At 49.2% G+C, this 53659-nt stretch overlaps 1 protein-coding gene across 1 annotated transcript; it reads left to right on the forward strand.

Moving 5' to 3' along the window:
* Positions 1–4935: 4935 nt before the first annotated feature.
* Positions 4936–53038, forward strand: EZR (ezrin). Its single transcript, XM_065889024.1, has 13 exons — positions 4936–5117; positions 28911–28994; positions 33504–33599; positions 34443–34717; positions 35275–35358; positions 36327–36473; positions 43155–43251; positions 48619–48782; positions 49150–49280; positions 49938–50098; positions 50387–50479; positions 51754–52005; positions 52102–53038. The coding sequence occupies exons 1-13, from the start codon at positions 5106–5108 to the stop codon at positions 52264–52266; spliced, it is 1761 nt and encodes a 586-aa protein (XP_065745096.1). The 5' UTR covers positions 4936–5105; the 3' UTR covers positions 52267–53038.
* The last annotated feature ends 621 nt before the right edge of the window (positions 53039–53659 follow it).

Below are 53659 nucleotides of genomic sequence, written 5' to 3' on the forward strand. Positions count from 1 at the left end.
ATTCTCGTGCTCTTGCACCCACTGTCCTGAATTTTCACCCAGGTTACTGAGTCCTGCAAGATAACACAAATCATCGTTTTGCCAAGGGTACTCTATTTCCCTGTTGCCTACTGACTGTTCTTTACAAGTGATGGAGGCTAGAGACTGTCGTGCTATTTGTGAGCTTTTCCTTGAGATTAGGCTGCCACCAGCATGGAGATAGGCTCCAAAGTGACCTGACAGAGGCAACCTGCAATCAGAGGGCGTGGACGCTCCGTGCAGACAGTTCTCGTCCTTGTCTGCGTCTAAAGCTTCTGAGAGGGCTGCCTTAACTCGATTTCGTGTAACCTTGCCTGAAGAACTCCAAGCAACATACCAACAAACAGCCTTTCACCTGGGCTCGTGGGTAGACGTTTGATTTCCCTCCTCTGGCTGAAAAACCAAAACCCTGAAATGAGGCACAAGTGGTTCAAGGTCAATAGCTAGTCGAAACGAGAGCAGGGAATGGTATCTAAGACTCCCGGCTCCAGGTTTCTTCACTTCCTGCCAGGGCACTGATGATCATACGTGAACAAAACCACGACTTACAAAATGGGGGAATAACTTCACCAAAGAAGGGTGAAGGGTGAGGCCAGGTAAGTAACATTTGTCAAGATCCTGCCACACCTATGTCAGTGGTTCTCCAATCTTTGGGTACATCAGGCTCACCTGGAGACTTGTTAAAAACAAGATCCCAGGATTTCCTAGAGGGGGAATCCATGAGTGATTCTAATGCACACCTGATTCGGTATCACCGCCCTAAGCAACTTGCATAGATTCCTTGGAGTTCAGTCTTGTGTGTGTGTTGGGCGGAACGGGGTGGGGGGCAGCGGTTGCGAAGGGGCTTAGGTTCTTCTACCATCGGGTGAAAATAAATTACCCTTGAAAAATCCTTTTAAAACATTCATAAGTTTGACAGTATAAATTTTTTGTTTTTGTGGGGAGATAAAAACCTGTACAGTAGCATGTAGTATAAGATTTAATGCTTTCAGTACTGTAAGACATGAGAAATGCATATGCAAAATATGGCTGTCCTATTTTATTTTTATTTTTATTAGTTAATTAAGTTTATTAATATAATCTTCCGATTTCTGTAGTGACCGTTCTCTTTTGTAACCGTTCCTTGCCTCTCTGTATACTCTTTTTTTATTGGAGTACAGTTGATTTACAGTATTGGGTTAGTTTCAGGTGGACAGCACAGTGACTCAGTTGCATATATATATATATATATATATATATATATATACCTCCTAATTTATCCCTCCCCCCACCTCCCTTTCCCCTTTGGTAACCATAAGTTTGTTTTCTATGTCTGTGAGTCTCTTTCTGTTTTAGAAATAAGTTCATTTGCATCTTTTCTTTTTAAGATTCCACATATAAGCAATATCGTATGATATTTGTCTAGCTTACTTCACTTTGTATGATCATCTCTAGGTCCATCCATGTTGCTGCAAATGGCATTATTTCATTCGTTTCTTTATGGCTTAGTAATATGCCATTATATATATATTCTATATATATGGAATATATAGTAATATGTAGTAATATTATATATATATATATATATGGCACATTTTCTTTATCCATTCATCTGTCGATGGATATTTAGGTTGCTTCCACGTCTTGGCTATTGTAAATAGTGCTACAATGAACACGGGGGTGCATGTATCTTTTAGAATTACAGTTTTTTCTGGATATATGCCCAGGAGTGGGATTGCTGGGTCATATGGTAGTTCTAGTTTTAGTTTTTTAAGGAACCTCCATACTGTTCTCCACAGTGGTTGTACCAATGTACATTCCCACCAACAGTGTAGGAGGGTTCCTTTTTCTCCACACCCTCTCCAGCATTTATTATTTGTAGACTTTTAAAAAAATTGAAATATAGTTGATTTACAATGTACTATTTTAACTTATGCAGGAAAGTTATACCTAGAAGTTGCATTTGAGTTAGTTGAATGCTCACATTATACAATTCAGTGGCAGAAGAACACCATGAAATATACATTATTATCTCCAGTCTATAGATGGAGAGGTGGGAGTTCAGTCAGGTTAAGAGACTTTCCCAAAGTGACCAGCTTGTAAGTGCTGGAACCAGGACACAAACTTAGGTCTGTATGCTTCTGAAACCTGTGATCTTTTCATTTTTATGACACTGCCACAGGCCAGTTCATCTTTTAGCATTCCCCTGAAGGGTAAAAGTACAGAAATGCTCCAGAAGGTCTTGGGCTACTGTTATTTCAAACATCCAGTTAAAACAATATACTATAAACTGGGTGAGATAAAAAATTAGATTACAGTCATATCCTATCAGTAGAGTTGGGGACCAAAAAAACAGCTAACAAGGCTCCAGGCAATGATAAGAGGTGGAGATAGTGTGCTAGGAATGACATATCCAACCTGAGCCTTTATCACTGTAGTTTAAATATCTTTCATAGTTTCCTTCCTCATGCAGTTCCCTTTACATTTTCACTTTAAAATAGAAAGTCAGTTTTCCAGAGGGAACAGACTTGCCCAAATAGAGAACCAAATCTCAAAAAAGGCCTCCCTACTCACCTGGACTTCTGAAATACTCCCTACTCACCTGCAGCTAGGAGGGGGTCACAGGAGACAAGGAGTACCCCAGAAGTAGTCCGTCCCAATGACAGGTTAGGCATTACTAGGAGGCCAGAATGGTGCTAAACACTCTGCATACATTGTCTTATTTACTCCCTTCAAGCCCATGTAGTGGGTGCTACTAGTATCTCTATTCGACAAATAGGGAAACTGAGTCCTAGAGTTTGGTGCTTTGCCCAAAGTCACTAGTTGCTCTCAGTACCAGGATAGAGTTGAGTGCTTACTGTGTGCCAGGCGCTGTTCTAGGCATCTTAAATGTAGTGACTCCTTAAATCCTCATAACAACCCTATAAAAAGGTGCCATAGTTATGCCACTTTACAGATGTGAAAGTGGTAAATAACTCTTAACTCACCAAGGAGTTAAATAACTCACTCAACTCAGACAGGAAACTCTCTGGTCTCAACCCTTAGCCTTTCACCTTTCGGACTGCTGGGCCCCAGCCCTAGAGTTTCTGATTCCGTAGGTTTCCGGGCAGTACCTGTGAATTTCCATTTCTGCAAGTTACCAGGTGATGTTGTTACTGCTAGTCTGGGAAGCATGCTTTGAGAACCACTGCCCTAGAGCTAGCTCTCTTAATCACTGCACAACAAATCCCACTGGCCACCAAAGTCCGTGTGTGTGTGTGTGTGTGTGTGTGTGTGTGTGTGTAATTCCTCTTGAGAAGCATTTACAAAAATATATATATATATTTAAAATAATTCCTAGAATTTCTCCCTATGGAGATTTCTTTTTCAATAAGCTTTGTGCTAGTGAAACTCAGAAGAGTACACAAGTGTGTCCTTTAACCAAGAGCGTTCGGCGATGGAGCGCCTTCTAATGCTTGGGTCCTCCACCGAATCCGAGTGCGGAGGCGGCCACGTGCACGGAGACACAGCGGCCAGGTCCCAGGTTCTCAGAAGCCCGTCTCGGTCCCGGGGCAAGGACAACAAAATGACCCGACCACGGGACAGGCCGACCCCAAACGGCCCAGCACCTCCTCGGTGGCCGCCGGCCGGCTCCTCCAAGCTTATTTACATTTTCTTGCTCTTCCTCTGTCCACTACGGAACAATCTCACACTTTACATCTACCGTCGGGAGCTGAGTCGAACTCGGCGAAGTTCTTCTCCAAGGGCAAGGGGAAGGGCAGCGAAGCGGGAGAGGTCTTTACGACAGTGGGGTGTGTGGGGGGAGGAGCGGGGGGAGGCGGAGGGCGCCCCCTCCCCGGGTCTCCGCGGCCCTCGGGGACGCCGGGCGGGCGGGGCCCGGGAAGTAGGGGAGTGCCCCCAGGCGCGGAGGCCGGCCGCAGCCATCTTGCCAGCGAGCCGCACCTCGCAGGTCAGGCGGGCGGGCAAGCGAGCGAGCGGGCGGGGCGGTTAGGGGCGCCGCCCCGGGGCCCCGCCCCGCCGGCGACTCTCGGGAGCGCGGGCTGTGGGCGCACTGCACCGACGCAGAGACAGCGGGGAGCGAAGCCGTCCTGTGCGGGAGTCGCGGGTGAGCCAGCAGCGCGGTCCGGGGTCGACGGGCTGAGGGGCCGGGCCGGGGGGTTCGCGCCGCGCGCTCCGCGGAGGGGACAGTGGCCGGAACTCGACGACAGGTGCGGCGGGGCGGCCGGCGCGCGAGCCCAGGGCCGGTGGTCCCGACGGGAGCCGGGTTCGCTCCGCCGCCGGCTCCTGGGGTCTTGGGCCGGTGGAGTCCCGACCACGCGGTTCTCCCTGCGGCCCAAACACACGGCAGGTGAAGCTGAACCTGCCCGCGTGGCCGCCCCGGTTGCTCCGCCACCTTCCTCTTTCTGCTCTGTCCCCTCGGGTCCCTCTCCCAAATGCAAGCGAAGCCCGGTCTGCGTGGGTGCGCCCCCTCCCTCCTCGCCCGGCCGGGCGGCCCTCGCCGCTCCCGGGCGGGGACAGTTTTTTAAAAGTGTTTCTCAAAGGTTTGACGGTTGCGGTTTCAGCCCTGGGGCAAACGGTTGCTTCACAAAGTGAAACTTGCAGTCTTACGGGCTCCAGTCTGGTTTCCCGAAAGCCCCGAGGAATACCTCGGGGGACCTCCGCCCCGGCGCCCCCCGCCCCGGTCCCCTCCCGGCCCAGCGGCCCCGTGCCCCTTCGCCGCCGGCTTCCCCGCCTGCCTGCGCGCCCTGCGCCGAGGTCCCCTCCCCCGCCGCCCAGGCTCCGCGCTCCCCGCCCCGCCCACTCGGCCCCCTCCCCGCCGGGTGCCCGCCCCTCGCCCCGCGGTCCCCCGCAGCCCCTCCGCGCAGGTCCCGCCCGCCCGGCCCGCCGTAATTGCAGGTTGGGCGGTGACTCATCCCGGCGCCCGCCGGGCCGGTTCTTAAGCAGCAGCGCGGGGTGGGCGCTGAGTCTCGGGGCGGCGGCGGGAGCCGGAGGAGGGCTGCTGGGAGCTCTAAAGGGGTTTCCTCTGCCTCTAGGTCGGGAAAACCGTTTCAGCTGCTGCTGGAGAGTGTGTTTCCAGGAGACTGAGAAAGACCCATCAGGAACCGAAAATGCCGAAACCAGTAAGTAACCCAGTTTCTGGGCGGACTCGGATGCTTCGGGCATTATTTTCAAGTGGAGTTACCTGGGCGAGGTGTTGGGGCAGTTTTGTTTGTAGAATAGAGCTCTTTTCTAAACGGACGAGAGGACAGGAGTAGTCAATTGTCTCCTCTCTTTGTTATTAGTTGGTCCTTTGTGGAACTCCTAGAGAAAACAAGATTATGATGCTTTTGTCTCTACAGTCTTGTTTGCGAGCCCCCGCCCCACCCCCAGTGGTTTGGGTCTTTTATAAAAATTAGAATCCCCATTTACGCGGTTTCGGTCTGTTTAAAATCTGTATTCTAATGCAACTTGGAAGTTTCTTAAAAAGAAAAGTCGTCTAAATCGCAGGGAGAGTCAGGTGGCTTCCGACGGAGCACGCCAACTCCCTTCGAGGGTCTGGAGCCAGCTGCACCCCAGCTCTTCGTTTGGCGCTTTAAAGGGCATCCGGCAGAGAAGACGCTGTCCTTCTGGGGGCAGCTTCGTTCCAGTCCATTTTACGACAGGCCCGTGAAGCTGTGCTCTGTTAACCCGGGAATGTGCTGGTGGCAGCAGGATTCCTATCTGAAAGAGGTTTAGTAATGAATTTGAATTGCAGATGAAGGAAGGTAGCCCTGGAGTTTGATTAGGAGGCTCCTGGGCCCTCTAGTCCTGCACTGCCGCTGCACTTCGTAAACGTCAGCTGACTGGAGCACTGCTGTGCCCCCATCTCTGTCCCCCTGCATCTGATTATGTTGCCATCTCGGGTAGATTGTGGCCAGGCTGGGCTTTTATATAAGGCTTTCATTTAAGTTGTGGGAACGAGGCAGGTTCTTTGTGACCAGCGTTTCTTTTAGAGTTGTATCTGTCCTACCAGCTTTAACACAGGTGAACTGGTGGCTAGATAATTGGGGAGAAGATTTTGGAGTTTTGAATCACGGTGGAGAGAATATCTGGATTCATGAAAAATTGCAATAAAATACATGTGGGATTTCTTGTTTTTCAAACGAGTTGGTTCTGTAGTCAGTGCTTATGTGTTTTTTCTACTGTTAAATTTTAGATTCTCTAAGAGGAGTTCTTTATTAATAAAGTTTTACTGTTAGGTTAAATAAATTACTATGTTAATATGCTAAAAGATTCAGAAGCCAGTAGAGCTGTTGCCTCGGTTACATCATCAAGATGATTTATTCGTGATGCAGAAATTTTTTTTCCTACACAGAATTCTTCTTTTCATTTACAGTTTGCGATTGGCATGTGACATTCTGGGTTTACAATTCCTGTGATATAAAACAGACCCAAGCACAACATCTTACTCAGGGCAGTCCTGTGCTGTGTTACACAGAGCAGTGATCAGGAGATGACCTTTCCTGGTGTAGTTTTCTTTATTTCATTAAAAGAAAAGATGCAGAGTTCAGCTTTTAAAATATCACTCAGAAAAAAAGTCAGTAAACCTGTTTCCTGTCACTATTTTTCTTTCTCATAGGGATCTGTAATTTCTTCTATTCCTCTTCAGTCTTCTTGTATCTTGGTAGTAAAATTTACATTAACATACAGTTTACCATCTTAATTATTTTTAAGTTATGGTTCAGTGGCATTAAGTACATTCACATTGCTGTGCACCCATCACCACCATCCATCTCCAGAACCTTTTCATCTTTCCAAAGAGAGACTCTGTACACATTAAACACTGACTTCCCATCTCCCCGTCCCTCCAGCCCCTGGCAGCCACCCCTCTACTTTCTGTCTCTGTGAGTTGACTCGCCTAGGTGCCTCATATAAGTGAGACTACACAGCATTTGTCCTCTTGTGGCTGGCTCATTTCACTCAGCATGATGTCCTCAAGATTCATCCATGTTGTGATGTGTGTCAGAATGCTCTTCCTTTTTAAGGCTCTCTTTTTATTTCTTAGGGCAGGTGTGTTTTCATTTGGCTTTGAAGTTCCTTTATGATGGATCAGAAACTTGGAAAATGTTCTTCCGACAGAGTGAAGATAGTTGTTGAACTGTTAAGGAAGGATGGTAGCCATCCTTAACTTGTAACATCTTTGTATGTTAGGGTCCCAATAACCAGAGTAAGATTTTGAAAGACTATATTTTGTATAATATTTTCAATTATTTCCAGGTGGTATTGTGAGGGCCCCTTTTACGTGAGTCACAGCTGTTTTCCATAGGAAATTTCTACCTGCCTCTTTTTTGGTGGGGGAGAGTCTTGCAGATTTTAAGAAAGACACTTAAGTCTTTCTCCAGGTGAATCCTATGAGGGCCACTCCAGAGATCACTAAGAGCTTACTGGCTGATAGGCACTTCTAAGGCTGTTATAGAGTATCTGGTTTTTGTTACTGTTTTTTTGCGCCCTCGTAGATGTTAAAGCTGAAGCATCCAATAACAAGCTCTACAGATGTGTCCTTTGAACAAATGGTTATTGATTCCTATTAAGCCCAGATTAAGAATTTTGTTAGGTGGCTTCCCATGATGATTTTTAACAGCAGGGTTGAAGGCAGACCGTAAAGATGGCTGCGTCTGCATAGTCCCGGTTGAGTCTCCTCCAGGCCTCTTGAATTCGTCAAAGTATTGTTGATTGGTGTGTCTGAACAGAGTCAGTGGATGACTCTATTTGTAAAACAGTTATATAAATGAAATAATATTTACTTGCTGCGTTTTCTCTTAATACTGCTTCTGCGATCACCACTCGTTAAAGACATTGCACGTCCACTCGTTCAGTGAGCATCTGTTGCCCCGGCGCCAGGCACAGGGTATCGCACAGACGGTTGCAACAGATCTTGTCTTTGGGGAGCTTGCAGTCTGGGACCCAAGCCCAGACACAGGCAAACACTGGAATGGGAGCTGGAAAACCCGCTGGGAGCCATCCAGGAAGGAAAGAGGCTTAGGGAAAGCGTGACACAGCTGAGAGGAAAGCCACCGGTGCAGAGATGGGCAGGCAGACTGTGAGGTCTCGCTCCATCCCCCGGGGCGGCCCCCCGCCGGCACTCCAGGGCTGTGGTCCATTGCTTTTCCCAGCGGCTCTGGGCTCTACTCTTGTGTGATGGGTAGACTTTGAAGGAGGATGGTTTGAGGTCCAGAGGCACCACGCCCTCTGCCCAGCTGGCCGGTTTGGCGTGGTGTGTCCCTGTCATCTGGGGAGGGGCACGGGCTTGGTGCCCAGGGCTCTGGCTCAGGAAGCAGCCCTCCTGCCCACGGTTCGGCTGAGGGTGACCAGCGGGCTCCTTTCCCCTTCTTTCTTCCTTTCCCCCATACTCGCTTTCTTCATTGTGACAGAGAGGAGGCGTGGGGTGTCAGGAAGGAAAACCACTGCCGTCAAGCTTGGGGATGAAAAGGGTGTTGTGCTCAAGGCCAAGCTCTCTTAAAGCTGTTTTCTGAGAAGTTTAGCCTGAACTGCCTTTAAGTGGCACCCGTGGATGCCTTAGCTGTTCATTCCTAAACTGTCGATATGGAAACTTCTAATGTAAAAGTAAGTTTTCTCCCTTCAGTAGGAAAACTCTGAAAGTGTGTTCAAAATTCTGCCCTATGCCAAAATCTTAAGGTAGTTTCTGAGACGACCTTGTCTCTTGAGAATACGTAGCCTCTTCCACTAAATATTTTAACATGGTCAGAATTCACTGAATATCCTAATACATCCCCCCGCCCCATTGAGGAGCACACATGGGATCTGTTTTCCCCGTGCCCCTCCTTCACCGCACGCAGATGGTGAGTTAGGCAGCTAAGGTTTTCCCATGTGGCGGTAAGGAGCGCTGCCTGGGCTTAGTCATTTGTCGTCACACTGGAAGGCACAGCGAGCGTGTCTGTACGTTCACGCGTTCATTCAGCAGACGTTTACTGCGGCTGGATGTTGAGGCTGCCGAGGTGAACAGACACAGAAACAGTCCCTGTCGTCATGGATTTACAGTCTGGTGAGAGGAACAGACTGTAGTTGTAGAATAACTTGAATGTGTGCGATGGCGTGTGCGTATGGGGAGTGCTCATCGGGGGTCAGGAACGCACCCCGACGCACGTCGTGACTGTGCTGAGCGATGTGAAGAGTGAAGGGGCGTCCTCCAGGTGAAGGAGGGAGACAGGGGACATACCCTGCAGCGAGACGGGAAACAGCTACATGGGGGCTTAACTCGGGGAAGCGCTGAAGGGTTTTGACTGGAAGGAGGTGACCTGATCAGATCAGCCTTTTGGAAGGTCACTGCAGCTGCCGGAGGTGCTGGGCTGTGGGAGGTGGTGGCAGCCTGGACCAGGGCTGGGCTGCGGGTGGAGAGAAGCACATGCGTCTGGGAGGTGAACTTGATAGGACTCGGTGATAGATCACCGTGCAGGGGCGTGCAGGGGCAGAGCGCGGTGTCGAGGCTGCCTTCTGGTGTCTGGCTTGCATAAGTGTTTGGATGGTGGTGCCATTCACTGAGATAAGGAACCTGGAAAAGGATCGGGTGTGGGAGGGGAGGTTGAGGGTTTGGTTTGTACATGTTGTTAATAAATTTGTGACTGTGATTGATGAAAGAACTCCTCACCTTCTTTCATTATTGTAACCGCTGCCCCCTGCCAGAATATATACAAATACCAGACTTATTAAACGATAGTATTTTTAAATCCACATAGACTAAAAATGATCCAGCAGCTTTCTTATGTTCCTCCTGAGTGTACGTACACACTGTAGACACACGTAGTTCAAAGTTAGCATTAATTTACTACAGGGTTCCCACATTCGGTTACGCGATTATCTGAAGACGTTAAGCTTCCTGATCCCTCACAGGACTGCTGAATCCCCATCTCTAGGGCTGGGAGGACTGGATGTCTGTGCTTTAGGTCCCCAGACGGTTCTGATGATTTCATAGGAAAAGGACAGTTTTTATATATTCCTCCCTCTCGGTGGGGTTGATGCTGGTGGTCGTGCGTGGGCAGCGAAGCCCAGTGCGGTTCCGGAGCCTCAGTCCGGGCGAAGGCTCTCACGCCCTCATGAAGGCGGGTACGCGGTCCCAGCTCCTAGCGCCACGGGTGCCCTCATTGGTGTTTGGAACGCGGCCGACGTGGGAAAAAGGAGATGGGGCTCAGGCTCCAGAAAGACAGGACCAGCTGCGGTGCAGGAGAGGATCTCTCTGATTTGAGCTTCTGTCTGCAGGTGTCCAGCTGCAGAGTTTAATTTGGCAGTGGCCAGCGAGCTGTCAAATTTTGACTCTCTTTGTTTCTAAAGGGGAAAAAGAGGCCAACATTTCCTATTAAATGGCAGGGAACAAAGAGACCCCATTCCTTTGTCTTCTTTTCTTTCTTCTCTTAGCCTTCTGTGCCGGCCTCTCCTTTTAGTTACCATCCTAAATAATATTGTGATTTCTAACAACATTTTGAATAATTTTATTCGTACTTGCGGTTTGGGAAAGGAAAGCACCATCACTATTCTTAGTGAATTATCGTAGTTCTTTAATTTTTTTTTTTAACTTAAACTTTTGTGAATCTGACAATTTGGAGATTCTTTGGATGATTCAATATGCCTCTTTCTTACAGTATTTAGACATTTCGACTCTAATCTGAAGTAGTAGAATTCAGTCTTTTTTCAAAATCAGTGAATGCATTTTGAATTATCCTCTATATTTTATTTAATTTCAGTAGTAACTACACTTGGGATTCTTCAACCACTCCAATCAGTTTTTAATTTAAACACTATACAACACTGTAAAACAATTATACTCCAATAAAGATGTTAAAATATATATATATTTATATAATTTAAACACTGTGTGTCTGCCACTATTAATTAAATATGGAATACTTACTGAAGAGACCAGAAGGTTGCATTATTTTCCTTCTAACATGCTTAGTATCTATGGCTTTTGATGTAAAGAATAAAGATTTTATTCCAGACTTCTGTAGTTTTTTTTTAAGAAAGAAAGAAAAATAAACATTGTGCTGTGATGTGAGTTAGAGACTTCTGACTATAAAGTGAAGTACTTAATATATAATTAATATACATAATTTTTCTAAGTAAAAATGCAAAGAGCTGTAAAAAGAATAGTTTCATAATTAATTTATTATATTTACCTGTACTTTGGCAAGCCATTTAGTTTCTGTGAACCTCAGTTTCGTCATTTGTAAAATGGAAGTAAAAAAACAAAGTTTTTAAGTGAAAAGAACGTGAGATAAACTGAGATAGAGCTTATACCTATGAAATCCAAACAATTTATCTTCAGATGCTGTAAGCTTTATTTCCTGTGTGCTCTTTTCCCCTGAAACATATTTTACAAACGTTTCAGTGCAACCTGTAGCTAAAGCTAAGGGCTTTAGTTCCTGAGTTGCTATAAACCAGGTGAAGTTTGTCAATAGATCTTCCAAGGGAAGCAGCAACGTGAAACATCTGAGTTATTTAGTAAAAAGGAACACTTTATCTCCTTCTCATCCTCTATGTCTTCTGTGTCTTCTAGTTGTCAGTATTCCCTTGTAGGTCACGTGGGTTCCTTCCTCATTTATTGAAGCCCTCTTATATGCACTAGGTGCCAGGTCTATAAAAATAAATAGGATAGGTTTTTGCCTTGAAGGGATTCTCAGTCTAATAGGGGAGTCAGATATGTAAACAAAGAATTGCAGTGGTAAGTGTGGTAATAGAGATACAGAATATTGTGTACCCTAGAGAGCCAGGGAATGCCTCACAGCTGGATGAGATTCTTCAGGTGGGTGTTGAGGGGTGCATAGGAGTTACCCTTCTGCCTTTGGGCACTGGTGAATTCAGGCAGCAGCAGTGGTCAGTTCTGTTTTCCTTGGATTATGATTCACATTGCGTTCTCCAAGACCTTTTAAACACCTATAGATAACAGTAATGCTGTTTCAAAGGAAATGTGCATTAACATAATAATTATCTTTTTAACCTAATATACTTGAGAAAACAAACCTTAAAAGCAAAATGAAAATTTTCTGACCTTGATCCGACTTTGATTGATAAAGGATGAAACTGTAATAAACAGTGTGAGACTTTGCTTTCCATTCTATTAAATTTGAAGTCACTTTCCACAACCTAATTTTCTTTTCTGTTTTTTGCCTGAGAGATGATCAGTTTGAAACTGTCGAGACCAAAAAAATTGTCATATCAGATATTGTAAATAATTGTTTTTACTTCAGGATGGGTTAGGTAAAGGCCACATCTGGCTGTGGCCTGTTTTTGCTTGGCCCCCTGGCTAGGATTGGTTTTTTACAATTTAAAGGGATTTTTCAAAGCAACAAGAACATGCAGCCGGTGCCAAATACGGCCCCCAAAGCCTAAAATACTTACTGTCCGGCCCATCACCGGAAAGATTTGCCAACCCCTGCTTTAGGATAAAAGTAATTGTTGTTAAGCCTTTGTCACAACCTTGTATATATTTAATGACTAAGCTGATGATATTTGGAAGCAGATCCACCCCATTGGTTCCAAGTTTTAAAAATTTTTTGCTAAAGTACAAAGAGCCTGTTCTGTTCGTCTGCGTCCAGTGCGCCACAGGCCTGGGCCTGGACGTGTACTGTGAGTGCTGCCACCAAGGAGCAGGCATGGCTGGGGCTGAGGTCATGTTTTAAACAAGGCTGCTGTTCCGCGGGTCTTGTTTCTATGGAGAAGGTGGTAGTGTCTTGGGTCCCGTTTGCTAAGCTATTGTGTGATGACAGGTTTCTGGCGTATGCTAAAAGAAAGCAATTTGTACCTGATGTTTGAGTTGGAAAGAGAATGTTAGATGAATGAGTTGTGTTTTTATCACTGATCGTTTAAAATTAACGATTGTCTGTGTCTGAAAGTTTGAGTGTAGATAGTTTTATAATTTGATCCCCGATTGGTAGAGCCCCTCACTGTCTACCCCTTGCTGCTTTATTTACTTCAACTTATTTCTACCCTTAACAGTGATAGATACTTGTTTCTTCGCTTTCTATCTTTCCTGGCCACAGAGTGAGAAGCCAAGTGGTTTGGGGGAAGAGAAAGCATCATTATCTGCTTCTAGAACAAACTTTAAATGCTTGCTTTATTGGCAGATAAATACAGGGAAGGAGGATGAGCGAGCAGGTGAACAGGCCTGCCTCTGAGTGGGCGACCTCGGGCGAGCATCCCAACCTCCCTGAGCCCTGCTGCCTCATCTGGGAAGCAGGATCCGAGGACCTGCCTGGCACAGAGGACAGAGTAAAAAGGTGGCCAACTCCACTTGTAACTACTGAATTCCAATCCGATTAAAAGCTTTCATACCTCATGATGGGCCTTTTTTTTTTCTGACTTAGACTAATAATGCAATAGGTTGGGCCTCCCCTTTCTCCTGCTCCCCCATCCTTCCATAAAATTCCTTTGTTCATTCAACAAGTAGAGTACCTACTGTGCGCCAGGTTTTTTAGGTCCTGGGGATACATTGGTGCACAAAAGGGGAGCAGTACCTGCTTTCAAGACGCCCGCACTGTAGTGGAGAAGACAAATACCTGCTGTCAGGGAGTGGTGGGAGCTGAGGTCAGTTCTCATCCCGGCTTTGCCAAGAGGTACGGGTAGTTTTGTTCTTTCCACTGACTCCTGTTGCGTGAAGAGTTAAAACCGTTGGGCAGAGTGATTTAGGAATGGGCAGAGCGACTTAGGAATGGGCAGAGCGTGACATATTTTTGTTTGTTTTTTTGGTAAATCGCTCGACATTGCACCACGAGCCAAGGTGATATTTCTCCAAGGACCTGTTTTCACCTAGGTTTGGTGATAAGTGTGTAGTCGTTTGCCATACCTGCTTGGATTCTTCCATCATTTCTCAAGCATGTGGTTTGGTGAAATTTATACTTTTTGAATAATATTTTGCCTGTTGTACCATTATTGCATCTATAGGGTTTTTTTTTATGAAATAAGTCTTAGAAGGATATCCAGTCTTATTCCTTACTTTTTTTTTTTTTTTTTGCGGTATGTGGGCCTCTCACTGTGTGGCCTCTCCTGTTGCCCTTATTCCTTACATTTTTTAAAGAGAAAATTGAATCACAGATCACTTGATAAAAGCTTAGGACAAATTTTAAATTGGAACCACCTCTTTATATGTGAAAATGTAATATGTATGTTAGCCTAGTATCCTTGTTGAGATGTTTCATTGCCTTGGTTACATAATTATGGATGTTGTTTCTTGGGTGTTCAAGTATCTGCTTACATAATACATTGCTATTTGGGTGAGACACTTAAGTGGGACTTAGATGGGGAGATAAGGTGGGGAAAACTTGATGTTTATTAAGAAACTGGCCAAACAGGGCAGTTTGGAAATATAATGGGATGACAAAGCTCCAAAGGGCATTATATGATTTGAACAAATCAACTGTAAAAAGAGTTTTGAGGCAATGGGGAACAGTTGAATATTGACTAAACTTTAAATATTAAGGAATAGTTTTTAATTATGTTGGCTGTGACAGCGGTGTGGTGGTTCTATATATGTGCATGCTTATACATATATGTGTAAGGTTAAAATATATTCATATTTAAAGCCCATTGGGGCTACATACCACAGTGTTTACAAGTGAAATGATACACAATGGTCTTAAAATGTGCCAGCAAAAAAAAAAAAATGTGTTTTAAGTGGTAGAAAGAGTAACTGAGTCAAGAATGCTGGGAGAGAAGTAGCCGTGTCGGAGGTGGGTGCAGAGCACGCTGCAGCTCATCGCACTGTTCTCTCTGCTTTTGTGAATGTTTCGAAGTTTTCAAAATAAAAAGGTGGGTTTTTTTTTTGGTTTTTTTTGCGGTACACGGGCCTCTCACTGTTTTGGCCCCTCCCGTTGTGGAGCACAGGCTCCGGATGCGCAGGCTCAGCGGCCATGGCTCACGGGCCCAGCCGCTCCGCGGCATGTGGGATCTTCCCGGACCGGGGCACGAACCCGTGTCCCCTGCATCGGCAGGCGGACTGCGCCACCAGGGAAGCCCCCCAAAGGTGGTTTTTTAAAAGCACATTATAGGGGTGGAAGGGAAAGATGCTGTCACTTTTCAAATCACCAAATCCATGAGTCACTAGAGAGAGAAAGCAGGAAGGGACGCTCCTTCCCCTGGGGTCTGGGTTCCCAGGGAGCCTGCCCTGCCTGCTGCTGGGTCCCAGGGAGCAGTTCTCCATGGATCCCCGGAGCAGAACCGCAGTTCTTAGACCTTTGGTGTTCTGATCAGATGAGGGACTGATTTAATCCCACCTGGGCCCTCTCGCCCTCCACACACCTTTTATTAAAGGAGAGCTCTAGTCAGAATTGCAGTCGACTTGGAAACGCACAGAACTGTTTGTTCCCGGCTAGTTCCAACGGCTCTGTATTCCCACGATTTTTTTTTTTGATGGGGGAGGGGGTGACCCAACTAGAAATAGGTCATTGTCTCAATAGCAGCCTTCTCAAAGCTGAAAATTGGAAGTGAGCACCCTCAAGTGTGGGGCATTACTTAGTGGAATTGTATGCAGCCGTTTTAAGAGATGAGTATGCAGTCTGTGCTGGGACTGGGGATGGGGGCAGGCTGTGAGGGGCTGAGACCCTGAGTAAATGCAGCAGCCCATGAGCTGCGGGGGCGAGGTGGGTGAGAGGATTACTCCCCGTCAAGGAATTAGGTACATAATTCTAATCCCACTCGGGATGTAGCATACTTGATTGGGACAGAGTACAAATTGAAGAGGTCTTTTTTTTTTAAACTTCATATAATTTCAGAGAGTGGTTTTAAAAAGCATATATTCAGTTGAAGTAGCTTATTCGAGCAGATTTTGTTAGCTGGCTGATTTAGCTTGGACTTTTAAAAAATAAAACTATTGGGGTCTTACTCTCTATTTTTGATAGATAGCAAAAGTAAAGACTTTTTGGTCAAGTTCAAATATATCTTATCTAAGCTCCTTATAGGAGAACTGTTCTTTAATACTGTGAAATATTACGGCACATGTGATCTTAACTAGGGGCAAAGATTTATTTCAGAAATGACGCAGGTTTAAGTAAGGCTTATTTTATATGCCCTTCCCTAAAACAGCAGGTTAGCAAAGGAATTATATTGTTTTGACACTTTCATTCTTCCATAGGCTTTCCTCCCACCAGATTAGAAAACTCTTCACAGACTTCTAAATTTACAAAGGAAATAGTCCACTCCAGGTGGAATGAGGTTTAGTCTGTAGGCCTTTAATTTCCTATGTTTTACGAGCCTGGAATTAAAATCCATCGTACCATGTGATAGCCCTCTTGGCCCTGTCCCTTACTTTGCGTCTTTTATGGGATCCTAAGTTTGTGGATATAATTAACCTCACTTTTCAGTGAACTAAATCGGTGCTGAAATATGTATGACACACCTAGTAAAACTGAAATGACATACTACAGAATCAAGACTTCAGAAGCTTATTAGATAAAGTGACCTTGAACGATAATTTATTTTGCCTCCCTTGGGGCGGGAAGAGGAGAGAGGGATAATGATTATTTGTGTTTCTGGAAAGGAACAGTTTCTTTAGCAGAATGTAACGTTCTCTGATTATGTATTTACCCCTTCCTGTGGAAAGTGGTGTCCAGGTGTCCTAGTTTAAATTTACACACAGGGTATATGTCATTCCCCGTGTAGAAGAAATCAGTTCCTACTTACAGACACTCCCCAAAAAAGATCTTAAAAATCGACAGCCAATAGGTATTAGGAATATTATTTTTACATGCCATTAGCAGGTAAGGAAATCCCCACCAGTGTTACCCCGCAGCCCGGATTTGGAACTTGGGTGAGAATGACAGTCCTTTCATTTTGTCAGATGCTTGGAAAGCAGTTTCTTACTGCCTTCCATTTCCTCCTTCCAAAAGTAGTGCCTTAGCCTGGTGAACAGTGGGGAGGGCTTAGCACAAGCTGTTTCCCAAACCCCGGTTTTACAGGAGAGGAGGGAACTGTGACCCTCTTTTTAGTGGGACTGTTCAGGAAGTTCCCTTCCAGCTCTAAGGTCATGATTTTTCTCTAGTTATATTGAGCACAGACAGGACTGGTTTGTTCACTTTCTGTATTGCTAAGCAGGCTTGGCTGACAGGAAGTGGGTCTGGGGGCAGGAAGTGGCTTACTTTCAGAGGCAAGAGGAGCTGTTTAGAAAGACTTGGGAGTTCATTTCATGTTCTCGAAATTATGCGATGGATATTAGTGGATCTGAGCTCTTCCTACCTATATCTGTCTGTATATATACTTCACATAATTTTCACCCTGGAATTTGAAAATACAAACTTTTCAATTCAAAAGTTTAAAGTCATTGACTTACATTGAAAGATACAACTTTAGGACTAACATGTAAGAGCTATACAAATATAAACAGTTTTAGTAGGTAAGGAAATCGCATAAGCCTTTCTAGGCCGCAGTTTCTCAGCCTTTAAAAGAAGGTAGTCAGACTAGGATAACTTTTTACCTCTCACCAAGCAATACCCATTTAGAGTCACCCTACGAAACAGTTACCCCTCCTCCGTTTTTTAATTATTCTGCCTAGAAACATATACATGTATATAACATAAAAACAGGGTATACAGTATAACATAATGTAGATACCCGAAACAAAAGTTGTTGGGAAATTCCGAGGCCCAGCTTTCATGTTTCACTCTGCCCTGTTATTGTCCACAGCATATTAAGGACTTAGCTTTTACATTGTAAGCGTAGCCTAATGGTGGCGGAGGAGAGCAGCTTGGAAAAGGAGATGAGGGGTATGTAGTGTTGGTTTTCATGGTTACCTTTGTTATCCTCAGTACTCCTTAAAGTGGTACTGAATTCTCTGTAAAATGAAGTAAGTGCCTACCCTAGGGCGTTGTGATTCTCGGAAGACGTGAGCTAAGAAACTGCTTACAGCTATGTGGTTTATAATAGAGTCAGGTTGGCTCGTTTGCCACTGAACTCTGTAGTTATGACCTTACTTTTCATTAGTGATTAGCAGCTGGGCGGACACTAATCCATGGCTGCTTTTTCACACCTGGTGGAGAAGGAGTGGGCGGGGAGGGCAGGATTGTTGGACTCCCAAAGGTCCACGACCTCGCCTGAGGCACTCGGTTGTGGTAGGTTAATTCACTTTCTTGATAGATAGCACCTACAGGGAATTTGGAGTTCTTCTCATCAGCTGTGAGCATCAGTCCACATGGCGCAGAGCTTGAATTTTCCTGCTGGGGGAGCGACCACAGCCACAGGGCTTGGAGTATCTGGAGCTCTGAGATGGACAGCGGGAGGGAGGCTGGGAGCGGCTGACACAGGCACCCCCGCTCCTTCTCGGTGACTTTCCGGACTCCGTAGCCCCGGGAATAGCACCGGTCCGTGACTCCTGGGAAGTGCAGATAACAGGAACTGCGGGCCAGCACTTCGACCTCCTTAGGAGTTGTCTCGAGTGGACTCTTGTCAGCCCTAACATTCGATGGTTTTATTATTCCTATTACTAGGCAATAAAAGGCTGGTATATTTATTATCCTGGTATCGTACAATTATATGAACACTTGATTAGAATATGAGTTTGTGTCTGTACTGCCCATCTGTCTTGGTTGGCTGTGCTACAGACAGAATGATGGTGCGTGGAATTCTTACTGCACCGCCTGGCACTTCGTGTTCTGATTAATTCCGTAGACTTTTTGCAAGATTTGTGGAGCTAGATGGCCAGTTTTCTTTGGCATTTGATAATTTTTCCTAAGCCTAACAAGCCATTTTCTTCACCTTCGCTCAGTTTCTTCTTTAACCTCAAAAAAGAAGACTAGGGCTTCCCCGGTGGCGCAGTGGTTGAGAATCCGCCTGCCGATGCAGGGGACGCGGGTTCGTGCCCCGGTCCGGGAAGATCCCACATGCCGCGGAGCGGCTGGGCCCGTGAGCCATGGCCGCTGAGCCTGCGCGTCCGGAGCCTGTGCTCCGCAACGGGAGAGGCCACAACAGTGAGAGGCCCGTGTACTGCAAAAAAAAAAAAAGACTAATTTTAAAAAGTTATTATCCATTGGTTGATCAGGTTTACCATAGCGTTATTAGTAAGATACACTGTTATTCACACCTTCTGTAAAGGTCAGTAAGCCTCAAGAAGTCTGGTGTTAAGAGCTCAAGCTTACGCATGTACCCCTGAAGTTTCTAACTTTGAGGCCAGCTTGCCTTCAGGCACCTGGTGACATGTGGATACTGCTGTTGTTGGCAGCATTTTAGAGAGACCAATGCCTCCTTCCTGACTGACAGCAGAGTTGATGTCTGCCAGTACAGTCAGTATCAGGTTACTACGGACTTGACTCCAGTTAATGAAAGGTTGTGTTTTAAGAACCACATTTCTATTTTACTTGTCTTCTCTCTGTATAGTGTTTTAATATTTTGACATTGGTTTTTATTTTGACCTCTCCATGCTTAAAGGAATGGTGTACAACAGGGTGTTTTCTCAGCTGCCTTTCTTGAATAGAAAGGACACTTGAAAGTGGACACACTAAAGTGTCCACTTTAGAAGTTGGACGCTTCTAAAGAACTGCGTGCTTATTAGAAACTATAACGATGTAAACTATGGTCATTGGATTTTTAATGGCAACTACTTTTATAGAATTTTGTTGTTTATATAAACAGTGTTACTGGGAGCCGTGTTGCACATTTAACTAAGACGAACATTCATTTTATTTAACAGATAGAAACAAACTTATCTCTATTAGCCGTTACCGTGACAGCCTGTAAAGGGTTAGTGATACGGACAGAGAAGAGCTAAAAATCAAAAATTCCATTGCCTTTGGGGCTTTCCAACTTTGCCTTCTAAATTGGCTAAATTCACAGGTCTGCATGTCTACATTAAGCTGATTAAGGTTTGCTGAGTTGCTGGTAATGTTTTAAGGAGGGTGGTTATTACTTGTAAATGACCACTGTGTCATCGCTAACGCTGTGATTTATTGAGTTGCAGTACGTTCATGAGACTGATTTTTATCTTAAAGATAAGGAGATCAGGATCCAAAGAGAGTACAAAAACTGGCATCCCTCTGTAGAGATACAGTTTCATTAAGAAAAACCTGTCTGCGAGTTTAGGTCTAGTACTGAACGAAAGTCTAGTAAAGGTATTTTCATATAATGGAGTATAAATAGTAGCCGTGCATACGTTAATCTTGCCAGAAGGAGTTGTGGCCGTCTGCTATTTCAGGATCCTAGCCTAGCCTCTTTCCCTGAGGGCAGGGTCTGTGTGGGTGTGGCCTTGCTTATGAGATGGGAGGAGCTGGAGATGGATGGGCCCATCCCAACCTCCTGAGTCAGAATCTCTGGGCCTGGGGCCCAGGAAACTGTTTCAAGAAGCTCTCCAGGTAATTCTTTTGTGTGTTCAAGTTTGAGGAGCACTGAGGGCCTGGGGAGAGTAGCGTATGAGATGTGGCTGGCCATGCTTCCTGTGCACTTGCTAACAGACACCAGCCTTCATGAAGCCTGTCTGGTATTGCCGCAGTGAGCAGGGCTCTGGAGGGGTTAATGTTCATCCAAGAAAGCAAAATTCAAAGATAGTGTTAAAAAATTTTTTTTCTGGTGCTTTAATTGGGTGCTGGGCGATGACGAGTTCGGCACCAATTGGAGTTAAATGTGAAACAAGACTCAGTTTGCTGCTCAAAATTTACAAGAGCCTGGGCTCTCCCCTCTCCCCGCGAGCTGGCTCCTGGTTTGTTAAGGGAAGGGGCTGACTACAGTTCCTGCGGCTGGAATGACTGCTGGCCTCAGGGGAGTGCGAGTGTGCACCTGGAGGAGGCGTGTTTCCTGCTGTGGTCACAGCGGTTTGTTTAGCAGCTGTGGCACCTTCCCGAGAACGTAGCGTATTTTTACTCACAACTTAAATGAAACAGTGAACTGAAGTTGAATTTTAGTTTTAAAAAATTGATTTTCTTTCATCTTTGTTTGCCCCTAAAATTGTTTTCTTATCAATTTGAATACCAAATTGACCATAGTCTAGTTCAAACGACTTGTTTTCTAGCTGTTTCATATTCATAATCACTAAAGTAACACAGAAAACAGTAAGATCTCGACCCAAATGTCCATCAGCAATGAATGTATATAGAGACAAAAGTGAGATATCCAGATAGTGGAATATTACTTGGCAGTAAAAAAAAAAAAAAAAAAGGAATGAAGTGCTGATACGTGCTACAACCTGGATAAATCTTGAAAACATGTTAAGTGACAGAAGCAAGTCACCAAAGACCACATAGTGTATGATTCTGTTTCTGTGAAATGTCCAAAATAGGGAAATCTATGGAGACACAAAGTAGATTCTTGGTTGCCAGGGTTGGGGGGAAGGAGTTATGGGAGTGAGTGCCAGCGGGCGTGGGGTTTCTTTTTGTGGTGATGAAATGTGCTAAAATTAGATAGTGGGATTGGTTGCATAACTCTGAAGTTGCTAAAGGCCACTCAGTTGCATATTCTAAATGGGTGCATTTTATGGGATGTAAGTTACATTTCAACAAAGCTCTTTGTAAAGAGTAATGACTCAATGATGAAAATCAAAATACAATGTCCTCTCAGTAATTATTCAATGAAGTGAACCAAGGTAGCATCTGAAGAAGGTTTTATAATTCATTTCAGTTATGAGAATTTTTCCTCATCATACTCCCCTGCGTTTCTTCCCCCATTTGTGGGAGAAGTTTACCATACTACTTCCTGTCAGAGCCTTTTGAAGTATTTGAAAGGTCTTACCCAGATATTTGAAAGCTGTAGAAGTTGCTGAAGTGGCACCTCCAGAAGAGGGCGGGAATGTTGGAAAACCGCACGGCCACTTTAAATGACCATGAAAGGTCAAGCTCTCAGTGTAATCCTGGCGGTGCTTAGAGAGTTCTACTCAGACTAATTTTTGAGTAAATGCAGGTGTGATAATACAGGGATTAATCTGTTATCACTGAATCCACTGCCTGCAATTCAAACATTCAGATGTTACTCTTTGAATTTCCCTTTCATGGTTTTCCTGATTCCGCGTACATAGGAAAATCACTGCAAACTTTTATTTCCCCTGCAGTGTCCTGGCTACTAAAATTACCTAAACCTGGTTAGTCTAAGAAGATGTAAAACGATGCTTGTCTGTAAAGTGTGTGGAAGAACTGGTCTTGAACTTTTCCCTCCTGTCTTGGTCTTTAGTATGGTGTGAATTTATTCTGTAAAAAGTGTGATGGGGGCGGGAGGTTTTCTTACACGAAGTTTAAAGTAGTTCAGGAGGAAGTAGACATTTCTCAAAGGAAAAATTGCAGGACTAGATTTATTTACCAAAACGAGGAAAATAAGGAGTGAGATAATTTGACAGCCAAAAATTCAGCAATCGTACATGGGTTAGAAGTAAAATACAGTATTTTATTGTCAACTCAGTATCTTTTCTACATCTCTCAGACATTTAGAAGGCATTTTAGATACCATTTTGAAAAAATTAAACCGAGAAGACTCAAAAATCATGTTCTTCCTAAGTGTATTCTGAAAAATACTGGTCCTTTGGGATATTCCATGGGGAAAAACCTGTAGGCAGAAGAATCTGGGAGACCTAGACTGAGGCATCATCTTGGAATTTCACAATTTGCATTAATACAGCAAAGACTCTCAAAGCCTTTCAGTTAAAGAAAGAAAGAAAAAAAAAGAAATAGAGAACCTTAACCTGTGTGACCTGAAAATACTGCCTTCCCACCCCCCATGCTTTGTCCCTCTCTCTTTAAATTCAGATAATTTTGCAGAAACTACACAGCCACTGATTTGGTTGGTGTCCGAAGCCACTCCTATAATTAAGCTACAGAATGTTAGAAGATCCCTTACAGATAGAGTCATTTCCATTTTGTAAAGGAGCTGGGAGTGCCTCCTTCAGACTGGGGCTAGGCCCGGAGGCGATCCTGCCCACCGCCTGCTGTCAGGCCTGTGTCCCGTGATTGCCCAGCAAAGCGGGGACGGTGGATTTATTTGATTTTAACAGGGCGAATTGTTATTGAACTTATATTTTTAAAAAACAGCTTAGGGTTTAACACCTTTAATTCCCTTTTTTATTGGAAAAAGAGCTGTCCGTTGCATTGGAGCAATAAAACCTGTACTATCGTGTGTCTGGTTAGAGTTACATCCTCGTCCTTGGAAATGTGAAAACAGGTGTGAGCTTTTCCTTTGTCCATGCAAACAGCCTCCCAGCTGGCTCGTAATAGTGGCACGTAGTTACTGATTTTCTCATGAACCTTCCCGCTCCCTCTGCAGTGCACAGCTAGAGCTCCGATTGCATCTCACCTTGGGCCTTTGGACTTTAGACCGAGCATTTCAGAGCTGGAAAGGACTCAGGTCATCTAACCCTAACCCAGACCCTCTCTTTGCAGATCAGGGGGCTGAGGCCCCAGGGAGGAAGGCCTTCGCAGGTCACCGGGCCATGGGGCCTCAGGGCTCCCAGGCTCTCGCCCACTGTTCCAGGGATCAGTGAATCTGGCTGGTCCTCAAAATCATTTGAGTGGCTTTTAAAAAATACAGGTTCTTGGGTTGAGGCCCAGAAACTCAGGTGTTTGAGAAGCTGCTCTGGGGATTCTAATGCTTAGTCCTGAAGGACTGGGGTGTGTGGCATCTATTTGAGGGCCACCTATTTAAGTCGTAAGCGGCAGCGCCCCCCCCCCCCCCCCAGGAGGCACTGATTGGCCTCGAAGGCATGCATGGTGCATGGTGCCGACCTGCTGGAGTGGGCTGGGAGCAGGTGAAAGCTATTATGGTTCCTCAGCCTGTTGATGGTGGTTTTGAGCTGAGCTAACCCATAATGAGAATAGCAAATAGAATTTTTAAAAGAGTAGATTATTAAGCAGAAGGAGATTAGGGAGTATTACAATTAGGTATTCATCATCTTCATTAACTAAGGCAAAGGTAGGTAGGTTTATGTGTTGAATCCTGATATTAAACGAGATACGCATTATATAGTTAAGTGGTCTGGTGCAAATACCTGTGAAACACCAGTCATTATATTCATGAAAAAAAAAGTGCCTGGTGTTTTGCTTAAATTTAAGAAGCTTTACTGGCTAGCTTCATTAGTTCTTGTTTTAGAAATAAAACGAAATTCATTGCTATTTTTGTTTTTAGACATTTGTCTCTTGCATATACTGATATTTTAGTAATAGATCAGAAACCTACCTCTTATTGAAATGAAAACTACTAAGCGGGCTACTATCAGAGGCAAAAAAGAAGATTTTTCTGCTGAATATGGTCAGTGTGAAAAACACATAAATACTCATTAAAAACCTCATTTTCCTCAAGGGGTTCAGACACCTTCAATACCAAGTTTTGTGTCTAGGATACATTATCTTACTCTAAAATTGTGACCCAGTATATAGCCGTTTAAAAAAAAAACCTTGTTATTTTAAATCCATAGAGTGCTAATGTAACTCTCATACTGAAACTTATGAATTTCCATTATAAATAGTGGAGTATGATTATGTCTGGTTCCTTTTAGATTCTAACATTTTGGAACTCTAACTACAGCTTTGTGCCATAGCTTCAGAAGGAGGAGCATTTGGAGGAGAGACATGAATTACTAAGTTATCATCTACACCAACCACATGGTCCTCTGTGTGTACGTAATGGATTGGGGTACGTGGGCAGAATTAAACTTTTATCACCACTGCCCCCACCACACAGAGCAGAATGTTAGAAAGGGTTTCAGTATTTTGACCAGCCTGGCATAAACATTGCCCTTTTGGTGGGTAGATTTTAAATGGCTAACTGCATACTGTACACACCTGTACCGCACATTACTATGTGGTTTTGCTGCCTTCAGAGAATATTGCCTTTGAGAAAAGTGTGTGATCTAGGGGGAAATACGAAGACAATAAAAATTGCAAACCATGTGCTTTTCTCCAGCCTTTGTGCGTGGTTTGGGTTTGTGTGGTGATACGTTTTACCCTGGGCCTCCAGCTTTTTGTGGGACCACTCACATTTATCATGCATAACCATATCATCCCACTTTATTTCTGTGGCACCACTGCAAACACGAGTGCTAGCTTTTTCCAAGTACACACTGAGTTCCCTGAAAACAATTGAGGGGCTTCCCTGGTGGCACAGTGGTTGAGAATCTGCCTGCCAATGCAGGGGACACGGGTTCGAGCCCTGGTCTGGGAGGATCCCACATGCTGCGGAGCAACTAGGCCCGTGAGCCACAACTACTGAGCCTGCGCGTCTGGAGGCTGTGCTCTGCAACGAGAGAGGCCCACGCGCCGCGATGAAGAATGGCTCCCGCTTGCCGCAACTAGAGAAAGCCCTCGCACAGAAACGAAGACGCAACACAGCAAAAATAAATAAATAATACCACATATTGTAAAAAAAAAAAAAAAAAAAAAAAACAGAAAACAAAACAAAAAAACCCAGTGATTACCAAGGAAACCTAACAGGATAATAAAAAGGAGAGTTGGGATTTAGGTATGTTTCCTTAATATTGCCAAAGCCTGATTTCTTCTAAAGCCCCTGGATAAGTGGACCAAAACATGAATATAAACGGTCCTGTCGTCTGAGTAAATGTTCCATCTTACACTTTGATGAAAGTTTATGCTGTATCTCAGTACATTATTACAGATCTATAGAGTTTAAAAGAATCTTAATAGTCTTTCTAAACATGGACCAGCCTAACATGCCGCTGATTTAGGCAGTGCCCTGCTGCGATCCTCAGGGTAGGAGCATCCCCTGTATCCAGAGGGCATTTTGGGGTGCGTGTGTGTGTTAGAGGACTGGGGATGCTTGGTGTTTAGTGGGTAGGCTCGGGGATGCTAAACATCCTGCAGTCCTTGAGGTAGTCTCGCAGAAGGAACACTCGTGCTGGCCCAGAATAGCATTTCACCCCCGACCCCATGAGAGACACGAGTAGGGTGATGACTAGTCAAGGGACACGTGCCCCGTCCTTCAGGGCAGCTTGGCTGGAGATCATTAACCTGCTGTTCATTCGAGTGTTTAGCTTTCACGAGTTCTCCCGTCTCATCCTTGGTCTCAAGATTGTAGACCATGCACTGTAAATGAAATACACATATATTGATTAAAATTACCTTGCTTTTGTAATTTGAGGGGGTGTCTGAAAATGAACATTTTGGTGCCCCCCCCAGATCAGAGCTGGGCGTTGCTCTTTCCCACGGGGCTGGTGGGCACAGCGGAGGGGAAGGCTGTCTGCCTCCCGACACGGGTCCCAGCCGTGCCTGTGACTGCAGCCCGAAGAGCTTAGCCTGATCGCTGGCTTGACCCCTTTGTTTGCGGCCATACACCAGACTGCAGGATTGCCTGGGTGTTGCAGCTCAGGGAAGGAAGTCCCTGGAAAGACCAGAGCAAGTGAAGCTTGGCGGCATGTCTCACTGGAGCTGCTGATGGTCATTTTTTTTTTTTTTTTTTTTTTTTGCTTATTTTTGGCTGTGTTGGGTCTTTGTTGCTGCACGCGGGCTTTTCTGTAGTTGTGGCGAGCGAGGGCTACTCTTCGTTGCGGTGCGTGGCCTTTTTTCATTGCGGAGCACGGGCTTCGGTAGTTGGCGGCACGTGGGCTCAGTAGTTGTGGCTCTCAGACTCTAGAGCGCAGGCTCAGTAGTTGTGGCACGTGGGCTTAGTTGCTCCATGGCATATGGGATCTTCCCGGACCAGGGCTCGAACCTGTGTCCCCTGCATTGGCAGGCGGATTCTTAACCAATGCGCCACCAGGGAAGCCCTGATGGTCATTTTAAGTGCCTGTGATGGGAGGTGCAGTTTTTGTGGGTTGCGCAGACCTTCCCAATCCACTTAATTTTTAAGAAAGTTCACTTTCTACATACTACTGGCTTGTTACATCTAATCTCAGCAAAAGTATTCATTTTGCGGGTTCTTTGCTTTTTCAAAGAGTTGTGTGAACTTTGAGTCAAATAAGAACCAGCTCAGAACCTTAAAGTAGTTTTTTTCTAAATTCCTGTTAATGAGTTTGCAAAATGGTTAAAAATAGTGTGACGATCACTTTTTTATGTTAATTATTAGCATTGGTTTCCAGAGGTGACATTTTTTTCTTGGTCCTCAAATTTAGAGGTGATCGAGATGTAGGAGTTAGAGTCTGAAATCTCCTACGTGTGAACCTCTGGTCTCTTACATGCATCTTAACCAGGGTAGTGGCATTCGGTACACACTGTTTGGTGGTTCAGTTTCTGAATCAGTAGGTAACAGAGAAAGAAGAGCGTATCTGAGGCCCAGCATTTGTCAGCCCCACGTCCCTCCACTTCAGTTTCGAGTGTGACATTCATTGTGGGCTTATGAGTGTAATTTAATTTGGAGCTGCGTTTGTTACAGAACATTTGACTTTGGGGCTGCTTTCACATCTCTCTCATGTGCCCTTGGAGCCGTAATTGAGAGAGGCTTGCTTTGTGACAGCCGTTTTGTGATTTCTTTAAATTATCGCTGGCAAGAAAAGGAAGAAACTTAGGTTTTTATATTTTAATAAACTTGAAGAATCCAAAAGGTGCCTAGTCTTCTCAGTAAACTTCAGTTCTTTAATTTGTAGACTTGTGATTGGAGAGGAAATGTTTATTAAAATCTGGATAATTATGCCTGACTTCTCTATATGTTATATCAGTCAGAGAACCTTTAAGACAGGCTGTATGTGTGTCAAGGTATCTCTCAATCATCACAGTCTTGAGTGTTAGGGGAAAAATGATTTGTAAAGACTAATTTTTGTTCAACTTAGACAGAGTCTAAGTATCCAGCCAAGGCATGACACACATTCGGAACTCACCACTTTTTAGTTCTTATATCAGGAAGCTAAATAATACATTTAGGGGACTTCCCTGGTGGTCCAGTGGTTAAGAATATGCCTTCCAATGTAGGGGACACGGGTTCAATCCCTGGTTGGGGAACTAAGATCCCGCATGCTGCGGGGCAGCTAAGCCCATGTGCCACAACTACTGAGCACACGAGCCACAACTAGAGAGAGAAGCCGCACGCTGCAACAAAAGATCCTGCATGCTGCAAGGAAGAGCCTGTGTGGCCGCAGCTAAGACCCGACGCAACCAAAAATTAATTAATTAAATAAATAAATATTTTTTAAAAATAATAAATACAATCAGTCAGTCTGTGTCCTCGTTACATTTCTGTCTGTGTTAGGACGAATTTGGAATATATGTCTCTCCAGCTATTTGTATATTTCACTTGAAAAATGGTGAGAAGCAAGCATTTCTTAATGTTAAGCTTTATAGTTGCTGTGTTATTTTCCTTTGGGACCGTGGTATAAGGTAGCTAGATTTGCATGTTTTTCGTATGCTAGCAAATTCTGGGTTTTTCAAGCGATAAATTGGAAAATGACCTTGAAATAAATTGCCTTAAACCACCAGTATGGCACTATTAGAGACATTTTTTCAGGCCTTCCCGTCACTACCACCTTGTGACCTTACTATTGCTAGTAATGCTTCCATGTTCCCACTGTCTTCATAATTACCTTTTCAAATTACTACATAGTATTCTGTCCTCTCCGATGTGTCTGTGACCATTTCGCTGTTTCTCTCTTCACTGTCGAGGTGGTTTCTGAAGTTGCTGGCAGCATTCTGGTGCACAGACCCTCCTCTGTCCTCTCCTGTCACTTACAGACTTGGTGTGAATGCCCAGAGGTGGCTTCACTTAGCTGTCGTAGGGCCAAAATGTGAGATGGTGTATGTAAAATATGTTGACAGTTATCAAAGTATTTTGTAGAAAAACAGCTTAGACCTAAGCGTGAAGGTGCTTTATTAAAGCCACGAGGGCACACATTTGGATCCAGACCGCATGCGTAGGCACAGAGCTGGGGGGGGGGGGTGGTGTGTGTTTTGGGGTTGGGGGTGTATGTCTGTGTATGGTGACAGGTATGAGAATGGGTGTGGAGGAGGGACATACTCTCACCACGTTGCTCAGGACCGTTGAGTTCAGGTGGGACACTCGGAGATTATTAAAAACACCCGGTTAAGTGTAATGTGTTCCATTCTGTTTTCTAGATCAACGTCCGAGTTACCACCATGGACGCGGAGCTGGAGTTCGCCATCCAACCAAATACAACAGGAAAACAGCTTTTCGATCAGGTTGGTTTCTGTGAACTTAAGAGAGCGGCTTCCCAGGTAGAAAAAAGTGTTTGCAGCATCGGAATCACTTTGGCGAGCACATTTATTACCTTGGTTGGCTGCTCGCTTCTCGCTGTGGAGTAGACCATGTTTTTAGCCCCTGCCAGCGGGGTTCAGCTGTCGTAAACACTCTCCCCGGGGTGGCCCCCGTTCGCAGTCCCGAGGAGAAGGGGCGCCGTGCAGTCTTCACGAGCCGGAGCCTCACCGAGAGCTCTGGCTGCCGCCTCTCCCGCTGGGGTCTCCACGGTCCCCCTGGCCGTTTCCTGCCATCTGGTTCGCGGCCGGGGTGCAGTGGAGGACAGCGTGGGGCCAGGCGGCCTCTCTCCAGCACTCCCTGCAGCCGCAGAGTCCTGAGCCCCTCGGGGGTCAGCACACACCCTTCCCTCCAGCCAGGTAACAGCCCAGCCGCGCTCCTGCCCCTCTCTTCATGAAAGCTGGAGGTGACGCAGAGTTTTAATAAGCGCGGTGCACCACCATGAGGGCCGTGATAACTCTTCCATGGAACGGTTCCAAGCTTTAGACAGAGCGAGAGCGACCTTTCTGGGCTTTGTGAATTCTGCTCTGGGACTGAGGACCCAGTAGGGCGCCGGGGCAGGGTGTGCGTTCACAGGCACCTGCACCGTCGGCGGCCTTCCTGAGAGGCCCCGCCGGTCGGCCAGGCCACGCTCTGCATCCCAGCACCAAACTGGAAACAGGAGTGGAGTCCTGGCAAGTGTAGAAAGTATAGGTGACTCACCCTGGGCCTGATGGGATCTCCCTTTCATCCCCAAAGTCAGCACCCAGCAGGTTAATTTCCCGAAGCCAGTGAGCAGGGCCTGGGGGCTCACACCTCCAGGGGAGGGGTCGAATGCAGCCTCCGCCCTCCCTGTGCTGTGATTTTTGAGGCCATTCCCTGGCCGTGCCTCACCGATAACGATAAAGACATTTAACTGCCTGGGGCGGGACTGGACTTGGGGTGGAAATCTAAGGGTTTCTCCTGAAAGAAAATCCTGGGCACCATATGGGGGCAGTGGTGAGAGCACGGACGGGGAGGAAGCCAGGGGCTCGGGTCAGCTCTGCCTGCAGCTAGCGCATCCCTCAGTCACCAGAGTTAGTGTTGGAACTTTTTTCAGTATTGTGTGTTCCTGTTGTGAAATACTGTGTAATCTGAGGTTGAGGCTGGAGCGGACCCGTGGAACCGCTCATGGAACCGCTTGTGGGTCAGCGGAACATGACTCGGTCTGTGTTAGAACTGTGGACGCAGAGGCCTGGCAGGAAAGGCCGTCTCCACAGCCTTGACCCCAGTTGCACCTCGCTCTTTGAATATCCACTTGTTTATCCCTCCGACGTGGTACGGTGAGGCGGGGATGCTCAGGCCTCATCGGCACAGGTGGGCCTGGCGCCCCTCCTCCCCTCCGCCACGCTGGGTGTGTTTCCTCCTGAACGAACATCCAGGAGGGGCTGCAGGCTGCACGGGGCTCTGCGTCCTTTCTCTGCTGCTCCACCTGATGCGCTTCTAGGTCTCGGAAGCTCATTCACGGGCCCAGCTGCCAGTCACTGAAATGTGGTCCTTAACTGGCATCGGTTGAAGGAGACTTGGAAGGTAGTTAGTCTGTCCGATTCCCTCCCACCCCCTCTGTCACTTGAGTCTCCTCAGCAGTAACTGTCCCCCAGCCCCTGTCCCAGTGCTGTTGCTTCGTCTGGGACTAGATTCTAGTCCAGGGCTCCGAGGTGATGGAGGCCCTCACAGAGACCATCGTGGAAGCCGGGCAGGTTCCTGGCAGGGCCATGGTGCTTTCCCACTACTGCAGCTGCCGACGTGCTGAGAAAGGAGTTCCTGCCACGTGACTCTCTGCTCACTGTTTTCATCACCAGAAAGTATCAGTAGTATTTTCCAGCTGTCGCTTGAGACTGAGTTAAGTAGACACATTCCTGCCTTTTCCTTTCCCAAAACGTGCCATTTAAAACACCACAGAGGGACTGCCCTGGTGGCACAGTGGTTAAGAATCCAGCTGCCAATGCAGGGGACACAAGTTCAAGCCCTGGTCAGGGAAGATCCCACATGCCACAGAGCAGCTAAGCCCGTGCACCACAACTACTGAGCCTGCGCTCTAGAGCCCGCGAGCCGCAACTACTGAGCCCACGTGCCACAGCCACTGAAGCATGTGTGCCACAACTACTGAGCCCGCGCTCTAGAGCCCGCGAGCCGCAACTACGGAGCCCAAGTGCCACAGGTACTGAAGTCCGCGCGCCTAGAGCCCGTGCTCCACAACAAGAGAAGCCACCGCAGTGAGAAGCCCGCACAGCGCCACGAAGAGTAGCCCCCACTCGCCGCAACTAGAGAAAGCCCGTGCGCAGCAACGAAGACCCAACGCAGCCAAAAATTTAAATACATAAATAAATAAATAAAATAATAAAAATAAAACACCACAGTGGCATAGATAAAGGAATGGACCCCACACCCGTTCAGATTTGGCTTGCGTGCTGTGTATCGGCTTTAGGTTAAGGTAGGGACATTGGAGAGAACAGTGATTGTGTTTTTCTAGGAATGCTGGGTTTCCCTCGCAGAGAGGACTGACAGGTCAGTTTTTAGAATGGACTGCAGAAAGGAAGGTTGTTTACTTCTGTTTTGTTGTTTTGGGGGAGCCGTAGGGAGAGAAGTAGGGCTTTGAAACACGCTGAGGACAGTTGTCCTGGAAGTAGACGGAAGAGTCATACGTAAAGATGGGTGGCAGATCAGGGAACTCAGGGACAGGCTTCCACCGAGAGAGTGAGGGACCCGGGTCAGGTCCGTGGCTCCAGAGTCTGATCAGCTCCGTGAAGGGGGACCGGCCACATCAGAGCAGATGGAGAAGAGGAGTCTGAAGATCAGCGAGGGTCTGACAGGCACGGGGCAGGGAAGTCAAGTGGACAGGAAATGGTTTCACGCTGGTCAGACCCAGGCTAAGGCTGCAGCTGGGTGGATGGAGTGGAAGGAGAGGTAGAATGGCTTCTGTACGTGGGGCTTTCTTGTGTGGCTTTGGACAGCCCGCAGAGGAAGGCGAGGCAGGTTTCGTATCCAGATGTTGAGATGGAGGTTTAGGAAACTAGCAGGATTGGGTATAGAAAACCTGGTCTTTCAGTCAGCTTCCTTTATACTTGGCTACCACGAAAAGCAGAACTGGGGCTTCACCAGACTTGCGGGGAGAGCGCTGGTAAGAGTCAAAACTGCCCTCCTGTCGCTTCGTGATGAGGACTCTCGGGTCTAGTCCCTCCTCGCTTTTTTTGGGTGAGTGAAGGGAGTGAATGAGCAGGTCATTCCCTGGCCTGTAGTAAACGGAGACTCGGGAGCTCCGCGAGCATCTGGCCCCGCAGCCGCGGCCAGTGCAGAAACGGGCTCAAGGCAGACTTCGGTGTTTCAGTTTTTATTGTAAGTGCTCCAGATACCTGATTGTCATTTCTAGTGTGTACATCCCTCTTTCCCTTTAAATATGATAGAAGCCATATATTTGAAGAATAGTAACCTTTTTTTTAAAGGTTTAACATTATATGTCATGGAATTTAAAACTATGCGGCCAAGTTCTGACAGTATTCAACAAGTGTCCACGGCAAGTTGCTTTTTGACTTCCAAGACACAAGAGTAACCATCGTGGGGCTGTCAGTGTAATGGACCACAGGAGACTTTTGTCCTAGTACTGGAGAGAACTTTAAAACCGTGAAACGCACTGTGACCTAGGGCTGAATTCCACCTTCCTGTATCAGAATTTCACGTTTCTGGAGGTTGAAAGTGCTCGTCGCCCCTTGGCATGCGTGAAGCTGAGCACTCCCCCTCTTCCCTGGAAGCTTGTTGCCCGCTGCCTCCTATGCCTTTCCGGGACCGCTGCTGCCCTGATCCCTCTGAGCGGAGGCCTGGCCAGCTGCCGAGGAGCAGAGACGGGCAGCCAGGGGAGGCTCTGCTTCACATTGGTGTCTTTCAGCCCCTTTTTCATGTGGGCTCCCCGACAGGTACAGTCACACCTGTGACACACACACACTTTCACCGGTGGGTGTACCTGGGTTACGGCCCATTCCCTGTGGCCCACCTAGCTGTCTTTACTCAGAAACGCATAATGGAGGACAGAGGAGTAGGGGTGACATTTTATAAGATTTAAAGTTAACCCTAAATCTGCTCAAATTTATATTAAAAGTAAATGGTTCAGGGACTTCCCTGGCGGTCCAGTGGTTAGGACTTGGTGCTTTCACTGCAGGGGCCTGGGTTCAGTCCCTGGTCAGGGAGCTAAGATTCCACAAGCTGCAAAGTGGGGCCAAAAGAAAAGAAAAGTAAATGGTTCATGTCTGTTAGTAACAGACAGTGTAGCGGAGGCCTTCCCGTGGTGTCTAAGCTGGCGCCTCGCTCTCTTGGCAGCTCTGCTACACCATGTAATGGTGGCAGCCCAGGGCCACTGCCATCCGGAGAGCTCCTCGTGACTGTCTCCCCCCGCCCCGCCCCCCGCCCCGGTCTCTTTCACACAGGTGGTTAAGACCATCGGCCTTCGGGAAGTGTGGTACTTTGGCCTCCAGTATGTAGATAATAAAGGATTTCCTACCTGGTTGAAACTTGATAAAAAAGTAAGTCACGTTAACTATTTACAGGCTGTTAATTGGGTTTGGTCTACTCTGTTGACATTGAAACTCTGTCTTTTGTTTTGTGTTCCTTTCTATTTGTGTAAAAGTTTTTAAAGACAGACAGGTTGCAGGTTTCCCGTAAATGGAGGTAGTTGCTGGAAATGAGATCCTGGCATTTCTCCTTACTGCTCCCTTATTGGAGTGTGTGATGCTTGATTGCTCAGCTTTTAGTTGACCTTAGCTTTTGTTGGTTTTTTTTTTTTTCCAATGAGATTGTTAATCTTATAAACCATGAATCATCCAGTGTTTTGTAAGAATCTGTTATTGCTGTTTGAACCTGTGATAAGAGTTTCAACTCCAAAGACTGGATAATTCCATTAACAATTACAAAGAAAAGCAGTAAGCTAAATGTGTTTTCTCCAGACAGTTTCTCTCTTTTCTCCAACTCCTGCTTTCCCTCCCATATTACTGGACCCATCAGGAGGGTGATTGGAGGCATGGAAGGGGGTGGGCGGGGGCGTGAGGAATTACTGAGAGTGAGCTTATGGTCCAGGGCTGGCCTGGCCATGTGGACAGAGGCCAGATTCGCGGATCACTCAGGCAGTCCCCTGGAGTTGATAGCATCGCCCCCAGAAAACCAAGGCTGGGGCTGGGGCTAGTGTGAGGGTGTAACAGGACTCTCACTGGCCTTCTGTCTTCCACGCTAAAAAGGTGACTTTCAGAACAAACATTATCTTCTGAAAACTGGCCTGAAGGACGCTTCTGAGTCAGTGGTTAAACCCTGTGTTGGGAAGGCAGGTCTTTGTCTTTCGAACTTGCAGTGAGGGTTTGGCCTCTGCCGCCCAGGTGTCCGCCCAGGAGGTCAGAAAGGAGAACCCTCTGCAGTTCAAGTTCCGGGCCAAGTTCTACCCCGAAGACGTGTCCGAGGAGCTCATCCAGGACATCACCCAGAAGCTTTTCTTCCTGCAAGTGAAGGAGGGGATTCTCAGCGATGAGATTTACTGCCCGCCCGAGACGGCGGTGCTCCTGGGCTCCTATGCTGTGCAGGCCAAGTTCGGGGACTACGGCAAGGAGCTGCACAAGTCCGGGTACCTTGGCTCCGAGCGGCTGATCCCCCAAAGGTGAGCCGGCGGGGGCCGGGCCTGCGTGCGAGCGTCGTGTCAGGAGGGTCGGGAGGCAGAAGGGCTTTGTGGAGGGCGAGTGTTCTGCGGGCTGGGGACTCTGTCTGCAGTCACGGGCCGGCCTTCCGCAGGCCCTGCCACCCCTCGGTGGACCCTGGAGTGGCCTCTGCGACAGAGGGGCTCAGCAGGGGAGGGGGCCCTCCTCACAGGAGCCGGAGCAGAACCGTCTTAGCTCTCCCTGGTGTACATGGTAAACCGGCCCCTGTTCAATCTTTTTATTTACTGGCGGTCACATAAATTACCTCTTTTGGAAGGAGAGGCCACTTAAAATAAAACACCTTTTAAAAGTGTTTCCAGCAAGACTGGGTTTGTCTCATTCCAGGTTCTGAATCGTCCAGGCTGTTAATTGTCATAAATAGAAATGCCGCATCTTAGGAAGTAGATGGTTTTATTTGAAAGAACAGTCAGGGTCTGTGTGAGGGTGCTCAGTGGCCGGTCGCACGCTGCTCCCAGCCCTCTGGGGTGACGGCTCTGTGCCCTCTTCCTTTGCGATCCAGAGTCATGGACCAGCACAAGCTCACCAGGGACCAGTGGGAGGACCGGATCCAGGTGTGGCACGCCGAGCACCGCGGGATGCTCAAGTGAGTGCTGGGCTGGGAGCCGGTCTTCTTTGCAGGGGACTCGCTCAGAGCCGTGCCTAGAGGCAGGGAAGGTAAGGGGCTACCGGTGAGGTTTCTTCCCAAACGAAGCCAGCTGTTCCTCCCCACCGCCACCAGGGCAGAAGTGGTTTAGTTTACACCTTCAGTCCCTCCAGCCTTCTCCCCTCCTTGTTTCAGAGGAAAGAAAACTTGTGTCTGAAACAATTCATTTTAGTCAAGGGGGCCGGAGCATTGCTCGCAGCCCACCAGGCATTTTCTTTTCCCTGTCACAGAGGTGCTGATTCGTTCATCGTCCATAAGGTGGTTGCCTTCAAAAGGTTGTAAGTGTAAAAAAAAAAAGATCCCAAGTGAGAAACACTTGCTAATAAAGAAGCACCAGCGAGGTGTGGAGAGGGTCGGAGTGGGACATGCGGCTGGTGAGAGCGAAGCGACTGGATGCGTGTCCTAGAATCCTCCTCTCGGGCACTGGCAGCAGCTCTCGGCATCGTGTCCCATCCTCAGAAATTCATTTGCAGTTTGGGCCTCAGAGACTTTGTGTTCTTAGAGTTTCCTGCCTGACCCGAGCATCTTCTGTGGAGGGAAATAACTCAAAGCCCAAGCAGTGGCCCCAAGTGAGGCAGACGGTGGGCTCCCTGAAGCACCGTGTAGGCCACAGAGGGAGAGAGAGGTCGTGCCCGGTGATAGAATTTCCAAGGGAAGCCCTCTGTGTCCAGAGTGGGCAGCACAAGCCAGTTTGGTTCTTTCCTGACACGTGACGTACGCCCGTGGTCAGTGTCCAGGATGGCTGGGCGCCCACTTGGGGCACAGGCCGGCAGAGGGACAGCGACGGAGGCACCTGGCTGTCAGCCCGTCCTCCGTGATGCACTACGTTTCAGATCCTGGTGGCGGTGTAACTGTCGAGCGCGGGGCGCACGCTAACGACGATGCCAATGTTTGTTCTCCCCACCCAGAGACAGTGCTATGTTGGAGTATCTGAAGATTGCCCAGGACCTGGAAATGTATGGGATCAACTATTTTGAGATAAAAAATAAGAAAGGAACAGACCTTTGGCTTGGAGTTGATGCCCTTGGACTAAATATTTATGAGAAAGATGATAAGTGAGTTGAACTTTATATTTTCTTTAGTTGGTGGGGTATCAGGCCTGGAAACCATGGAGAAAATGGCAAATGTGCATATGGGCTCTTTTCGGAGTATTTACCTAGCAACTTACTGGCCCAGTGTCTGACGCTTAAGAGCTTGGCGGCTGTGACGTTGCCGTGTCGGGGGTCGGTTCAGAGGTGTGCGTTATTTCTCTCTTAGCCTGTTCGTTATTAGCACGTGTAGCACGTGCCGAGGGGCCCAGCAGGGGGACCACACGGGTCCGTGACCTCAGGGACTTTGGGGCTTGTGAAAGAACAAGAGCTGCAGGAAGCCATCTCCCGCCCCTTCCTGTGAGGCCGCCCCGGCTGCCTGTAGGTACCAGCACGTCTCCCGCCCCTGTACCAGCACGCCCATAGGCACCAGCCAGCAGTGCTGGGCGGCTTGAGGTGTGTGCTGATCCGACCCAGAATATTTATGGTGCTATCAGGGACCTTGAGATTCTGACACAGTAGCCTTTCTGTGTGGACAGTCTAGCTAAATCCTCTGAACCTGAAGGAGGTACCCGATTGCCTCAGTGTGTTAGTTTGTGGAGTGGGCCCTGCTGTAGTTCAGTGCAGGCAGGCTGGCCTCCCCCCGGCTTCCTTTGCCCATTCCTGTGGTTACCAGTTCTGCGCAGATGCCTTTTTCCTGCCAAGGGGCTAGACACACACACACACACACACACACACACACACACACACACACACACACACACACACACACACACACACACACACACACACACACTCTCTGATTCGGTGAGGACAAGTTTTCCACGGCGGTTCCCTGTTCCTTGGAGTGGCAGCTCACCTGTCTCACCTGCTCTCGGCTGCCCCAGGTTCCCACCCCTACCCTGACGTTCTTGAGGGCAGCAGCGCCACTTCTGACACACGATAACCTGTACAGAGTCCACCATAATCCCGGCCACAGGCGCTCTGGCCAGGACCCACAGCCCAGACCCATTTCCCCTGGGATGGGGACCGGTGCCTGGCATTCCAGCCCCTCCACCGCGTGCCCAGAGTGGGTGGAGGAGGGCGTCTCTGCCGGGAGGCGCGGTGCCAGTTGGACGAATCCAGTTACACTTAGGACGTGGCGTGCTTAGCAGAGGGTCGCAGGGACTCGCCTGAGGACCCCGAAGTGAGTTACTGGGGACTCTTGGTTTGCTCCTTCCCCGGTGTGCTAGATCCAGTGCCGTGGACAGGCAGAAACAGTCTGCATAAGTCAGGGACTCGGGAAGCCAGCCCTAGTTCTTGTGGAGGCCCCTGAGCTGGAGGGCGGGAGCTGGTCAGCAGGGAGCACCGCGGCCTCGTGGGAATATACATGGGAAACCGCCTTCCTGAATGAGCAGATCTTGTGACGTAGCCAAGGCCAGGGCTTCCGAACAGGTTTTTCAAGCTGCCAGACAGAGCCAGAGGCAGGGACCTGCTGTCGGCTTGTGACTTCCCTCACCCACGAAAATCCCGTTTCCTCCGAGTGAAACTCTGAGCAGCTTGGCTCTTCCAGTCCTGCCTCCGCTCTCCTCCCATCCCCCAGCTTAGCTGCGAAACGGGCAACCTCTCAAAAGGGTCTTCTCCCCAAAGAAAAAAGTCTCTTGGGGTCCCTTTTTCATTGTATGTATAACAGTCAAGTTGGGAACATGTAGGACACGAAGCATTTGTCTTCCTTTCTGTAAACCCTTAGATCTGAAGAGGAGAGAACATCGAGAGGGAGGAATTAGGCAGCTTCCCCGCACGCTGCTGTCAGCGTGGGACAGAAAAAGTTGAGATTAGCTGTGTTATAACCCTACCCGGCATCCCCAGGCCACAACAAAAACTAGAGGAGCTGATCCTGCCCCAAATTCTTCAGTGCTTTGCAAGCACACTTCTCCCCCGGCTTCGTCCCTCCCAGGGCTCACTCCCCTAATCCTTCCGTCTGTAGGAGTTTCTGAATGTGCCACGGGCCCAGGGCTCCAGCAGGGAGGATGCTGGGAAAGGGCTGTAGACCAGGAGGGGGCGAAATGAAGGCCAAGTGTCTTTTCCCTTACATTCCTTACCCGGGGTTGTAAATCATGTATTCTGATTTACATTTCTATTTTATTGGCATTAGAAATCATGTTTCAACCATTTAAGTACGTTATTTTTTTCCAGTTTCTAAAATTATGCTCACAGGCAGATTTCTTTGGCGGGCGCGGGGGGAGGTTACGTCTTTGTGCCTTACCGTCAGTGGCTTACCTGTATCACAAAGGAGAGCAGAAAGCAATTCTCTGGATCTGTGTGTGCGTTAACAAATATGTCGGATCACAGCTGTCAGACCATCCTCTCCTTTCTGTCTTTGGTTCCCTAACTTGAACGCGGAACAGACAGAATTTTTGAATAACTTAGTTTCTTACAGAAGTTTGCCGCTGGGAGGACTCCGGTTAGACCACCTCTGGGGGAAGTTTAGAAGCCCAGCTCAGACTGGCCGAGAAGAGAGGCTGGACACGTGCAGGGAGGGCCTGAGGAGAAGCCATGGTGGCTTCTAAGTGTGGCTGGGTGGGTGGCAGGAAGGGTGGCTGTGGGGAGAGTTTTCTGACGCAGGGGGTGGGAGCGGGAGCGGAGGCCCAGGGCCCCCCCCCCCCCCTTAAGCGCCTTTTCTTCCATGTGGAAGTGTGGGAAGAGCTTCAGCCGCTGTTGTTTATCTCCGTTATCATCGCTGCGGGGGGGGGGGGGGGGTGCGGCGCCTGGCAGCTCTATCTCTGTTCTTCCCCCTCCGTGGCACGCTGTGATCTGCAGCCCATCCCCCCACCCCAGACCTTTCTAAACTCTTCAGTGAAAACTTTCAAAACACTGCAAAATGAAAAGCATTTCACAGTGAAGCCCACGTGCCCGCGGCCACGAGCAGCCTCCCATCAGCATGTCGCCACGGGCCTTGTCACGCCCCTCCCCGTCCTCATTTCACGGCCGTCCGCCCCGCTGGCTGCCCCCACGTTGCAGGCATCGGTATACTTCCCCCAAAATGCATACTGTTCGCTAGAGCTCAGTATGTTTTGATTTTCTTTTGATGTAAGATTTAATTAGAACGAAATGCACAATTCTGAGTGTTCTTTGCTGATGTTAGACAGACACACGCCTGTGAAATCCAGACTCCTGTCGCTCTGCCGCGCATTTTGAATGTAAATGTTTTAACTCTTCGTTTTGAAATCATTTCAGACTTTAAAAAGCTTCCAAAAATAGTAGGTACAAAGAATTCCCATGTGCCCTTCAGCAGCTTCCCCAGATGTCAACACCTTAACGTAAACACAGTCCAGGTAGCAGAGTCGGGACGGTCACCTTGATACGTGATGCTGTTGACGGTCATCAGTTGTCCACCAGTGTCCCTTTCCTGCCCCAGGATCTGCCTGGAATCCCACCTACATTTAGTTGTCACACTCCCCAGTCTCCTCCCATCTGCGACAGTCCCAGAGTCTGTCTGTCTGTCTAGCACAGCCTTGACACTTGTGAAGAGCGCTGACCATTGACTCTTTAGAAAATCCCTCACCTTGGATCAGTCTCATACCTTCCCATGATAAGATCTGAGGTTGTGCTTTGGGCGTGAATCTGACAGAAGTGCTGTCGCACCCTCGCAGGCAGCGTGGTGTTGACTGATCTCGGGTCAAGGTGGCATTGGCCAGGCTTCTCTGCAAAGTTACTCACCTCCCCTTCGTAATTGACAAGTGTATTTAGGGGAGAGTCTTTGAAACTGTGTGAATGTCCTGTTTCTTAAACTTCCATCTATGAATTCTGCATCCATTGATGAGACTTGCCTGAAACAGTTATTGTAATATTTGAGAAATGGTGATTTTTTTAAAATAAATCATTCTATTTACACATATTAATGGAATTCTATAAGGAACCAATTTCTCCATTTATTGTTTAGTTACTTATGTTAATATGTGTTTTCTTCTATGGGCCATAATCTATACTGTTATTTTGTAGCTAACATCGTTTGAGATTTGCTTTGAGGAGCCCCTTTGAGTTGGCTCCTGGGCCCTCCGACCCCATTATTTTCAAGGCACTTCTTACATACTGGTACCTCCAGATGCTCCAGCCCTGGAATCAGCTGTTTCTCCAAAGAGCTCTGGTCCCCAATCTTTCGAGAATTACACTTTTAAAATTTGTGACTTACAAATCCTTTAGAAATCTTCTCTGTGGGTCCTTCTCTGTTTGTGTCCTCTAAGTGAACTCAGAAAAAAAAAAAGAGAAAGAAATCCTTGTAAGACTTTAATCTTCCAACTGTGGTCAAGAATAAAAGGAGGTTCTTTAACTTAGGGGTGAGTCATAATTTTCATGTTTAGTCCTCATCTTTTGATACTGCAGTCCTGCTTATGGGGCTATAAATTGTTATACGACGTTTCAGAGTCTTAAAAAAAGACAAACTTTGCAGGTACAGCAGAAAGAAGAAGCTGGAAGCCGTGGTGACAGGATGCCCAACCCTTGAGAGAAAGATGTCTGTCTAGCCTGAAGGTCCAAGTTTTCTGGGTTAGAAACTATTTTGAGAGACTCGTATAAAACTAGGAGACAGAGAACAGATCGTTGCGTTGGAAGCCCGGCCCACAGTGCTGACTGCATGGCTGAGAGCTGGGCAGCTGCAGGTTCCTGGCTCTTCTGCTCTTCCCAGCACGTTGGCCTTGTGTTTTGGAGGAAAGTGTTCTGAAGCAACAAGCGCCTACCCGATGTCTCTCTTTTACGGCCTTTCCACGTTAAGGATAGAGGTTACGTCCACGGCAGGACCAGGTGACATCCTGAGTTCCTTTCCAGTGCTCAGACACCTATATACAAAATTACTTCTTCAAACAATATATATGTGTGTGTGTGTGTGTGTGTATATATATATCTCCCACATACAGTGGGAGATAAAATAACTGAACAAACTCCCTGCATGCTTTTTTGAGTGCTGTGAAGCATGTTAACCAGATGTATTTCAACGGGCATTGGTGATCCTATAGGACAAAACTAAAAAAAGGATGTATATCGAAAAGATTGGACACTTAGAACCACAGCCTGGCCAGTGCCCTGACTGTTGGGTCCCAGAAGCCCGTCGGGCTTAGGTGCCCACTCCCGGCCTTCAGAGGCCACGCCCACTGCCTTGACCTGGCTTGTGTTGTCATAACAGGACCTACATTGCCCATCAGTTTTTATTTAAACATGTCGGTAGGCAGTAGAGTCCTCCCCACTCCTGCTCTTTTCTAAATGGGAAGTTTCTATGGCTCCTGGCAAGGACCGTTTTTCATGGCAGCATCTCTGAAAGGTTGCTTGAGGATCTGTCATTCCTTCTGGAATGGCATCCATGGTAAATGTGTTGAAAGAATAGGGTGGAGGAGATGAAGAAGAGGGTGGAAATTATGAGGTAAGTTGAGCAATGTGGTCTTGAAGTCATACCATAAGCTTTCCCAGAAATGCTAATTAAAAATCCGGAGTTTCGGCCAGTAGTGATTAAGCAGGACAGTAGTGGGTGTGTGATCTGAGAGCTCCCTTGGAACTTGGAGGGTGACATGGGAAGGTGTCTGACCAGCCAGGAGAGCATGCATCACCGAGATGAGAACTAGAGGGGCAGAATCCGTATACCAAGCCCTCAGCTCATCAAGAAGATACAACAATTGTGAATATCCGTGCACCCAACATTAGAGCACCTAACATATTAAGCAAATGCTAACAGTTTTCTGAAGGGAGAAACAGACAGCAATACGGTAAGGAAACCTTGGACTTGAACCATACCCAGCCCTTTCCTTTTCCACTGGTGAATAGCTGCCCTGGGTATAGCATGTATAGGAAACATAAGGTGTGGTCTTTGCCATCAGACTGCTCACCTGCCTGGTTTTCAAAGAGCTAAATAATAATGCAGTGATTTAAGTAACACAAGAATCGTTTGTGTAGCATAAGGGACTGCACGTTGGTTGAGAGCGGAAAGGCTGGTTGAGAGCGGAAAGGCGGCTGAAAGGGAGAGTGAGCTGGCCTGATGGTGCACATCTGGGAGTGGTGGGGGAGGGAGGAGGGAGGCCCTTCCATGCCAGGGGTGGCAGTGAACCCTGTGTTGAAAGGGTGGGCTGAACCAGGCAGCTGGGTCTAGGTTAGAAGGCTGTTGGATGCGAAGTTAAGGACTGTGGATTTCATCCTGTAGAAACCGGGGGTGGGGTATTGGGGCGGCAGTGTTGACATTTTTCAGGAGGGGAATGGATTGACCAAAAGGGACATTAATCAGACAGGCAGACTGGAAGTAGGGTTCTGTAGGCAACAGAAGGAACTTGGTTGGCTAGGCTGCTGGCATGTGAGAGGTGGGATTAGGGTGGTGGTGTGGGAAATGAATTGCAAAAGATGGTCATGAGAGATACTTCAAACAAAGGATGAAAGGATGTGCCTGGTTAGGAATCAAAGTTGACCTCAAGATTACAAGCCGGGCTGACTGGACGTAGTAACTGAGAAAGACGAATGCCAGTGGGAGCATATCAAGGCTTCCTAGAGCTTGACCCTCACTGACACCCACCTGTCAGCTAACCTAGCACAGGTAGCAACTATTCAGTTATGATGTACACTACATAATATGATTCTTGGGCTAGCTTTGTACTTTTTAAAATTAAACTAAAAGAAATTAAGAATAGATTTACAAACCTTTCTTAGCCAATCCAAGTACACATCTAACTCTCCCACCTTTTTTTTTAACCTTAGGTTGACCCCGAAGATTGGCTTCCCATGGAGTGAAATCAGGAACATCTCTTTCAATGACAAAAAGTTTGTCATTAAGCCCATCGACAAGAAGGCTCCTGTAAGTTCATAAGTTACAGGTTACTGCTTTTTCATCTTGCAGCCAAATACGTTTCCAAGATAAAGGTCAGATTTCTCTGTGTGACAAGGAGCCGGTGATACTCAGAATTACCTGTGTGTGTGTGGGCGGGGGGAAGAAGTCCCAGTAGGTTACATGGAGGGTTAAGGTCCCCTTGGGCCCTGCCACTGGGCATTGCAGTAGGAGGTTATGGTGGAACCCAGCGGTCCGTCAGAAGCCAGCTGACGCTTGTCATCTAAGTTTCCAAATGGTCTCCATTCCTTATGAAGAAAAGGGCAGTTCTGAGTCATCGACCTTTGCTACATGATAAGCGTTTCACAAAGCGTTGCATTTCTGGGCTTGTGAAATGTTCATATTCGTGTGGAAAACCAGCCTGCCTCCAGGCAGTGGGCCTGGGGTGGGGTGCTCACGGCAGCATTGCCCTGGTACCCCCTGGAGCACGCACTGTGATGGTCAAGCCTCGGGGCCGGGCTTTGACTTGGTGAGCTGTCCTTGCAACTTACCCAAGTTAGGATACGTCAGACTTGCTGGCCCCCGCGTCCCCCCCCTCCTCCTGGTACAGACTGCGCCTTGTTTTCCTCTGACTGCCCTGTGCCCCCGCAGGTGGTCTTCACACTGGCACCTTCACATCGGTGCTGATGTGGGAAACGGCCCCTCACAAAGAAGAGCCTGTTGGGCGGTCATCCTGGGAGGACTTAGCTGGAAAAGGAACGTCATATCTTAGAATTTGAATACCGATTGTTAACTAATAGCTGTAAAGACCGGTACATTGTGGAAATTATGTAAACTTTCAGCTGAGTTTGCTCAAAAGATTAAGACGATACATAATGTAGAGTGGTGGAATGGGTGAGGAGTTTGTTTTTTGGTTTTTTTTGAAAAGACATGGAGGAATTTTTTTTTTTAATTTTGGCTGCGTTGGGTCTTCGTTGCTGCGCGCAGGCTTCCTCTAGTTGCGGCGAGCAGGGGCTACTCTTCTTTGCGGTGCACAGGCTTCTCACTGCGGTGGCTTCCCTTGTTCAGGAGCACGGGCTCTAGGCGCGTGGGCTTCAGTAGTTGTGGCTCGCGGGCTGTATAGAGCGCAGGCTCAGTAGTTGTGGCGCACGGGCTTAGTTGCTCCGCAGCATGTGGGATCTTCCCGGACCAGGGCTCGAACCCGTGTCCCCTGCATCGGCAGGCGAATTCTTAACCACTGCGCCACCGGGGAAGCCCAGGAATTTGTTTTCTAATTGGAAATCTGTTCTTTAAAAAACTGCCACTTGAAGAAATTCTCTTACGCTTCTTGGAGCCTGTCGTGAATTTTACCAGAATTACAGTTCGGAAGGAACTTGGTGTCTCATGTAATTTGGTTCCTTAGTTACAGTGTTCGGCTCAGAGAGGCACGTCTGGGAGCCCTCCAGGGCTTGGGCACCGCATGGTGACGGTTAACGCTCAGGGGACAGCGTGTGGCATTGCTGTCCAGCTGCTCCTCCCACGAGGGGTTAGTCCCGAGTAAGGGAAAACCAGAGGTCTGGACGCTGTGTGTAGAAGTATTGTCTTCACTGAAAGACACTTTCCGTGTTCCTGCTGTTCGCAAACTCCTGACTCCTGCTCCATGGGCAGTTGCACAGCTCTTTTAAATTAACAAGCGTTTAATACAGGCTCTCGGGCTCCATGGTAACAGGTCACATTAGCATGCAGCACCGTGAACCGAGGGTCGTGGTGTTTGTTGCCAGTGTTACGGGGCAGTGAGATGGGGCAGTCAGCGAGAAGAGCCTGCGATGCTGTGTAGGCTACTGTCTGTTCACGAGACGTTACTGATGGTTCAGAACATTTTTTGAGAAGTGACAGAAGCAGGAATTCTGGGTAGACTGTTTAAGAGTTAAGTTGTATGGTTTTTTTCAAATTTGGTTTAAGTTTAGCTTCCGAAAAGCTGGAGAATATTGTACAATCACAAGCTCCCAGGCAAAGGCAATTGCGATACATCTGGTTGAATTAGCCGAGTATACTTTTGCTATAATCTGGTTTTATGTGAAGCCATCACTTGAAAGGCGAAAAAGGGAGAGAGAAACATTTGCTGGTCACATGCCGCGTGTCAGGCGCGATACTAGGATGGTGTGCACGGAACAGGACAGGTCCCGCCCCGTGAGGTGCACACGCCAGTGAAGAGATGGGTGAAGACAAACAAAACAAGTAACGTGCTTTCTGGCAGAGAATTTAACAGTGCCGCTGTACCGAGTGACAGATCGGGGGACGCAGATGAGAGGTGGGGTGGGCGATGGCTTCAGGTGGGTGGGTCTGGGGGGCCTCACGGAGGAGGCGTCCTCTGCTTGGGTGCCTTATTGGTGGGGGCTGGCTGGGGGGACGGGTCCCTTGGGGCCCCCACACCTCCCAGGGCTCTTCTGCGCAGCCGCGGGCGGGGCGGTAGAACACCACATGTCCAAGTTCACGCCTTTACGTAGAAGACAGAAAAGGAGACCCGAAAGGTCGCGTCACCACTCCCGGGGAGGGCTTCCTGAGCTTGCGTGGAGGGCGGTCCCCTGGACAAAGCCCCCGGCTGAGCGCAGGCCCCGCTCCTCAGCCAGGCAGCTTCCGACCCCGGCCACACGGGTGCCGCGGTTCGGGGCCGTGATTTTGACTCTCGTGCTGTTCAGTGCCTGCCTGGGTGGCTCACGGGGCCGAGACAGCTGGCTCCCCTTGAGAATGGGCCTTTTGTTCCTGCCCCACGGGAGAGGCGGAAGGATGGAGACCTGCACGTGACAGCAGCGGGCCCTGCCCAGCCTGCGCAGAGGGCAGCCCCGAGGCTCCCGTGTTCACCCGACAGCTCGCCAGGGCTTCCCTCCTTCCTCCTCCGTGTCCTTGGGGACTTGGGTTCACTTTCCTCATGCCTGGTTTCAGTTTTTAGGACGTCGTTCTCTGCCAGCTAAGATGGCCTCCTGCCCCAGGTCTCATCAGGAGGCCTGGGCTGGAGACGTGGATTTAGAAATCTCTAAATAAAAGTTTCTAGTTTCTGTTTTTAACTTGAAGTCAGGAACTGGCCTCCTTCAAAGGCGGCATGCGAGGGATCCTCCACCTCCCGCGAAGCCATGGGTGCTCTCACTGTCTCTGGTGTGCACAGGCCCTGTCTTCGGGCAGCCGGATGCTGTGGGGAATGTCACCTGCAGTTCTGACCCTTGATATTTTTTAAGTGACGTTTTTCTGAAGAGGAGTTCGTGCTAATTAGAGTTTCTTTACAAATACTTAGGAACCACAGTCAAGACCCATTTGGGTAGCATGGCTGTGCAGCCGTAACAAGGGATTATTTTCTCTTTGTGTAATAGGAGACAGGTGGGTAATAAAAATACCCGCTTCTCCCAGCTCCGCAGACACCTCCTTGGGAAACCCGATGACTTAATAACAAGTGTGTGAAACCCCAAGGGGAGCCCCCCTCCGCCCAGGAGGTCCGTGGGCTCTCAGGCTTGACATTACTCTCTCCCTAGCATTTTTGGACAGGTGTACCAGACTGAGGCACTAAGCAGGCCCTTCCTGGGCCTGTTGCTCAGCTCGCCCGGCGTGTTCCTGTAGGTTTTGGAAGTTGCTCTGGGACACGCGGCACCGCTTCTTGGCCTCAGCCACCCTCTCCCTGTTGTAGTGGTCGGCATCTGGATGCTGAGGGCCCTGTGCCTCAAAAGAGAAAGGAAAGCAGGAAGAGGAAGCAGATGCGCCTTTTCCAATATATTTTTTTTTTTGGCCGTACGCGGGCCTCTCACCGCTGTGGCCTCTCCCGTTGCGGAGCACAGGCTCCGGACGCGCAGGCTCAGCGGCCACGGCTCACGGGCCCAGCCCCTCCGCGGCATGTGGGATCTTCCCGGACCGGGGCACGAACCCGTGTCCCCTGCATCGGCAGGCGGACTCTTAACCACTGCGCCACCAGGGAAGCCCTCCAATAGCTTTTAGCAAGAGTTTCTAAACTATACTGCTCCTCTGTCGCCTCTGTTAATTGCAGGGGTAATCAGGAGCTAGGAAACAAGACCCTGTGTCATCCGTGTCCCGGACTCGTGTGGTCACAAGTCATGAAGCTCTTGGATGCTGTGATTTTGTTCTTGTTTTTAAGAAGGCTTTCCAGGGCTTTCCTGGTGGCGCAGTGGTTGAGAGTCCGCCTGCCGATGCAGGGGATGTGGGTTCGTGCCCCGGTCCGGGAAGATCCCACATGCCGCGGAGCGGCTGGTCCCGTGAGCCGTGGCCGCTGAGCCTGCGCGTCCGGAGCCTGTGCCCCGCAGCGGGAGAGGCCACAGCAGTGAGAGGCCCGCGTACCGCAAAAAAAAAAGGCGGCTTTCCAGTAGCGGTTTTGTAAGGCAGCCCGAAGTCTGCGGCAGCTTTCATTGTGCCAGACGCCTTTCTAAGTCCTTGTGAACATTTTCTGTTTAATCCTCACAAGACCGTTATTGTACAGCTGAAGGTGCCGAGGCTCAGTGATGGAGCAACTTGCCCAGTGTCGTGGGGTCAGAGGCGACGGTGCTGCGTGAACTGTCAGTCACCAGCAGATACCTGTTCCCTGGGCACGCTGGTCTGGTCCTGGGAACGTAGAGATGAATGAACGTGGCCCAGCTCTCCAGGGAGCTGACCATCTAGTGGGGGGAGAGAGAACGGAACAAGCCAGCGGGGTAAGGCTCCAGCAGCGCCGTGGCTGACCTGTCCATCAGGTGCAGGGGGCACAGAAGTGACAGCCATGGAGGAGGAGAGATCTCGTGGAAGTGCTCTGGCCTCGGGTGTGTGGGATTGGACATGACATGCCAAGTAGGAGGGACTGTGTGTGGACGTGCTCACGGTGTGAAAGAGTACAGTTTAGGTGAACAAGGGGTGGGTCAGGGCCGGAAGGCCTTCACTTGCGCCAGGCCAGGGCGTTTGCGCCTGGTCCTGGAGCTGATGGGCTGGCATCAGAGTTCCGCCGGTGACCCTAGCGGTGCGCTGGTAGCAGCGTGGGAGGCGAAAGGTTGAGACGGAGGGGACGGAAGCTCAGTGAAGTAGGAGAGGCTGTGCTGTGCGGGCAGGAATCGGGGACGGACAGGGCTGTGGGGCTGGAGAGGCCAGACGAGGATGTTAGCCGGAAGGCCAGGGGGAGCTGGGCCCGGAGCAGCTTTGTGGTCCAGCCGTGGGGTTCAGCACGCACACCCCCTCTGCTTGTCCTGCAGGACGTGCGCCCCGCGGTACCAGGAACATCTCTCTGTCATTCGGGGTCAGTGGCTTTACCTTGAACCCCCTTTCTGGCCCCTACTCTCTGCTACGTTTGTCCTTTTCGAAGAGGTATCCAGAAGTGGGTGAAGTCGGGTTTGGAAGAAGAAAGCCAAAGGAAGGCGTTCCCCTTGTCGCAGTCTGCCCTGTTCTCTTCTGCAGGACTTCGTGTTCTATGCCCCCCGCCTGCGAATTAACAAGCGGATCCTGCAGCTGTGCATGGGGAACCACGAGCTGTACATGCGCCGCAGGAAGCCCGACACCATCGAGGTGCAGCAGATGAAGGCCCAGGCCCGGGAGGAGAAGCAGCAGAAGCAGCTGGAGCGGTGAGCAGGGGCGGGCGGTGGCAGGAGGGCCGGTCGGGGCGTGTTCTCCTGGGCACGGGGACGGGCAGCCGTGTCTGCGCTGCTCCCCACAGAAGGGCCGGCGGATCACAGTCTGCAGGGCCGCGGCTCAGCCCTCAGAGCTGCCTCGCTGTGGGCAGGGCAGAGCCCGAGCCCGAGCCCGAGGTGGAGAGCAGTCAGGGCACCTGGGGTCCTCTGCTGGACGGACGGGCCCGGGGCCTGGACTAGGCGCTGGGGACAGCCGGTAACCGAGACGCAGCTGCCCCTCACGTGCCTGGGCTGGGATGACCAGGCCGCTGTGCGGAGTCTGAGCCTCCTGTGCCGCCGCCGATTCCCCTCCCGGAAACAGGCAGCAGCTGGAAACCGAGAAGAAAAGGAGAGAAACCGTGGAGAGAGAGAAGGAGCAGATGATGCGTGAGAAGGAAGAGCTGATGCTCAGGCTCCAGGACTACGCAGAGAAGACCAGGAAAGCGGAGAAAGGTGGGCGGGGCCTCCGCCCCGGTGGGCTGGGACGGCAGGGCCGACGGTCGGTCGGCACGGCACACACCAACCGGGAGGGAACCCCGTCCCAAGGATACACATCCCAGTTAATAAGCACATGCCCGAAGTAGAGCCTTGCAGGAGAGACGTGATAAAACGGTTGTTTGGATTAGGAAATAAGTCTGTATTTTATTAACACCTGTGTGGGTTCTGTGCTGAAAGCTCTATGCACAGTAATCCTTTGAATTGCCCCCAGGCCTGTGAGGGGAGGGCTGAATTATCCCCCGTTTCTGACGAGGATGTTAAGGTTCCGTGAGATAGAACGCTTGGCCTGCGGTCACCGGAGCTGTGCTGCATCTCCCCCGCTATAAGCTGAAACCCAGGCGAGCGGTGCGGATGCTGAGTTTCTGGGGAGAGCAGCGCAACGAGGGTGCGGCCAGGGCCTGGCCGGGGGAGGGCAGTTTTCCCACCGTGAGCGTTCCCTTCAGTGTCCCGGGGAGAAGAGGTCCCGGCACCGTGCACCTCGGTCCACCGCTTTGCAGCGTTGGTGTGTTCACGCTCGTGTCCCATCCGGTTCCCTCTGGGTGGGAATTTGGGGCAAGACTGCAGGGTCCCTGGCAGGAGCCTTGAGCAGCTCTGGTTCTGCGCTGTGTCTAGAGCTCTCGGACCAGATCCAGCGAGCCCTGAAGCTGGAGGAGGAGAGGAAGCGGGCGCAGGAGGAGTCCGAGCGCCTGGAGGCCGAGCGCCTGGCCGCACTGCACGCCAAGGACGAGCTGGAGAGGCAGGCGGCGGATCAGATCAAGAGCCAGGAGCAGCTGGTAGGGGGCGCGGCCTCACGGCGCTCAGTTACAGAGAGGCCGCCTCTGGGGATTGAAAAAGTGACACCCGCCTTATAATAATTGGTATTGGGGCTGTAAGGTGACCTGCCTGAGGGTGTAGGGTGGCCCGTGGGGAGGGGGCCCTGCGGTGGTTGGCCCTCGGGCGGCGGCTGGAAACCCGCTGGACGGGGATGCGGCGCCATGTACCAAAATACGTGACCCTCCGCTCGCGAGTGGCGCCTGCCGAAAGCGTCCCGGAAATCACCTTGGCTCCGGCTCCTTTCCCAGGCCACGGAACTCGCTGAGTACACCGCCAAGATCGCCCTCCTGGAGGAGGCGCGGCGGCGCAAGGAGGACGAGGTGGAGGAGTGGCAGCTCCGGGTGAGCGCTGGCGAGGACGCGGAGGGGGCGGGGGGCGCAGCAGGGGGACGAGAGCCACTCGCTCACCGTGCTCTGGCAGCCCCCATCAGGAACTAGCTTTGTGTGGCATTACGCGGGTGCCCCCAGCCGCGGCCGTGGTCCCTGCGCGGAGCCCTCCTGCCGCTCCCAGCGCCGGTCCACGCGTGGGAAGACCTGGATCCTGGGGGTCTCCAGGCTCTGCCGGGCCGGCGGCCTCGCCTCTGAGGCTCGGTTTCCTTGCAGATCGGGACGAGCAATACCCGACTCGTAAGGACCCCCAGGGGTTCAGTCAGTTTTCGCTGTCATAGTGAGAACCGCGTTGGTTTCGGCGTCAGGGGCGCCTGTCTCCATCTGGGAGCCCCCTTGCGTACCGGGATCGTGCTGTGGGTCGGGTTCAGAGTGTAGACCACGGCCAGGCCGTGGGGCTCCTCTCCCCGCCCCAGCTCTTTCCAACGCTTCCTCCTCCGCGGTGGTCCCTTCTGGGGGATGGCCGGCACCTCCCCCTCCTGGGTCTTCACCCCCGCCCCCTCCCCCTACTATAGCTGTGTGCAGAACGCTTCAGTCCTTAGGTTTTCGGAGAAAGTGCTCCTTATAAAGTATTAAATGAGGAACTGGTTACAAAACCGGTACAAGCTAAGCGCCTCTCGGGGTCAGGATGGTGACGAGGTGGGCGGGGTTGAGTGCGCGGACCCCCAGGAGTTGCTGGAAGGACTACCGGGTGGCAGGTAAGAAGGGCTTGAGCTGGGGGCTGGCAGGCCGGGAGGGGCTTGACAGCAGCGCCGTGCAGGGGAAGAACAAACGGAACACCAGCGTGCTGGAGTGCTCCTCAGTGGCTGGAGGGTTTGCTTCTTTAACAGTTGTTTCAAAAGTATATGCAGTGAACATATACAAGGACTACAGACATAAAGAAGTTTTAGTACTTAGAAAAATGTCAAGACCTGGTGTGGCAGTTTCTCTTGGTGCCGTGGGCACAGCTGATAACCTGCTCCGGGGATCCGGGTCCGCAGACCTGGAAGAGGCTGCACAGACCAGGGCCCCCTGCTCAGCCACATTCCTGGCGCCTCGGCTCTGTGCTGCTTCGGGCCACGCGCATCTCCAGCCCCCGGGAGAAGGGAGTGGGGGGAGGGAGCGGAATCCTTCTTCTCTTAGCACGGACGGTGGCCGCCTTGTAGAGCAAAGGCGGCTCCTAAGAAAATGGTCCAAACACGAGGTTCCCCGTGAAAGGTTCGCAGCTGTCCATTAATCTGCTTTCAAAGGCCAAAGAAGCCCAGGATGACCTGGTAAAGACCAAGGAGGAGCTGCACCTGGTGATGACCACGCCCCCGCCGCCTCCGCCCCCAGTGTACGAGCCCGTTAACTACCATGTCCAGGAGAACCCGCAGGAGGAGGGCACGGAGTACACAGGCTACAGCGCCGAGCTGTCCAGTGAGGGCATCCTGGACGACCGCAACGAGGAGAAGCGCATTACCGAGGCCGAGAAGAACGAGCGCGTGCAGCGGCAGCTGAGGGTGAGCGGGATGCGGGCCGGGCCCGCTTTCCCCACGGGGTGGGGGAGGGGGCTCTGTGTGGGGCCTCGGGCTGACCGAGGCTGCTTCGCGTTGCAGACTCTGACCAGCGAGCTGTCCCAGGCCAGAGACGAGAACAAGCGGACCCACAATGACATCATCCACAACGAGAACATGAGGCAAGGCCGGGACAAGTACAAGACGCTGCGTCAGATCCGCCAGGGCAACACCAAGCAGCGCATCGACGAGTTCGAGGCCATGTGAAGGGCGCCGCCGAGCCCGGCTCGGCGGCGCAAGGGCCGCTGGCCGACTCTAGCGTGTACTTGTACTGATCGTCCTCCAGACCTACAGCCCTCATCGTCCTCCAGGCCCTTTAAAAAGAGAGTAGTTATGGGAATGTTCTAGGGCTGGGAGTTTATTTTTCCCCAACTGTATCATAGTGCCAAACAGGCCTGATTTTTATTTTTTTTATTATCATTGAATCACTTCCTGTTCTTTGCTTGGAGCAGGGCTGAATCAGTTAAGATGCCTGTAATGTCTGAATAACTAACTCCGTGCTGGCATGTGTGATACGAGATTCTGTGTAATTCAAGCCACATCGTGGCTTATATTCTGTGCCATACTTTTTTCTATTTGAAATTAGCTGAAATTGATTTCTTCTTGATTTCTATGAAGGATGCATCTTTGTATATTTGGTTTTTGAAGGATGAAATTTTTGAAAAGTCTGAAGTACTCTCTCACATTTCCACACACGATTTCCTTCCTCCAGGCCTTCAGTTCAGTGGATGAAATCCTGTGATCATTCGATCACTCAGGATCAACAATGCAGGAGACTGTATTCTTGGATCATTTTTTTTCTTTTTTTTGCTTGACAGCTAGAGGGCTACGTTGTTGGACTTATACACCTAAATAATCAGCTGTAGAGTGCAGTATTTATATGTAAGTGATGAGATGGGTTTGTAACATTAGTTTAAAAAAGGGAAAGTTTCATTCTGTATATTTTGTTACCTTTTACAGAATAATAAAAATTACGTATTAAAAACCATGTAACCATAGCACTTAATCTGATGTGGCCTGAGGGCAGCAGTGAGGCTCATTAGCTGTTGTTGTCTCATCGCGGAACACGGCTTTTTACTTTTAAGCGTTCCTTGTGCCTGTAATGGACTACGCGCGATTTGAATTTTCTGTCAGAGCTGCTTGTTTGGAAAATGACTCGCAGGCTGTTCTGCTAATTCGGACTCCAGCCGTGAGGGCCCTTCTGACCCGGTCAGCATCTCGGTCCCTCCACAAGCACAACCTGTTCCGACCCCCTTCCCCTCCCGACCACGTCCTTGAAAAGGCGGCAGGTATCCGCACTCACTCGGTGCCGCTTCTGTTCACTCGCGTCCTGCCTTTCCACGCCCTGCTCGGTCCTTTTCCTTTCAGGTGTCCCGTGAGGATGAACCCAGAGGCCTGCGGGATGCGGCGGCAGGCATCTCTGGGCAGGTGCTGCCGGAGCAGCCCTTCTCGGACTCAGCGCCCACGCAGCCTGGCAGCCGCGCTGTGTGGGGCTGGGCAGCCCTCGGGTGACCTTAGCGCTGACCCACCGGCAACGGGCATCCCTCAGCACCCCATGGGGACGGCTGACCTCCTCCAGAAACGGTTTTCCACGGCAGAA

The sequence above is a fragment of the Phocoena phocoena genome, chromosome 12 (assembly GCF_963924675.1).
Source record: "Phocoena phocoena chromosome 12, mPhoPho1.1, whole genome shotgun sequence".
NCBI classification, from domain to species: Eukaryota; Metazoa; Chordata; class Mammalia; order Artiodactyla; family Phocoenidae; genus Phocoena; species Phocoena phocoena.

Excerpts from the sequence above, each read along its gene's own strand:
- EZR (XM_065889024.1), top strand. Across the intron at positions 28,995-33,503 it reads GAAAACAGCTTTTCGATCAG|GTGGTTAAGACCATCGGCCT; the intron begins GTTGGTTTCTGT and ends TCTTTCACACAG. Across the intron at positions 35,359-36,326 it reads GAGCACCGCGGGATGCTCAA|AGACAGTGCTATGTTGGAGT; the intron begins GTGAGTGCTGGG and ends CTCCCCACCCAG.